Source organism: Notolepis coatsorum (assembly GCF_963971535.1).
Source record: "Notolepis coatsorum genome assembly, chromosome: 8".
NCBI classification, from domain to species: domain Eukaryota; kingdom Metazoa; phylum Chordata; class Actinopteri; order Aulopiformes; family Paralepididae; genus Notolepis; species Notolepis coatsorum.
The window spans coordinates 143,509,674-143,581,762 of record NC_140172.1 but is presented as its reverse complement, the minus strand read 5'-3'; the positions used below and the strand labels follow the sequence as shown (position 1 = coordinate 143,581,762).

Here is a 72,089-nt window from a genome sequence, read left to right as displayed (position 1 = left end):
AATCGAATGCCTTTGTAATCATAAGTAGTAACGTTATAATAAGAAGAAGAAGAAAGGGTCGGGGGGGTAACCGGCGGGCGCGACACCGAGGGGAGACTTCGAATCCGTGTTTCACTTTTAATAACGAATGCGTGCATGCCGAATCCCAAACAATATTCATGCTGCAAAGTCATCCTCTAAAGATAGACCTTTAGACTAGAGGCAGGCTATATGCTATATAAAGAGTAGACTACAAAAAAAATGCATTCAAACTTTTTTTTGTGTGTGTGTGTGCGGTTATTACCGCGGCGGTAGGAAATATTTTGCAAATGTGTGCGGTAAGGAAAACATCAATACCGCGGCAGCTCTAGTTTGAGTGAGTGTGTGCGTGTGGGTGTGTGTGCTGTGTGCATTTGATGGTTGTTGCATAGTGATTATTGTTCGTTTAGCAGCCTGATGGCCTGGGGATAGAAGCTTCTTCTGAGTCTTTCTGTGCTCGCCTTAAGACTCCGGTATCGCTTGCCTGACCGCAGCAGTTCAAAGAGGCAGTTGTTCGGGTGGCTCGAGTCCTTAATAATTCTCTTAGCCTTCCCCTTGCACCGCTTGTTGTAAATGTTCTGGAGGGTGGGAAGCCCCCCTCCAATTGTGCGTTCGGCTGAACGTGTCACTCTTTGTAGTCTGCTACGGTCTTGTGCAGTGCTATTCCCAAACCAGGAGGTGATGTTGCCGGTCAGGATGCTCTCTATTGTACATGAGTAGAAGTTCCTAAGGATCTTCTGACTGACTTGGAACTTCCTTAGGCGCCTGAGGAAGTAGAGGCGTTGTCGTGCCTTCTTCACAACACTGTCAATGTGTGTGGTCCATGTCAAGTCCTCGGATATGTGGGCTCCGAGGTACTTGAAACTGTTCACTCTCTCAACCGGTGCCCCGTCGATGCTGAGGGGGCTGTAGTCCTTGACCCCCGACCTCCTGAAGTCCAAAATCATCTCTTTTGTTTTGCTGACGTTCAGGGAGAGGCAGTTCTCCTGACACCACTGTGACAGGTTCTCTACCTCTTCCAGGTAGGCCCTTTCGTCGTTGGCAGAGATCAGGCCCACCACTACTGTGTCATCAGCTAATTTGATGATGGTGTTGTTGTTCCGCTGTGCTACGCAGTCATGTGTGTACAGGGAGTAGAGGAGGGGGCTCAGAACACAGCCCTGGGGGGCCCCTATGTTGAGCGTGATGGATGAGGAGGTGCAGTTGCCGGCTCTTACCACCTGGGGTCTGCCCGTCAGGAAGTCCAAGACCCACTGGCAGAGGTCATAGTTCAAGCCCAGGTCCCTGAGCTTGGCTATGAGTTTGGAGGGGACTATGGTATTGAATGCTGAGCTGTAGTCGATGAACAGCATTCTCACATAGTTCCCCTGCCTCTTGTCCAGGTGTGATGCTGCTGTGTGCAGCACATGGGCTATGGCGTCCTCCGTGGACCTGTTGGGGCGATATGCAAATTGCAGAGGGTCCAGGTTGATGGGGAGGGAGGAACAGATGTAGCCCTTCACTAGCTTCTCAAAGCACTTCATGGCTATGGAGGTGAGGGCTACAGGGCGGTAGTCGTTGAGGCAAGCGGGCGTAGACTCAGGTCCTATCCGCGCTTAGCAGGCGCCCCGACCGAACTGTAGGAGTCGCTGTTTACAACGACCCGGACCCACCCCTCCAGCTTCTCCCACCCTCTAATACTGCCAATTGTATTAGTGTGAACGGCCAGCCAAGCTGGTGACAACCCCGGAGCTGTGAGCTGGATTCAAACAGGCGAATCGAGCCGCTCCGAGGTTTGGTGACGAACGCAATCTCCGTTACGCCACCTGACCGCCTCAACCACCCCCTTGTAACAGCAGGGAGGATCACGGCGGACCTGGGACAACTCCTGGCCCAGATTGAGTTCACTAGAAGATCTGGAAAGGTCAGGAGGAACACCACCAAGGCCCGCCTGCTCACCGCCCAGGAGCACCAAGGCAGGAGCTTGCTGAAAACCCAAGAACCCAGACTCCCACAGCCTCCTCCCGTACCCCGTGTGGCGCCTCTCTCCCCAGCCGCAGAAGAGGAGTATCCTCCGGGGCCGCTCCCACCACCAGCTCTTGCCATTGTGGGCCCCTCAACCTCCATGCCCCCCTCTTCTGCCTCCCAGTCTGCTGCCCGCCTGTAGCCTCCACACCAGTCACACCAGCACTCGCCTGCCTGCTTTGAGAGGGGAAGACCACCACCCCTCCACCTCTTCCTCCTCAACAGCATAATGGATGGTATTTATTTATTTGTTTTCTTTTAACAGTTATTTGGGAGACAACATTCTCAGTTAGCAAAAAAAGTATTAATTTTCATATGAAAAAATAATCATGTTTTATTGTCATGTAGTGATGTTAATAGTCTTTCTTTTCCTAACTATTTCTCAGAGCCTGCAGTCCAGCCACCGAGGGTCCCAGCCAACTCCCTCTCCCTCCCACCATAAGCTTTTCAAACAACTGTGGGGGACACTATCATTTTAAATGTGTCATGCATTGTCATTTTAAATGTATATGCTAAATCAAATGTACTTATCGCTCTTCAGAGCCGTGCCCACTGCACCCTGGCTGCCCCGCTCTCTCACCATGGTATGTGTGGTGATATTTTGTGTAGAATAAGCTATTAATGTCACTTAATTATTTTATGGAAGGCTTCAGTTATCCGTTTTATGAATCCAAATTACACAGATATGTCACAAACAAGGTAATGGGGAACTACGCCCAATTTCAGAATTCATATTATTCCTCTGGTCTAAGACAGTACAAACATATTAGTGCAAATAATAATAAACTTTATTTGTATAGCACCTTTCATACAGAAACTGCAGCTCAAAATGCTTCACAACATAAAAAAGACAGATGTGCGCATAAAATTAGCACATAAAGTGCAGACATATAAAATCAGAGTTTTTCACATTAGGATCTAACATCCCAACAGGCCACATTGTTTATGGTTTGATTTCAGAATTCATACATGTTATTCCTCTGGTCTAAGACAGTACAAAAATATTAGTGCAAATAAAAATAATAATAAAAACTTTATTTGTAGAGTCAGAGTAAGCGTCTGAATCTGCACAAACATTATATTCACAGATATTTATAATAATAATAATAAAACTTTGTTTATTTGTATAGCACCTTTCATACAGAAACTGCAGCTCAAAGTGCTTCACAGCAGAAAAACAACAAGGTGAGTTTTTCACATTAGGATCTAACATCCCAACAGGCCACATTGTTTATGGTTTGATTCAGTTTTAAATAGACAATAATAAAAAGAGTAAGATAAAATAGTGCAATAGTGCAGTAGTATAGTGCAGAGTATTCACAACTGGACCAGGCGCAGCACCTGGATGTTACGGCTCTCAGATTAGGCCGGTTAGTGCAGCACACAGAGACAGATGATGTGCTCCAGGAGCTGGCGTCTGTGATCCTCAGTGGCTGGCCAGACTTTAAAGAAGACACCCCCGCTGGCAGTGCGGGAATACTGGCCCTTCAGAGACGAGCTGAGTGTTCATGACGGGATGTTATACAGGCGACAGTGCGTCATTATACCAAAAGCCATGAGATCTGAACTGCTCAAACGCACACACACTAGCCACATTGGTGGAGAGGCATGTAACAGGCGGGCCAGGGATACCCTTTTCTGGCCAAACATGAGAGCGGAAATAAAGGACTTTGAGGAAAACTGCTCTGCATGCAACGAGTATGCACGGGTCCAGCAGAAGGAATCTATGATGTCACATGACATACCAGCACGCCCGTGGCCAGTAGTAAGCTAAACGAAAGAGATGATTGTGGACTTTAGGTCGGGGGCCAGGGACTACAGCCCCCTCAGCATCGACGGGGCACCGGTCGAGGGAGTGAACAGTTTTAAGTACCTCGGAGTCCACATATCCGAGGACTTGACATGGATCACACACATTGACAGTGTAGTGAAGAAGCTAAGAGAATAATCAAAGACTCTAGTGACCCAAACAACTGCCTCTTTGAACTGCTGCGGTCAGGCAAGCGCTACCGGAGTCTCATGGCCAGTACAGAGAGACTCAGAAGGAGCTTCTATCCCCACTGGCAAGCGCTACCGGAGTCTCATGGCCAGTACAGAGAGACTCAGAAGGAGCTTCTATCCCCAGGCCATCAGGATGCTCAATGACTCCATGTAACAACCGATCATCTACACTCATTGCACACACATCCACATGCAGATTTGCACTACATTCATACCTCATTTGCATTTGCACCTTACCTTAAAGTTTTGTACCTCATTTTCTGCATTGTACCTCACTGTTTACTAATTTTACTCACTGTACTTAGATTGTACCTAGGTTGTACTTTAGATTGTATATTGTACTAGGGCTGCACGATTAATCGTTTTTTTAATCGAAATCGCAATTTGGAATGATGCAATTATCAAATCGCCAAGCCTTTAAGCCATTCTCCTTTTCTGTGTGTGTGTGTGCACGCGTCTCATATCTGGTCTGACATCAGAGGAGTTTGATAGTATTTACTGAGGATTGCCAGATAATGTTGATATTTAAACACAAAAAAATTATAATACAAAATAAATATACATGATCATGCAACATAAAAAAAATTGTTGTAGGAACAGTTTGGGAGAGGGAGGTAAGGGGTTTTAGATTGTGTGTTGTGAAGTTTACTTCAGAGAGGGAGAGTAAAGTACAGAAAAAAAGGTACCGTTGGGTACCGTACCGGTATCGATTCCCAAGTAAAAAGAAACATTTTCAGACTCGGTGTCCCGAACAGACCCGCCGCGTAGGCCAGATGCAAGCCGCATTTTACAATAAACCTCTGTGGGGCTGCTTAAAAAAATCATAATCGCAAATGTAATCGCAAACGCAATATCGGTCAGAAAAATCGCATTTAGATTATTTCCCAAAATTGTGCAGCCCTATATTGTACTGTATATATGTATATTCCTCTTTACTTAGTTTCTTACTTTCTTTTTTACTGTATGAAGCTCAGGGGCTCATACAGAGGGGTAGAAAAAATTCTTATTGGGGACTGGAACACGGATATGCTGCGTAAAGCAGCACCCGTCTTCAAGGCCTTCAGTAGATTTTCTGATCTGCACGGTTTCAGCCAGCTAATCACCCAACCCACAAGGGTATGGGCTGACCTTCGAATTTTTTTTGGCAATCGAAGCTTCGGGGCCGAGCTTCGATTTTAATTCGAAGCTTCGAAATAAAAAAATATTAATTAATTTTTTTTTTAATATATATATATATTTTTTTTTTTATCTTATGTTGTGGGACTTGTACAGCACTTTGGTAAACTTAGTTGTTTTTAAATGTGCTCTATAAATAAAGTGGATTGGATTAATGAATTAAGTAGCCCCTTTCGTGACTGTGACGCAGCCAACACAGTGTGATTTAATTCAAGGTGGATCGCTGTTGTCGTTTGAACAACTTCAGATTTCATGGGAACTACCAATCCCCCAAATCAAGAATGTTTAAGTAAGAATGTTTAATGAAGTAAGATTTTGATTTGAAATATGGCCTGTGTAGACTAAACTATGCACAGAATTATGTCAGTCTACAAGGTCCGGATTCTACATGGTCCGGCAATGTAGACCTTGTAGACTCCACTACAGACCAATTATCAGTGAATGTTCATGCATTTTTAAGAAGGGCTATTTCCACAAAAAAACAAAGAACTCACCAAAACATCTCAGTAGCACCTTATCTAAATGTTCTATTTCATATATGGAGATTCATATTTATTTGTGTATTGCATGCATTTCTACATTTTATTTCCTATTATTAATTTTTTTTTTTTTTAAACTTTGATTTTTTTTTAATGTTCGAAGCTTGTGCCATCGAACGAAGCTTCGAAGTATTTAAGACAGTCCTAGATTCGACACAAACCACCATTGACCTCATTTTGACCTCTGACAAGTCCATGATCTCCAATAAAGGGGTGATAGCATGCGGGTTAAGTGATCATTATATGATTTTCTGTACCCGCAAAAAGCTAAAACAGAAGGCCGGCTGTCACAAAACAGTCACATCTAGAGACCTCAAAACTTACTCTAGAGAGGCCTTTAACCTAGAACTGGGGAGCTTGGACTGGTCAGATGAACTCAGTGGTACACAGGTTGAAGAAACATGGCTTGGATTCAAAACCAAATTCACAGCAATACTCAACAACATGGCACCCATAAGAACCACCAGGGTTAAAAATCGCACTGAGCCATGGATGCACACTGAAATACTGGCCGCTATGAAAACCAGAGACATAAAATGCTCTGAACTTCATAAAAGTCAGACAAAGCTTTCCAAAAGCTCAAACAGTGAACTCCAAGCCCACGTGGTTGAACAAAAAATTCAAAGAAACAGACTAAGAAATGACGTAAGCACCATGATCAAAACCGCAAAAAGAAATTTCATCAACGACAAAACTGAGGAAAACAAAAACAAACCCCGCGAACTTTGGAAATTACTCAATAATCAACTAGGCTGCAGTAAAAAAATTACTTAAACATCTTCTTCACAAACATAGCCACAACACTGGTAAACAAACTACCCTCCCACTCAGGGCATTATGGGGTAGAACACATAGTAGCATACTACAAAAACCTAGGGGTCCACAAAGACGACTTCAAACTTGAAATGGTAACAACCGATGAGGTACTCAAAAAATTGAGCGCCCTCCAACCTAACAAGGCCACTGGCCATGACAACATCCCCTCCAAATTCCTCAGAGACGCAGCAGCCGCCATCACCCCAGTCATCACACACATAATAAACCTCTCAATAAAACAGGGACACGTCCCCAAGGACTTCAAAATTGCGAGTGACCCCTCTGCACAAAAAGGGCAGCAAATTAGACCCAGGCAACTACCGCCCTGTTTCTATTCTTACCTCCATCTCGAAAGTCATGGAGAAAATAGTCTACGAACAGGTCGAAAAGTACCTGGTGGAAAAAGATCTAATCTACGAATTCCAATCTGGCTTCAGAACGTCCCACTCCACTGACACATGCCTCCTCTATTTTTTTTTTTTATCCACTTTTTCTCCCATTTTCTATATTTTCTCCCATCCCAATTTCGTATCATCCAATTCAACCCTCCCCTGTCACGAACGCTGTTTCTTGCCTCCCACAAGCCGGCTGCAATGTGGACTAAGTCATACATAGCACAAGTCCCCTCCGGTACTTGAGGTAACAGCAGTCGCATCTTTTCACCTGCGCAGCTCGATCTCTCAGTGGCGAGGAGTAACGCGTGGGAGGCTCACGCTGCCCCCGACACTTCCTGATTCTACTGCGCAGGCGCACCAACCGACCTGTAGGAGTCGCTGTCCACAACGCCCGATCCCCACCCATCAGTTTCCCACCCCCTAATACGGCCAATGTGTATTAGTACGGACGACCAGCTAAACTGAAAACAATGTGGAGCGCTGGGCCGCATTCGTGGCGAGCGCCTTGCCCACTACGCCACGTAGCCGCCCTACATGCCTCCTCTATTTGAACGACCACATCAAACAAGAGGTGGACGCGGGCAAATACTGCAGCATGGTCATGCTGGACCTACAAAAGGCCTTCGACACTGTCAATCACTACATTCTGATTGACAAGCTAAAAGCAATTGGTTTTGATAGCTTATCAGTGAGCTGGATGCAATCCTACCTGGAGGGGAGAGAACAGATGGTAGAGGTAAACGGTACTCTATCCCCCCCCCCCTCACAGTGAGCTGTGGTGTTCCACAAGGAAGCATACTAGGACCGCTACTCTTCCTAATTTATGCAAATGACATGTCGTCAGCCTGTGACTGCAACTTGTTCCTGTTTGTGGACGACTCAGCCCTGCTGGTCTCTGACAAGAACAAGTTGCAGGTTGAAAAAACCCTCAGCTCGGAACTAGGCAAAATCTGCATATGGCTCGCTGATAAACTATCATTACACATGGGCAAAACAGAGTCCATTCTCTTCGGTTCAAATAACAAACTCAGCAAGACCGACGGCTTCTCAGTGGCAGTGGGTGACAATATTGTCACAAGGAAAGACGAAATTACCTACCTGGGTTCCATCCTAGAGGCAAATCTTTCCTGTGACAAAATGGCATCCAATGTAATAAAAAAAGTCAACCAACGAACTAGATTCTTGTACCGGATCTCCTCTCTGGTAAACAAGAATACCCTGAAGACTCTGGCAGGAGTCAAGGGTACTACGACTATGCGTGCACCTCATGGTACCAAAGCACCTCAAAGGCGCTTAAAACAAAATTACAAACATCACAAAACAAACTGGTCAGACTACTACTTGACCTTACCCCCAGAACCCACCTCACCCCTGCCCACTTTGACAACCTAGGATGGCTTAGAGTAGACGACAGAGTACAGCAACTTGCAATGGGCCTGGTCTACAAGATACACTATACGACTAAGGTACCCATGTACATGTCAAAAATACTTCCCAAAGGTCAGTGAATACCACAACCACTACACCAGAGGAAGCTCAACAAATCATGTTAAACCCAGATTCGGCTCAAACAAGGGACTAAACACGTTTCGCAATTATGCCACATCAATGTGGAACGCCCTACCCAAAGCTGTAAAGGAATGTGAATCCCTACCCACATTCAAAACCGCTCTTAAAGAGCACCTACGGGAGGCTGCAATTCGAAACTGGCCACCGTAAATGCCCAAAACCCCCACCACCTCCTAATAGACAGTCTCCTCCCCACCGCATGTATATATTCCCTCCCCGCCGTATGGATATTTCTCTCCCACCCACCCACCCCCTCCTACTGTACAGTCCCCTCCCCATCATATGTATATACTCTGTCAGGATCTAGGGGTAACAGTACTGTATATTTGAATACCGTTTATGTCACAAATGTATCAGTACTAAATACCTATATGTCCCTATGCCATAAATGTAGAGCCATATGAAATCCGTTTTATTTTTTTCCAAATTCCATTTTATTTTTTTCCAAATTCCGTTTTTTCCGTTTTAATATTTCAGAATTCTGTATTTTGCTTTGTACGCTCATTTTACCATCAGAAATAGTGTCTAATAAGTGGGAATGAATAAATGTCCACAATTTAATAAGATATAACAGTCCATTTAATAGGGCCGTCTTAAATACTTTGAAGCTTCGTTCGATGGGCATGGGATTCGAATATGAAAATAAAATTTGATTATTTAAAAAAAAAAAAAATGTATATATATTTTTGCAAAATCAACTCTGCCTCTCTTTGTTAACTACAACAAGCAATGCCGTTTGTTATTTAAGATGAGGTCGGACTCGGCACTGACAGATTTGTGTTCATTGTGCTGCTTTTATAAAGCCTCAAATGACGGCTTACAATATTTCATGAAAGCAAAGTGTTTTGTTTGTCTAAGATTTTAAAAGGTTTAAACTTTACAGCACTGACAAAGTTGAACAAAGTGCTGTACAAGTCCCACAACATAAAAAAAAAAAAAGTTAAAAAGAAAAAAAAAAATTTAATTTTTTTTTATAGTGGATTCCATTTTTATTGCTCAATTCCGCGATTCCGTCCGCGATTCCGTGATCGCGGATTCCATATGGCTCTACATAAATGTCATGTATGTTGTGTATGTCATAAATGTCTATATGAATTGAAAATGGGGGACCCTGATGGAAACAAGACAAACGTCTTTTTCAGGTCTGCATCCCCTTAACAATTGTGTGTATTGAGCCGTACTGTATTGTACCCATTCTGCAATCTGTTAAATAAAGTTTTCATTCATTCATTCATTCATTCATTCAATGGCACGCAGGCTCAAGACTTCACTGCCGGTCACGGACAGCCTGCTTCTACCACGGGTGGTGGACGGAGTAGCAGAGAAGCTGCGGTGGAAACAACACGGCTGCCAGAGACCTTCCAGAGCTGAATGTTGGAGATCACATAAGGATGAGGCCTGTGCCCGGTCAGGGCTCTACAGTGCGACCATTTCACTCGCATTTGCCCCTAAAAATTAATTTGTGCGAACCGGAAAAATAATTTAGGAGCACAGTGTGCGAGTAATAGTTTTGCGTAGTGGGCGTGTCAACGCGCAATAGTAATTTCATATTAGACACAGAGCAGCGCAGACCTTAAATTTGAGAAGCTATGACATCTTGGCTTAACGTTGAAAATAGGTTGTCTAAGGGCGGCTGGGTGGCGCAGCGGACAAGGCGCTCGTCACCAACGCAAGAGACACTGGTATCGAATCCAGCTGTCAGCGTTGCTTCCGGCTTGGCCGGCCGTCATACTAACACAATTGGCAGTGTTAGAGGGTGGGAAGCCGGTGGGTGGGTCTGGGTCGTTATGGACAGCGACTCCTACATTTCGGTCGGGGCGCCTGCACAGCGAGGGAAGGATCTAAGAGAGGTAGTGTGACCTTCCACACGTTACACTCTCTCAGTGAGAGTCCGCGCTGCCAGGTGAAAAGAAGCGGTGGGCTGGGTACACATGTGTCGGAGGAAGCATGCGATAGTCTCCGCCCTCCCAGACCGACAGTAGGGGGTAGGTGCGCAACGACCAGGAAGGGGATTGGGAATTGGCATAACGACTAACATTGGGAGGGGAGAAAAACGGAAAAAGGAGAAAAAATATTAAAAATTAAAAATTAAAAAGTTGGTCATAGATAGATACTTTATTAATCCCATTGGGGAAATTCAGGGTATCTCACAGCTCACACATTATACAGACATTGACAGTTCTCATTCAGTTGTTTCACGTTATGTCTGCATCATGAATTAAAAATAAGCACATGCTAAAATTCAATTAAATCATATCTATCAATATCAATAAGAGCGTGATGAGATAACAGCAGGTGTATAAAACAAGTGTGTAAAAACATGCATGCGTGTACAAACAGGTGTATAAAAACCGGTGTAAAAACAGGTGTGTGGGGAACAGGTCAGAGGTCAAGGTCCCTGCACTATATTACGCTGTTGTACAGTCTGATGGCAGTGGGGACAAAGGACCTCCTGTGCCGCTCAGTCCTCAAGTGCAGGGAGATGAGCCGTCCGCTGCGACTGCTGCTCTGCCCCACCAGGGTGTGGTGGAGAGGGTAGCTGGTATTGTCCATAATGGCCAGCAGCTTGCTCTGCGTGCGGCTCTCCACCATGGTCCCCAGTGGGTCCAGTCTCCTCCCCACCACTGAGCCAGCCTTTTTCACCAGCTTATCCAGCCGCGGCCTGGCATCCCTGGCCGTGGTATTACCACCCCCAGCAGACAGCGGCATAGAGGAGCACACTTGCCACCACTGCCTAATAGAACATGTACAACATTTCCCCACACACATTAAAAGCAGTAAAACAGAGCAGTAAAACTCCTGTTTTTATACATAAACAGATTGTTTATAGTAATACTGTGCATGATCATTAGACTAGAGGTTCCAGTAATGGGCAGCTTGAATTACCAGGTCCAAAAACCAACGCTTTAAGGAGATATTTTATTTTTAGATCATTAACTCTGCTAACCTCTGCTGCATTTACAGTAAATTCACTTTTAAAAAATAATCTTAAATTGTATTTTATACTGTAAAGTATTGTAAAGTTTTCAATCAATCAATAGGCTACTCTTGGGCTAAACAATACATCCGTATTTTCAATTGTCATTCGCATTCAAACAGCAGCTTTCTTTCACAGATGTTTGACTACGTATGTGTTTCCCGTCTATTCGTTTAGAGCAATTCGTTGACAATGGATCCATTTAAAGCTACATAGAGCTATCAGAGCTAACTTCGGGAGTTTTGATTGATTGATTGAAAACTTTATTAACAGATTGCAGAATGGGTACAATACAGTACAGCTCAATACACACAATTGTTAAGGGGATGCAGACCAGAGAAAGACTTTCGTCTTGTTTACATCAGGGTCCCCCATTTTCAATTCATCCGGAGAAATTTGTATATTTCATTGTGAAGAGAATCACGTCGCTGCAGATGCTAGCAGTTAGTTGACCACGGAGATGGTAAAGTACTACACATGTAAAACATTTGATTTTTTTTTTTTACAATTAAGCTGTGATTGTACAACGTCCAAGGCTCGTTTCGAGTGCCGCTGCTGCAAGGAAGGAGCAATAACAGGAAAACAATGTGAACATAATAACATAATTGTACTTACACAGATGTTGTCGTGTCCACAGTCTAGTCTCTGTTTCCACAAGAAGGACGTTTTGATCCAGATGTGAAGTCTCGGTCCAGTACAGGTCTGTAGTGATGTGATCCAGATGTGAAGTCTCGGTCCAGTACAGTTCTGTAGTGATGTGATCCAGATGTGAAGTCTCGGTCCAGTACAGTTCTGTAGTGATGTGAAGAGAGGCGCCAAAGCCTGTGTCGAGTAAACAGAGGAAGAATATGTGGAGCGCGGCTCGTGTTGATGACGTGCGTGGTGACGTTTGGCCTTGCTCGCCAGCCGTACCACGTGATTGATTCAGGGAATGATCTCTCTCGCGTTATTTCTAAACCTAGCCGCATTTCTGGCAGACGCTCTCTGATTAACTATTCTGTTATTATTGTGTGTATATTGACGAGTAATGGCTGTACTATTGATGAAACTATCAAAACCTCATAGGGTTGGTCGGAATCAATTCACTTTAAATTCAATCAAATAAAATCAACAAATTGTTTACTTTCTGATGATGGAACATCTATTCACATTTATTAGGTTGGATAGTAAAACTTTTTCATGACAGAACTTAAAAATATTTTAAATAAAATCTACATCTTGAATTAAAAAGTGAATTGATCCCAACTTTGAAACATTCTCATTAGAATGTATGATGCTAATAATATGGATGAATTGTAAGTGTCAAGATAAGTGGGAAGGTATATGAATTGATGTCTTAGAAATAACTAACTCGGAACTTGGAAGTATGAAAATGAAGTATTACATTTTAACCTACTTTGTATGAAAGGCTTCATCTTCTGAGTGCAACAATGATCATTTTTAGAAAATGTTCTGCCGTTGACAAGAAACACCTTCAAACAATATCTGAAATAATAAAGAATTTAAATCTACTACCCATCTTGCTATTATGTCTATACTATAGCTTGATATTATTTGATGAACAATGCCACTGACCCTTAGCTGCCACAGATGTACCTCCTGGTGACATGCTGTTCACAATCTAAGTCGCTTTGGATAAAAGCCTCAGCTAAATCACTATGAGATGTGAAATGTGAGAATTCAAAACTCAAACATGTACATTCAGTTGAAAATATTGCTCCAGGTAAAAAGTCAAGACCAAAAATACATGAAGCCAAAGCAGAATCTAAAATCAGGTACATTTCTTAGGAAAATAGTGTTAAAACGGTTCAACCTTGAATTCTGGTCACAGTGTTTCCCCTACCATCGCTAACGGGACCCCCCGCCCCCCCCTGAAAAAATCTGAATAAAAAATAAAAATAATAATAATTATTTTTTATTAAAGTTTGCTTTAATCACCGTAACATTGGTGAGCTAGCTAAATTATACATAAGTTGGTTTTCATATAAATCAATCTTCACTAAGACTTTAAAACGGTGGTCTTAGTGAGTAACAGTCTATGGAGATGCAGAAAAAAGCTACCAAATCCATTCCGAGACAACTCAGAGACAATTCCGAGACTGACTAGCGTTGCGCGTAACAAGTCTCAGTCTCTCTCTCTCTCTCTCTCTCTCTCTCCTTCAAGTAACGTTACACTATAAAAACGAACTGGATAGTTGGTATAAGTTGATATATGAACTGGATAACTCGTATAAGCAAAAAAATAAAAATAGTTTGTCTGTCCCTCTTTCTGTAGCCTGTGTCTGTCCCTCTCTCTCTGTAGCCTGTCTCTCTCTCTCTGTAGCCTGTCTCTCTCTCTCTCTGTAGCCTGTGTCTCTCTCTCTGTAGCCTGTGTCTGTCTCTCTCTCTGTAGCCTGTGTCTGTCTCTCTCTCTGTAGCCTGTCTCTCTCTCTCTGTAGCCTGTGTCTGTCTCTCTCTCTGTAGCCTGTGTCTCTCTCTCTGTAGCCTGTGTCTGTCTCTCTCTGTAGCCTGTGTCTGTCTCTCTCTCTGTAGCCTCTCTCTCTCTCTCTGTAGCCTGTGTCTGTCTCTCTCTCTGTAGCCTGTCTCTCTCTCTCTCTGTAGCCTGTGTCTGTCTCTCTCTCTGTAGCATGTGTCTGTCCCTCTCTCTGTAGCCTGTGTCTGTCTCTCTCTGTAGCCTGTGTCTGTCTCTCTCTGTAGCCTGTGTCTGTCTCTCTCTGTAGCCTGTGTCTGTCTCTCTCTGTAGCCTGTGTCTGTTTCTCTCTCTGTAGCCTGTGTCTGTCCCTCTCTCTGTAGCCTGTGTCTGTCTCTCTCTGTAGCCTGTGTCTGTATCTCTCTCTGTAGCCTGTGTCTGTCTCTCTCTCTCTGTAGCCTGTGTCTGTCTCTCTCTCTGTAGCCTGTGTCTGTCCCTCTCTCTGTAGCCTGTGTCTGTCTCTCTCTGTAGCCTGTGTCTGTCTCTCTGTAGCCTGTGTCTGTCCCTCTCTCTGTAGCATGTGTCTGTCTCTCTCTGTAGCCTGTCTCTCTCTGTAGCATGTGTCTCTCTCTCTCTCTGTAGCCTGTGTCTCTCTCTCTCTCTCTGTAGCCTGTGTCTGTCTCTCTCTGTAGCATGTGTATGTCTCTCTCTCTGTAGCATGTGTCTGTCTCTCTCTGTAGCCTGTGTCTGTCTCTCTCTCTGTAGTCTGTCTCTCTCTGTAACCTGTGTCTGTCTCTCTCTGTAGCCTGTGTCTGTCTCTCTCTGTAGTCTGTCTCTCTCTGTAGCCTGTGTCTGTCTCTCTCTCTCTGTAGTCTGTCTCTCTCTGTAACCTGTGTCTGTCTCTCTCTGTAGTCTGTGTCTGTCCCTCTCTCTGTAGCCTGTCTCTCTCTGTAGCATGTGTCTGTCCCTCTCTCTGTAGCCTGTGTCTGTCCCTCTCTCTGTAGCCTGTGTCTGTCCCTCTGTAGCCTGTCTCTCTCTGTAGCCTGTGTCTGTCCCTCTCTCTGTAGTCTGTGTCTCTGTCTCTCTCTGTAGTCTGTGTCTGTCCCTCTCTCTGTAGCCTGTCTCTCTCTGTAGCCTGTGTCTGTCCGTCTCTCTGTAGCCTGTGTCTGTCTCTCTCTCTGTAACCTGTGTCTGTCTCTCTCTCTGTAGCCTGTGTCTGTCTCTCTCTCTGTAGCCTGTCTCTCTCTGTAGCCTGTGTCTATCTCTCTCTCTGTAGCCTGTGTCTGTCCCTCTCTCTGTAGCCTGTGTCTGTCTCTCTCTCTGTAGCCTGTGGCTGTCCCTCTCTCTGTAGCCTGTCTCTCTCTGTAGCCTGTGTCTGTCCCTCTCTCTGTAGCCTGTGTCTGTCTCTCTCTGTAGCCTGTCTCTCTCTCTCTGTAGCATGTGTCTGTCTCTCTCTCTGTAACCTGTGTCTGTCTCTCTCTCTGTAACCTGTGTCTGTCCCTCTCTCTGTAGCATGTGTCTGTCTCTCTCTCTGTAGCCTGTGTCTGTCCCTCTCTCTGTAGCCTGTGTCTGTCTCTCTCTGTAGCCTGTGTCTGTCTCTCTCTGTAGCCTGTGTCTGTCTCTCTCTCTGTAGCCTGTGTCTGTCTCTCTCTGTAGCCTGTGTCTGTCTCTCTCTGTAGCCTGTGTCTGTCTCTCTCTCTGTAGCCTGTGTCTGTCTCTCTCTGTAGCCTGTGTCTGTCTCTCTCTCTGTAGCCTGTGTCTGTCTCTCTCTCTGTAGCCTGTGTCTGTCTCTCTCTCTGTAGCCTGTCTCTCTCTGTAGCCTGTGTCTATCTCTCTCTCTGTAGCCTGTGTCTGTCCCTCTCTCTGTAGCCTGTGTCTGTCTCTCTCTCTGTAGCCTGTGGCTGTCCCTCTCTCTGTAGCCTGTCTCTCTCTGTAGCCTGTGTCTGTCCCTCTCTCTGTAGCCTGTGTCTGTCCCTCTCTCTGTAGCATGTGTCTGTCTCTCTCTGTAGCCTGTCTCTCTCTCTCTCTGTAGCCTGTGTCTGTCCCTCTCTCTGTAGTCTGTGTCTGTCTCTCTCTGTAGCCTGTCTCTCTCTCTCTGTAGCATGTGTCTGTCTCTCTCTCTGTAACCTGTGTCTGTCCCTCTCTCTGTAGCATGTGTCTGTCTCTCTCTGTAGCCTGTCTCTCTCTCTCTGTAGCATGTGTCTGTCTCTCTCTCTGTAGCCTGTGTCTGTCCCTCTCTCTGTAGCATGTGTCTGTCTCTCTCTCTGTAGCCTGTCTCTCTCTCTCTGTAGCCTGTGTCTGTCCCTCTCTCTGTAGTCTGTGTCTGTCTCTCTCTCTGTAACCTGTGTCTGTCCCTCTCTCTCTGTAGCCTGTCTCTCTCTGTAGCCTGTGTCTGTCCCTCTCTCTGTAGTCTGTGTCTGTGTCTCTCTCTGTAGCCTGTGTCTGTCTCTCTCTCTGTAGGGTATAAAGTGTCTTGAGAGAGAGATAAGGTAAGAGATAGGGTATAAAGTGTCTTGAGAGAGATAGGGTAAGAGGGTATAAAGTGTCTTGAGAGAGAGAGATAGGGTAAGAGATAGGGTATAAAGTGTCTTGAGAGAGAGAGATAGGGTAAGAGATAGGGTATAACGTGTCTTGTGTTCTGGTCCGTCTGCAGCGTCTCACTGGACAGACGGCCTCTGTGTTCTCTGTAATGTTGATCTGCCCTTTACTGCAGTAAACTTGTAATAAACTTGTACTTTGACTCTGATCAACTATCAGCTTGACTCTTTGTTTCAGCGCTTTCTCCACGGCCTGCGGGTTCCCTCTGAATTTTAGCCACAGCATACATTTTTAAACGTTGAATGGTCTCCCATACTGTAATGTGCTTCTTGCTGACAAAACGTATTCACAATGTTGCCTATGCCTCCATTGCTCTATGGGACACTTTTCACATTCCATTGAAAGCGTGAGACATGTTTTATAGAGACAGTTGATAACTGATAGGGCAAGGAAGTCAGCTGTAGACTAAAAAAATACATTTGTGAACAATATTTTAATACAATGGTCTGGCTGTGTTTTTACCTTACCTTACCTGTGTTTCCAGCCAACCTGATCTGTTTTTTCTCCAAAGTAGCACATGACAAACAGAACTACCCCAACAAGTAGCACTTACTGAAATCAGATGTAAAGTCAATGCTAAAGTTAGGGTAATGATAATGACTTAACCAGAAGATGTAAGTTGCTTCTCTTCTGATAGGGCTTTTGGCAAAAAATTATACCCCAACTTGATAGCACTTTCTATTACTTGGTGAAAGAGAGTTTCTAAAGTTGAAGTGTAATTCTCAGTGAAAACAGCCCAGCCAGCCACCCCCCAACTGTAACATCATAATATTCTGGAATCTTCACAATGGACAGGATTTGTATCGTCACCTGATGAATGGCCCATCAGCACCATCAATTCCTGTTCATTGTGAGTGGTCCAGCACACTTCTTTATGCGAAACACTGCCATTGAAAGCCTTAGAGAGCACTTGATTTTTTAGACAAAGATGTTTCAAAAGAACATGGGGATGAGAAGTTCCCTTCAATAGCTACCCCAACAAAATGTACTTTCTACAGGGGAACTGGGAAATGCTTTGGTTAGGGTTGCCACCTGGGTACTTCTATATGTTAATAACATATTGCTTTAATTCAATGAAAAGTCATACCCCAACTTGATAGCACTTTCTATAACCTGCTAAAAGACAGTTGCTAAAGTTTATGTGTGACTCTGATTGCTTACTGGCAGTCTAAGTGAAAATGTATTATTGAAATAGAACAGTGAAATGGTGCTTTATTCAAGGTGGTGCTGATGTTTGTTTCATCAATAGTAATTATTAAGATAAGATAAGATATTCCTTTATTGATCCCCTTGGGGAAATTCAACAGACACATTAACCCTGGAGTCTTCAAATCTGCTCAAGTCAGCAAACCTACCAACAAGAAGAACTTACTGAGGTCAGAGGTCAAGTCACTGCTTATGTTAGGGTAATACTACTTATACTAGTGACATGTCACACCTTTAGAACGTTGTATTGAAAATAAATCATCTTTAAAAATATGTGGTCAATTATGTGAGAAATATACCCCAACTTGATAGCACTTTCTATTACTTGGTGAAAGAGAATTGCTAAAGTTTAATTGTAATTCTCACTGAAATCTGATTTTGAAGTGATCAGAGTGTGTTTCCAGCAAACCTGATCTGTTTTTTTAACCAAAATAGCATGTGTCAAACAGAACCACCCCAACAAGTAGCACTTACTGAAATCAGATGTCATGGCAATGCTAAAGTTAGGGTAATGATAATGATTTAACCAAAATATGTAAGTTGCTTTTCTTCCAATATGACTTTTGGCAGGACTCTCTGGTCCTCCCACAAGCAGGTGTTATGACTGGTCAGAATTTGTTCAGCTTAAATAGTAGATCCACTCAGTGGTCAATTAGGCCAAAAAATATACCCCAACTTAATAGCACTTTATATTACTTGGTGAAAGAGAGTGGCTAAAGTTGAAGTGTAATTCTCACTGAAATCAGATTTTTGAAGTGATCAGAGTATGTTTCCAACAAAGCTGATCTGGCTTTTCACCAAAGTAGCATGTGTCAAACAGAACTACCCCAATAAATAGCACCTTATCAAGAAAACCATTAGTTGTTTTCAAACCATTAGTTAAAAAAAAAAAGAAAAAAAAAAATATATATATATATATATATATATATATATATGATCTCTTTCTCAGTACTGTATATTTGTATGTCATGTATGTCATAAATGTCACTATGAATTGAAAATGGGGGACCCTGATGTAAACAAGACAAACGTCTTTCTCTGGTCTGCATCCCCTTAACAATTGTGTGTATTGAGCCGTACTGTGAGGATTGGTTCATTCCCCGCCACACGCTCCGCTCCTTTAAGGTACTGTGTTGATTGGTGCATTCCCCGCCACACGCTTTTGGAGCAAGTATCAATTTCAGCACGCACCTGTCATAGTTTTTTATTAGCGCCCCAGAGGCTTTTTATACTGGGACTTCCCTTCAATCGATGTCGGGTCGTTTTGAATACTTCTGTTTCTGCCTGTTGTTCCCCGTTGCTGTGCCTCGTCTACTCTCCCTCCAGGACATCTGTGGATTGCCGCTGGTGAAGACCTTGTCCCCCCGTTTGGAGCTGCGCCTCGTTTACCCGCTTTACTCTTTGCGCTTTGGTGAGTTGGAACCAAACCCCTTTTTGGACTATTCTGTTTTGTGTGTTTTGAAGAACACTGAAGAGTTCTATTTTTGCTTACACTTGACTCAGCTAAGTTGTGTGTTAAAGGGGAACTATCTTATAAATGGCCTTTTTGAGTGTTTAGCATTGTTTCCTAGCTATGTGAACTTATATTAATATGATCTATGTCTCAAAATTCTCATATTGGCGCATTCTTCCAATTCTCCTCTCACAATATTCACCCTCACTGAACTGAGTCGTTTGAAAATGTGCCTATATGTGATGTCATATAGTCACTGCTGCATGTTAATGTTCAGCAGACGGCGCAGGCCACACAGTGGTTTAGGTGGCACCTGCAGCTGCGGCTGCAAAACAGCTCGAAATCTTGAGGTAGAAAAATGCTGTTTTTGAGGACTTGATTAGAAATACAAAACAATGAATAAAAAAAATATATATATTACAGAGGTGTTCCATAGACTCACAGGAATTGTGTAAAAGTGCCCAAATAGTGAAAGAAATAGTAAAATAGTTCCCCTTTAAAGGAGACACTGAAGATTATCATTTTGCTTGCACTGGACTCAGCTGGGGTGTGTGTTTAGAAGAGACACTGAAGATTATCGTTTTTGTTTTGCACTGACCCTCAGCTAAATTGTGTGTTGTGGAGAACACTGAAGATATCGTTTTGTTTGTTCTGGACTCAGCTAAGGGAGGAGGAAACCGCACTGCCTCTGTGTGATGTGGACTGTTATTGATCTCTCTCTCTCTCTCTCCTTTCCACCTCGAGTTGAAGCTGGGAGTATCTGCAGAGCCGCTTCGGCGTCAACACCGTTTCCCCACCTCCAACACCAAGAGGATCTGCAGAGCCACAGATAACTCAGCTGAAGGCAGTCTCCCTTTGTTTCAAGATTGTTACTTGACTCCTTTTTGACTCTGAAAATAAATACGCCCTAGTATTTGGCTAACTCTGAACTACCTGTCTGTGCCGTGCGTTTGAGGTCGGTTTCAAACCCTAACACGTACTGTATTGTACCCATTCTGCAATCTTTTTTGATTTTTTTTATCTACTTTTTCTCCTCCTTTTTTTCTGTGATTTTTCTCCCCATCCCAATTTACCTCTCGTGCCAATTCTCCCTCCCCTGTCCTGATCATTGCTCGCATATGCCCCCCACTGGCCGGTCATAGGGAGGATAGAAGCCTTGCATCACATGTCCCCTCCGATACATGTGGAGGCAGCCTGTCACATCTTTTCACCTGCCAGCGCGGACTCTCATTTGGCGAGGAGTAACGTGTAGGAGGCTCACACTGCCCCGCCATTTTCCTGACTTTGCTAGTGTGCAGGCGCCCCAACCGACCTGTAGGAGTCGCTGTTCACAACGACCAGACTATCACCCTTCGACTTCCTACCCGCTAACTCTGCCAATTGAGTTAGTATGACGGCCGGCCCAAGCCGAAGGCAACGCCAACAGCTGGATTCGAACCCGGTGTCTCTTGCGTTGGTGACGAGCGCAATGTCCGCTGCGCCACCCAGCCGCCCCCATTCTGCAATCTGTTAAATAAAGTTTTCATTCATTCATTCATTCATTCATTCATTCATTCATTCATTCATTCATTCATTCACTGTCACTAATGCTATTGCTAACGTAGCCCCTTATTATTCTCATTTTGACAATCCAACCTGTGACAATACATTAGAGCTCTGTTATTATTCTCATTTTAACAATCCAACCTGTGACAATACATTAGAGCTCTGTTATTATTCTCATTTTAACAATCCAACCTGTGACAATACATTAGCTGTTATTATTCTCATTTTAACAATCCAACCAGTGACACTACATTCGTGGTTATTATTTATTCTAATTTTAACAATCAGACAAAACGTTGTCTAAAACCTCGTAACTCTATTCGCCCTCAAGGGACTAAACACGTTTCGCAATTATGCCACATCAATGTGGAACTCCCTACCCAAAGCTGTAAAGGAATGTGAATCCATACCCACATTCAAAACCGCTCTTAAAGAGCACCTACGGGAGGCTGCAATTCGAAACTGGCCACTGTAAATGTCCAAACCCCCCACCCCCTCCTAATAGACAGTCTCCTCCCCACCGCATTCTCACAGTGTTGTTGTAGCCACCGGGTAAATCGCGATTTTTTTTATTTGTTTGTCATGACAAACCAATTACATAATCCAACATATGTGTAAAGGCACAACATATTCCAGTTAACGGTATCTTTTTTTAATGATTCGTTACGGCACAATCAATACTTCCATGCGTTCGGGACCTCCATGTTTGATCCGGGATTCGGCTCCCATCAGTTGGGCAAGAACGGCGGGTTTTCAGCCTCTCTCCTCTCTCCTGGAGCTGCGTCTCTACTTTCCGTAGCTCCATTTCTGCAGACCCCTCTCTGATTGGTTGAGCCCATTTCTGCAGGCCCCTCTCTGATTGGTTGAGCGAAGCCCCTCTCTGATTGGTTGCGCGAAGCCCCTCTCTGATTGGTTTAGCTCGTCACGCGGTAAAAGGCGGATGTAATGTTATCATATCAAGAAGATAAAAATAAATTTACTACCAGATTCGTGTATAACGTTATTTCGCGTGACTTCGCGGTTTATTCATAACGTTATGCACATTTCACAACACAGCCAGCTGTTAGAAACTGTACATTGTAACGTTATATCACATAACGTTATGTTATTTTGCGGTTATTTCGCGGTTTATTCACATAACGTTATTTCACGTGACAAGTTCAACACAGCCCAGTGTTGAATCACTGTTTAGTGTTTACACTCCCCACTTACTGTAACTGTACCATGACGCACTCCCCACTTACTGTAACTGTACCATGTTCTACATATAACCTCATCTCAATTGATTGATTGATTGATTGATTGATTGAAAACTTTATTAACAGATTGCAGAATGGGTACAGTACAGTACAGCTCAATACATACAATTGTTAAGGGGATGCAGACCAGAGAAAGACTTTCGTCTTGTTTACATCAGGGTCCCCCATTTTCAATTCATCGTAACATATGTGACATACATGACATACCGATAGACAGTACTGCTACATCTATACATTTATGACATACCAGATTTGCAATTACAGTACTGTTTGTGATACAAAAAGAGTCCAGAAAGAAAAGAGTATATACATTAGACGTAGAAACTGTACATTGGATTGGGTAGGTGGGGGTGGGGGGGGACTGTACATTGGAGGTGGATGGGTGGGGGGGGGGGGGGGGGGTGGTTGGGTAGGAGTGGGGGGGGGGGGGGTTGGGTAGGAGGGGTGGGTGGGGGACACTGTACACCTGTACAAACAAACACTGTACATTGGATTATTGACAAGACCATACTTGGTAATTTACTGTACATTGGAGGGGATTGTGTTCGGACATTTACAGGGGCCAGTTTCGAGTTGCAGTCTCCCTTAGGTGTTTTTTGAGAGTGTTTTTGAAAGTGGGTAGTGATTCACATTCCTTTACAGCTTTGGGTAGGGCGTTCCACAGTGATGTGGCATAATTGCTCATGCACCTTGTTGTGTATCCTGTTTCTTTTTCCTCATTATTATATTCAGAGTTAATTATATTGTTTACACTGTCTTTCTTCTATTATAACCCTAACTAACCGTACTGTCATGCACTTGTCCTAATAAACTAACCTACACTGTAGCACTCAACACTTTGATGAACATTGTTACTCAGCTGATAGAGTTGTGCCCTTCCTGATGGCTTGTCGTACAGAACTTGTAAGTCGCTTTGGATAAAAGCGTCAGCTAAATGACTAAATGTAAATGTAAATTATAACCCTGCCCATTTGATGTTCCCAAATCATATTCAGAAAGTATCACAGAGACTTCTATTGACCAAGGAATTAGTTATTATTAGTAAGACACAACATTTCCGTAGCAATCCGAAGTGACATTGACCACCAGACTCTTTCTCTTAACTAAGGCATTAACTGGGTTAATTAATATAAATTTTATATTGTAACTGTCTAGTTACACATTGGTTCCGAAACATGTATGTTCCAGGCTGCAATTAAAACTTTTAATCTGAGAGAGCTCTGGTCAGCGAAGCCGGCGATGCGAGCGATTATTATTGGTTTTTAATGACAAACCAATTACATAATCCAACATATGTGTAAAGGCACACACAACATATTCCAGTTAACGGTATATTCTTTTAATGATTCGTTATGGCGTAATCAATACTTCCATGCGTATAAATTGCGTTCGCGACCTCCATGTTTTGGGGGTATTCATCAGAAAACTCGGATCCGGGCTTCGGCTCCCATCCGTCGGGCAAGAACTGTGGGTTTTCAGCCTCTCTCTCTGGACCTTAACGGAGTTTCTATTCCTGGCTAGAGGAGCTTGTCGCGGCTCATGCGCATGCGCACGCCCGGCCAATCAGAGAGGGGTCTGCAGAAATGGGCTCAACCAATCAGAGAGGGGTCTGCAGAAATGGAGCTACGGAAAGTAGAGACACCCTGGGGCTTAGCGCTCGGCCAGTCAGAGAAACGCGGAAGGCGCTCGGCCAATCAGAGAAACGCGGAAGTGCAAGTTGGTTGCCTTAAGTGTTCACGCGTCCAGGCCACAATACTTGTCCACGCCGCGTCTTCTTTAAAGGCAGCCCAAGAGTTCTTCCGTGTTTCTCTGATTGGCCGCGACGCCCCACGTGACCGCGGCAGCGCAAGAGAGCGGCAGTGCGGAAATAGGCTGCATTCTATTGCCATGCTCTGCGACAAACTCTAACCTTAACCAACTCCGAAACAATGCCTAAACTTAACCCTAACCTTAACTTAACCCTAACCTTAACCAACTCCGAAACAATGCCTAAACTTAACCCTAACCATAACCAACTCCGAAACAATGCCTAAACTTAACCCTAACCTTAACCAACTCCGAAACAATGCCTAAACTTAACCCTAACCTTAACCAACTCCGAAACAATGCCTAAACTTAACCCTAACCTTAACCAACTCCGAAACAATGCCTAAACTTAACCGGCGAAAGAATGCACGTTAAAAAAAAAGAAAAAAAATTGAAGGGCTTCAAACTTGTCACCAACAAGTTCCACAGCAAGGCAGCAAGCGAGTTGAGCTAACAGTCAATGTTGAAAGAGGGGGGATTACGGCTACATAATGCCGCGGCAGAGCTCCGCAGCTCCGCTCCGCGTCAGACGCGCGGCGGCGTTGTCACGTGGGGCGTCGCGGCCAATCAGAGAAACGCGGAAAGACTCTTGGGCTGCCTTTAAAGAAGAGGCGTCCACGCCACAAAGCCCCGCCCAGACGTTGGGCTCTGTGGCTCTGCAGATATACCCTACTCGAACTTTCAGAGTTTCCTTCGCGCCGTTACTCCTCAGGTGTCGGCTCTCGGGCTCTCTAACCTGCGAACAACACATTACCAGTCTCCGCGTGGACCATCAAGATAAGATGTGTTTTTTTTGGCTGCGATGCTAAATGAGAATCAACATGTAAAGTTGTTGTTTGAAGGGTATATCAGCAAAGTCCCGTTTCTGACTCAAAAGGATCTACCACGGTATTAATGTGCGACTTGCCGAGGAAATAGTTTAGGCTTGTGATTACATTCGAAACATCGATCGATTGATTGGAAACTGTATTAACAGATTGCAGAATGGATACAATACAGTACGGCTCAATACACACAATTGTTAAGGGGATGCAGACCAAAGAAAGACGTTCGTCTTGTTTACATCAGGTTCCCCCATTTTCAATTCATCATTAGCACAACAACAAGCTATCTAAGTTAGCTTAGCATGAGCGACGCGGATAGCCTGTTCAGATCTACACACGAGAGTCGAATGGTTCCATTTTATTTTGTAAACAAGTGGTGTGGACAATTATCCGGATAAATTGAGATCGAGTCAACAATGGATCTAGGTGTGTTCCGTGCACAGAGACTCTGATCGATACAGAGAGCAGGAAGACGCCAAGCCACCAGGCCAAGGATAGTTATCGTAGAAGAAATCAAGCTTCTGCATACACAGGGGGGGGGGGGGGGGGAGACGAAAACATGGGATGTGGGATTAATAATACTGATCAACTAGCCTCTGGCTATCAGCACCCGAGTCCCTAATTTGTAACAAAGCGTCGGTCATTAACTCACTATGAATTGAAAATGGGGGACCCTGATGTAAACAAGAAGTCTTTCTCTGGTCTGCATCCCGTATTGAGCCGTACTGTATTGTGCCCATTCTGCAATCTGTTGGATGAATGAATGAAAACTTTATTTAACAGATTGCAGAATGGGTACAATACAGTACGGCTCAATACACACAATTGTTAAGGGGATGCAGACCTGAGAAATACGTTTGTCTTGTTTCCATCAGGGTCCCCCATTTTCAATTCATAATGACATACATGACATACAGTTATACAGTATATCATGACATTTACGACATACACTACATACAGATATACAGTACTGTTACATTTATGACATACAAGATATACAAATATACAGTACTGTCCTAACATAAACTATATACATTCGAGGGGGTGGAAAGTAACTGTACATTAGAAGGGGGTAGGTTTGGACATTTACAGGGCCAGTTTCGAATTGCAGCCTCCTGTGCTCTTTGAGGGCGGTTTTGAATGTGGGTAGAGATTGGTTTCAACGTGGTTGTATTAAGTTAGTTAAAAACAAAACTCAACACAAACGGCACAGAACACAACACACAGCTTCTACATAAACCAGTACAGCAGTTTATGTACAGTAGTGGGCAGGTAGGGGTCAGTAAATTAAGAGTTCATCAGATTATGGGATAAATGGTATTAAATATTTAGGATGAATTGTAATGTAATTGTTGTAATGTATCATCTGGCTAGGCGTATCAATAATGGTATAGGTGGGTGCCATGGTCAAGAGTGTATCAATATTTGATTGTAAATCTCAGTTTTAATCTTTATTCCAATCCTAAATTATTTCATCATTTGCTATACTAAATGCATAAAACAACAAACTGCCATGAACTTTATATTTCCCACAATGGCATTCCCCCCCCCCCCCTTGGGGTTTAAGCGTGTGTCTGTCAAACTAAATAAATTTATTTTTTGAAGTTTTGTCATGTGGGCTTATATGTCTAATAATTATTAAATTTTTTGAACTGTTTTAACCCTGTAGCACTTTGGGATCCTAGTGAACAAAAAGTGCAATACAAATTAAATGTATTATTATTATATGGATGATAAATCAACTGTTGATGTAACCAAGTGTAATTGTCTCCATATTAAAACCTTTTGTTTTCCGCCGTCTCTTGTCCACAGTCGAGCCAAGAATACAGAATCAGACGGTGATCAGAAACCTACGGCCCCGTCCTCAAAGACGGTCTCCTCCTTAGGGACACGGCGGTCCATTTCCTCTTCAAATACAGACTCCTGTGTAAATCGGGACGTAACGGGGAATCCAAGTCATCTGCCCAGTCTGGACGGGCTCTCCCCGGGAAAGGATGAAAACCACTGAGCAGGAGCCTCCTCTTGCAGAGCCCGCAGTGGGCGGCGTCCCCCCTCCCCATTCCACCCGCGGCGGGGGTTCTAATGGCAAGAAGTACCGGCGGGTCGACAGAACCTCCCTCCGTGGCACTGATGGTAACGGCAGTGGCAGCACGGTGCCCGCAGCTGCCTGCGCTGAGGTCAAGGACGACGACAACGCCGTCTCCGCTGCCGGTACTGTTGTCGCCGACGCTGGTGCGGCAGCAGGGGGGGTCCGGCACCACACGGAGTGGACCGTGGGTGAGCGGGCCGGCTCTGCAGGCCTGGGAGATGCAGCGGGACAGATGGCGAAGAAGTCTGATGTTCCGCCACTCAAACGCAGCAGGTATTTAGCATTTTGTAGTATTCTTTATTTTATGGTCTTTATTATTTTAACTTTTTTTTACTGTGTGAAGCACAATCTTAGGGGCCCCATACAGAACCAAGCATTTCACTGTAATGTGGCTCAGGCGACATTGGCTCAGGAGGTAGAGCGGTCGTCTGGCAATTGGAAAGTTCCCGGTTTGATTCCCGGGCAGCGTGTCTTAAGTGTCCTTGAGCAAGACACTTAAACCTCAAGTTTCTTTATTAGTTGTCATACAGAAGTACAGAATACTTTTATATAAAATGCTTTTTTCTGTTTTGCTCCAGAGATTGTGCTAGATAAAAATAGATAAGTATAAAATAAGTATAGTAAGTATAAAAAGAAGTCAAGTACGTAGACAAAAGTGTTCAATATATACATATACAATGCAGAGTAGAAAAGTAATTGAGTTACAATACAATATACTATACAGTACAATGCAGAAATGGGATGAGGTACAATTTAGGTACAATTAACAGTAAGGTGTAATGAGGTATGGGTTGTAGTGCAAATTCTTTGCCAATAAATATAAAGTGTGTTTAGGTGTTCTAAAGTGGGTGCTGCAGTGAGTTGTTTGTTTAAAGTGAGTGTGTGCGTGTGGATGTGTGTGCTGTGACTGAGTGCATTTGATGGTTGTTACATAGTGTTATTGTTATTGAGGATAGAAGCTTCTTCTTAGTCTCTCTGTGCTTGCCATGAGACTCCGGTATCGCTTGCCAGACCGCAGCAGTTCAAAGAGGCAGTTGTTTGGTCGGCTGGAGTCTTTGATTATTCTCTTAGCCTTACCCATGCACCGCTTGTTGTAAATGTCTTGGAGAGTGGGAAGCCCCCCTCCAATTGTGCGTTCGGCTGAACGGGCCACTCTCTGTAGTCTGCTACGGTCTTGTGCTGTGCTGTTCCCAAACCAGGAGGTGATATTGCCTCTAACTGCTCCAGATGAGCAGGTTGGCATCTTGCATGGTTGCCTCCACCGTTGACGTGTGAATGTGAGGAACAAAATTGTAAACTGCTTTGGATAAAATTTACCAGACCAATATACCAGGCTAGAACATGGTATCGGTATCACTACTAGTGTTGATACCAGGCTAGAACATGGTATCGGTATCTATACTAGTGTTGATACCAGGCTAGAACATGGTATATCGGTATCAATGAGAGAATGTGATATCAAGAACCATGTGTAACGTGTGAGAAATCAAAGCCACTTGATTTTCTGCATGTCTGGCCCTTAGAAGAGTTAAATGGCTCAACCGTTTGCCACCAAGGCCCCTCTGTGTCCAGAAGAGTCTTCCAAGCCCCCCCACAGGAGACATGATAACCTGCCTGTCTGCTTGTCATCATCGTAGCTCCTGTACACATTCAGTGCAGTTAGTTTAGCTTATTTTTAAAATCGTTAAAATTATTAAAAAATATAGTCGCCCTCAATCACTCACCCCTTACACTGGTATTTCTGCTAACTCAACTGTTGAGTGACCCTGTAAGACTCTCCTCGCCGACCCTGAAGCCACTTGACCTTGGGATTGTGTTCTACATGGGCCCTCTACTGTGTGTCAAGCCGCCATTCCAAACTCTGTCTCTGTGTCTCCCCCCAGGTTCCAACCCACCCAGGCCAAGAAGAAACTGGAGTTATTTGGCTTCAAGGACATGGGGGGAGAGGAGGGTGACGTGTCAGACGAGAGCGACACAGGTGGGCTGGCTATACTGCGCCATATCGACTAACATCATGTCTGGTTTACTGCGCCATAACGACTAACATTGTGTCATGTTTACTAGGGATGGGTACCTTCACATTTGAACCGGTACCGGTACCTGTGAATCGATACCGGTACCCAACGGTACATTTTTTTTAGGGATGCACGATAATTATCGGGCCGATAATTATCGGGCCGATATCAGCAATTATGACGTCATCCCGATAAACCCGATAACGTTATTAATAGCTCCGATAATATAATATATTTTTTGGTAAAAGAAAATGCTGTGTGGGTGAATTGGAATGAAGTGCGTTTGTTTTGACTGTAGGCTCATCCCGTTTTGCCAGTACTGTGGTACGACTGACAGCGTGTGGTTTAAGAACAGGGCGTTTTACACAAATCGAGCGCTCCCTTTCTTGGCTGTGACGTAGGCACGTAAGTTTCTGAATCAGCGCGGACGTTAAAAACAAAGATGGCCGCGTCGGTACTCGGAATTTCAGAGGAAAAAGATCGCTTGCTTTTTTTTTTTTTTTTTTGGTCTTTTTCCCCCTCCATTTTCCTCCGATTTTCTCCCATCCCAATGTTAGTCGTATGCCAATTCCCAGTCCCTTCCTGGTCGCTGCGCACTTACCCCCCACAGTCAGATCATCTGGGAGAGTGGAGGCTACCACGTGCTTCCTCCGACACACGTCCAGCCAATCACCGCTTCTTTTCACCTGGCAGCGCGGATTCTCATTGAGAGGGCGTAGCGTGTGGGAGGACCACACTATCCCCCTCACGTCCAATCCGCGCTTAGCAGGCGCCCCGACCGAACTGTAGGAGTCGCTGTTTACAACGACCCGGACCCACCCCGCCAGCTTCTCCCACCCTCTGATACAGCCAATTGTATCAGTGCAGACGGCTAGCCAAGCTGGTGACAACCCCGGAGCTGTGAGCTGGATTCGAACAGGCAAATCCAGCTCAGCTCCGGGGCTGGTGACGAACGCAATCTCCGCTCGGCCACCTAACCGCCATCGCTTGCTATTTGTAATAAATGCAATGGAGAAGTTCCACAAGGAGGGAAAAGGGCAACAACTTGTAATACATCCAGCCTGACGGGTCACCTGCGGCATCACCACCGCTACGATGGTGTGTTATTGTGTTAACTTAGAAGCCTACGACGACGCGAGGAGCTAAGCAAAGCTAGCCCCTTCCATGGCTGTGATGCAACCCTCGGTTGAACGCAGTCACTTATTGCTCCATAGTAGCCAGGTTAATTTGCACCACCAAGGACTGCTTAAAAGCTAGCGGCTTGAGCCCTTGGGTCATTTCTGTCAAACTTCTTTAATTTAGCAAACGACTCCAATAGCTGGCTTTGGATTCACAGCAGCTTCTAGCTTCTAGCTTCTAGCTTGTTGCAGGTGACTTGTTGTGGTGGTGATGTGTCCACTCAAAGCCTTTTTTTCCAAGGCTCCGCTTTGAAAAAAGAAGAACAAAAAGCTTCGAGCGTCTTAGGTTGGATGTATTATAAGTTGTTGACGGATTGTGAATTTTCATTTGGAAAAATAAATATGGTCACTTTATCAGTCAATACTGTTGTCTTGGCTTTTGTTTCTGTTGTCTGGTTAGGTCACATTTAAGTTGGTGTTAAGTTATTGTCCTGGGAAGTCTTTTTATGTATTATTATTGTATTGTGATATGTTTTGTTTCATGTTGAAAAAAAAAATTGATAAAAAAAATAATATATACATTAAGAAAAAAGATTATAATACAATAAATATCGGTTATCGGTTATCGGCCTGAGGAGCATAAAGTTATCGATATCGGTATCGGTGTCAAAAAATCAATATCGTGCATCCCTACTTTTTTTTGTACTTTAGTCTCAAGAAATTTAATTTACCTACATCAGTCGTGAAAAAAAAATCCAAACTTCAAATAACTACAATTTCGACCGTTTTCGGCTTGCCATTGCTCAGACTGCTTTGTTGTTGAATCAAGTCAAATCTTAGGTAAGCATATATTGTGCGTGTGAACGTTGACGCGAAAAAAAAAAAAAGAGGGTACATTTTTTTGGTATCTCACTTGAATCGATACTCGGTAGTACCGACGTGTTTCGGTTCGGTACCTCAAAAGTACCGAATTCGGTACCCATCCCTAATGTTTACTGCGCCGTAATGACTAACATCGTGTCAGGTTTACGGCGCCATACTGACTAACATCGTGTCAGTTTTACTGCACCATAATGACTAACATTGTGTCATGTTTACTGCGCCATCATGACTAACATCGTGTCAGGTTTACTGTGCCATACTGACTAACATCGTGTCAGTTTTACTGCACCATAATGACTAACATTGTGTCTAACAACTAACATGCGATCCATTTCCGGTTTGTATATTACTAATACACGTCCAAATTATGTTGATTATTGAGTTATGGCAAAGATCCATATCGACAGGACGATAAACGAGTGGCCGGACGAAATTAGGGGGCGGACCGAGCTCCAACGGGCCCTTCCGGTTTGGCAACTCGCAGATCGGCCTCAAGGTGGCAGTATTGAAGCGTTGCAGAGTTGTGCTGGCTCAGACAGCATCAGCCAAGACTCTGTGGGTGAAATATGAATACCATGACGAAAATATGAAATATTGATCTCAAACACGCCTTACGGCATGATTGGCAGACAACGCATGGCGGAGAAACCCGCCTTAACACAGAATGGGTTAACTATGGACACTCGTGCGATTAATCGAGTTAAATATTTTAATCGGTTGACAGCACTAATTAAAATACATTAACCTCTTAACTCATTGAGCGCCACACTCTTTTCCAATCTTTACTCAATGGCGCCAGAGTTATTGACCATTTTAGCGATGTTTGCAGACCCATCGTGTGTTCTGTATTATACCTATGGAGACAATAGTATGGCTCATTTGACAGGCATTGTGCATAGTCCATCACTGACTAATTTCTACATACTGTAGTTTGTACACTTTTACACGCTAAACATCGCCCCTTTTCGTTTTTGGCGCTCAAGCGTTGGCACCGAAACACGAGTATACTCGTTTTGTGTGCAGAAAGGGTTAAGCTCGACAGGTCCGGTACCGGTCCCAAAATGACATCACGTCATAAATCAATCTCTCTAGAGTCTAGACTGTATGACATAATGTTGCGTTTTTCTTCCAAATGTATCCAAGAGTAAAGACCATAATCGTGTCAAAACAGCAGTCATAGTGTATATTTTCAACAATACGTTTGTTTACCAATAGGGTAAAGTGTTAGTGAGATTTTAGTTTATGGAATGTGTTTATAATTTAGCGAATATCCGCCTTTTTGAATTAGCTAAAACATCACAGATTGTAGTCATATGAGGAGAGGGCATTTCAATGAGCGGTGAAATTTCGAAAAAGTACCTTTCCCAGCCGATTCCAGCTTACTGCAAGCAAATGACTTCTGTATGCATTTTTTTTTAATTTCTCTGGATTCTATATCACAAAACGGAACGTTATTGGCATAGATTGGACCGCAGTTAGTGTGTCTACCTTCTATGAACAATCGTGTTGCAATCCGATCCAAAATGGCGGAGCTAGGGCTGGGCAATATGACGATATTATATAAATATCGGGTACAGTTCATTAACGATACACTTTTTAAACGTATCGTGGATATCGTGATGTTTTGCCCAAGAGGATTGTGTCGCGTCAATCTGGTCCACACGTTGAAACTTTTGAACAGCGCCGCCCCACACACACACTACTGCATCAAAGTTACTACTTATGATAACAAAGGCATTCGTTTTGTGGCATTAACGTTATATAGTTACACATTCAATAACATCAGTGTATTTACATAGTAACGTCCGAGGTCGACCTAGATATAGCAAGCATTAGTCGTTCATATCTCAGCCCGTGCTGACTCAGTTGTGCCCATTCTGCGGTCTGTTAATAAAGTTTTCAATCAGACAGATGTATGGAAAGGCTTTTATTATAACATCCGTTGCAGTAAAATCATTATGCCTCCAGTCGTTTAGTCATCCTGCGTAGCTAAAAGCTAAACGTCGGCCGCGGGGAGCTAGTACTGCTACCATTGTTGTTGTCATTGAGCTCTCCAATGGCGGAAGTAAATAAATAATCCGCGCTTGCCGATTGGTGCTAAGAACAGCAGGGCGGGTGCAAGCGGTGTGACGTAATTGGCAGACTCGACTGTCAATCAAAATTATTCTGTTTGCCGTCTGATGAATGAAAACGTTATTAACAGATTGCAGCATGGGTACAATACAGTACAGCTCAATACAAGACTGGAGGATGCAGACCAGAGAGACTTTCGTCTTGTTTACATCAGGGTCCCCCATTTTCAATTCATCATATTTCATATCTAAATCATATAATATCTCATTGCTAAATATATGCAATATATAATCTAATAATCCAATAATCTAAATCTAATATATAATATAAAAATGCTAAATGCATGGGTATTTTATTTTGTCTTTAATGTTAGCTTGCAAACTCAAATACTGTCTTGGTAAGCCTCATAATGAATTGTTTGGGGAAAAAAAGAAAAACATCGTGATGCGTATCGTGTATCGCCGAAAGGTCAGAAAATATCGTGATATCATATTTAGGCCATATCGCCCAGCCCTAGGCGGAGCCATATCCATTATTAGAATGGAACTGTACATACAGTAGATTTCATTCACGGTTCTTCAGTGCACGCCTGCAGATACTAAATTCAATTGAACTCTGCCATTTGAAAGATGTGCGAGTTGGCTATAATAAGGTTATTTATAGGCCTGGTATTCTATAATAATATTTCAAAGTGTCCGGATGGCAGAATTCAGTACTGTATCTACAAAACATTATGTTTATTAATTTGCTTAGATTTTTAGTACACATGATCTGAAGAAAGTGCTGAACAAGCTCAGTGGCAGTTTTTCATGTCTAGTCATTTTTAGCATGGTGTTATTCACTGTCAAAAATGCAAAGAAAAATCACAATTTACTCAAGCCTAGTAACAGACAATATTTCTGACACTGGGAATCAGGGCTTGACATGAACTTTTCGGCTCACTAGCCACTGTGGCTAGTGGTTTTCCAAAGTCACTCACTAGCCACTCAGCATTTTCACCAGCCAAAAATCCCAGAGTCGCGCCCCCACCCAAAAAGTGTCAGTAGTGTGGTGTGTGATAAAATAACATCTAATCCAATAACATCTGTCCCCACTCGAACATCCCACCCACCCAGACAGTCACACTTTACATTCTCTGTTCCTGTGTAGCTATTTGTGTAATGACAAGTATTGTACTTAGTCATTGTTGCAATGCACTTACTGCATTGAATTAACTCATAGGAATAAGGCCAGGGTTAGGATTAGGAATATAGTTAGGGTTATAATGGTAAGGAAGTGTAATGCGGTAAGTACACTGTGTAACAATGAGCATCTATTCAGTGTGTGTGTGGGGGAAGAGAGCGAGAGAGAGATCTGGGGCAGCTGTCCATGGTGCTGATCAACTAAGCCACGAACACGAGACCGCGCTGATAATGTGCAGCATATTGCAGTGCTCTCTTGACTGAAGAGGGTGGCCAGTACAGTACCGCGGGAATTTGTCCCGTGCCACTGTCAACTAAGATGCATACAGTCGGCTCAATTGACATCTCCGCTTTATATGTAGTTGATAGAGACAAAGGCAGAATTCGACTTAATTAAGCATGTTTTATTAAGACATATTTTTATATGGGTCGGGACACTTTAAAAAAGCAGCACAATGAACACAAATCTGTCCGACATAGTCTTAAATAACAAACGGCATTGCTTCGCTTCTTCGTCGACATGTCTGCTGCACATGTCCTTGTTGTTTTCAACACAGATAATCTCCACGTGCTTGTTGTAGAGAGGTGGAGTCGAGGCACCGCTTACTTTCGTTTCATTGGAATGGAGGCGGGAATGCGCCGCTTACTTTCGTTTCATTGGAACGGAGGCGCAAGATTTGAGGCAAAAAAAGAAAAAAGAAATGATTACATTTTTTTTTACTTCGGTTTTTTTTTAATGTTCGAAGCTTGTGCCATCGAACGAAGCTTTGAAGTATTTAAGACAGCCCTAGTTGTAGTATTATGTAGTACCACCTGGATTGACTTAATTATTGCAGATGCCTTTTGTAGACTGCAATGTTTTTTTTTCATAGAAAAAATAATTACGGAGTTACCCGCCACTGCCGAATTCTACCCACATTTGGCGGGTGGCGGGTGTTAATGTCGAGCCCTGCTGGGAATACATACCATGAGATCCATAGATGTCCCTAGATACCAAGAACATGCAAATGGACCTTGTAGAAGTGGAGCAATCTTCCATTTACTTAGGTATGTATTTTTAGGCGGATTTTCTGAAAATATAAAAATGTTGGTTAAATATTTTACATTTTTGGCCCAAGCTACTATCAGTGGGCAAGCTATTCATAACATAGATTTATCAGATTCAGAGTTTTATTTGCCACATGGAAGCAATCATACAGTTTTCATACAAAATCATAAATACAGTTTTACCATGGGCAAAAGGAGCAGGAAGAAGAATAAATCTTAAAGGGCTTTCCCACAATCCGAGCACGAGTGTGATGAGAACGCTCCCCTCCGTCACCGGGGACGCTGACTCTCTCCATGCCGGGACCGCTTGAAAAGGTGCTTTTGGGAGTGAATCAGTGTCCCCGACGACGGAACGGAGCGTGGTGTGCAAACAAACTACCAAAACATGGAAGAGGCTTGCTGTATCAACGTGACGATGCCGCGATGTCATAACTATTCGTCCGTCCATCCGAAAACATCTGTTGAAAACATCAGCGAGAAGAGAAGAACAAGATAAGAACAATGGCCGGCAAAGGATCACTGGTCTTCTCCTGAAATTTCATGTTTGCTTGAATTTTGGCCAGATAAAAACATACAGCAACAACTGGACAATACCCACAAAAATGCAGATATTTATGGGCAATTTGGCGAGTATTTGTGTGCGCATGGGTACAACAGATCAGTCGAGCTAAAGTGAAGAAGATGAGGCTTCAATATCTTAAAGTACGGGATGCAGTGCGCAAATCAGGCAGCTCTTCTGATGACGAGGACACATTTCCGCGGTTTGATGCCGTGGACAGCATAATCGGCCAAAAACCAACTAGTGAACCCTCCGTTGTTGAATCACTACCCACAGTAATGCCGCCTGTTAGCCCATCCATAACCCAAACAACAAGGGAGGCCGACGTTGTTGTTCAATCACAACCCATCCCACTATTACTACCTCCAGTAACTCAGCCTGACGTTAGTCCATCAACTAGCCTGCCAATCGGTAAGTAAAGTTTTAGCATCCACATTATCATGACTTTTCAGTGTCTGATCCGTCTGTGACCCATCGTGTTTTTAGCGTGCGGCGTATGTGGCCAAAACCTCAAGGGGACTAGTTGTATTCAGCGGGACTATAGCCGATCAAGTATATATGCATATTATCTTTTACGTTGTTCGTTATGTGTTTTGTCTATCTTTTTCTTTATCTACTTTTTCTCCCCATTTTCAATTTTTCTCCCATCCCAATTTCGTATTATACAATTCTACCCTCCCCTGTCTCGAACGTTGTTAGACCATGCCTCCCACTGGCCGGCTGCAATGTGGACGAAGCCTTGCATCACATGTCCCCTCCGCGTCTATATTAATGCCAGCCCAAGAGTGCTTCGCGTTTCTCTGATTGGCCACGACGCCCTTGTGAACGCGGCGCGCGGCAGAGCGGAAATAGATTGCTGCTCCAGCGAAAGAAAGACAGGCATTCTATTGCCATGCTCTGCGACAAACTCTAACCTTAACCAACTCCGAAAGAATGCCTAAACTTAACCGGCGAAAGAAAGACAGGCATTCTATTGCCATGCTCTAAGACAAACTCTAAGAAAGACAGACGCTAGTTACGTTTATATAGAGAGATGATAAATTAATTAAACGTAAAAAAAAAAATTGAAGTGATTCGAACTTGTAACCAACGCACCGCAGGCTCCACAGCAAGCTGAGGAACGAGTTGAGCTAACCGTCGATGTTAAAACAGGGGGGATTACGAATGCATAATGCCGCGGCAACCTATGCGCCTCTGCCGCGGGGCGGTGCTAGGCGTTGTCACGTGGGGCGTCGCGGCCAATCAGAGAAACGCGGAAGCCACTCTTGGGCTGGCATTAATATATAGGCGTCCCCTCCGGTACACGAGGAGGCAGCCGTTGCATCTTTTCACCTGCACAGCGCGATCTCTCAGTGGCGAGGAATAACGCGTGGGAGGCTCATGCTACCCCCGATTCCTGATTCTGCTGTACAGGCGCACCAACCGACCTGTAGGAGTCGATGTCCACAACGTCCGATCCCCACCCACCGGCTTTCCCACCCCCTAATACTGCCAATTGTATTAGTATGAACGACCAGCCAAGCCGGAAGCAACGGCGAGAGCTGGGCTCGAACCCAGCATCTCATGCGTTAGTGGCGAGCGCCTTGCCCACTGCGCCAATTAGCCGCCCTATGTTTTGTCTATCTGTCTGTAATGTGGTTAGCGCGCCAAAATGGCCAAAATGTTTTTAGCGCTGGGGTATCCAAAATTCCGCCTGTATCTAACCCATCGTGTAGGTTTAGCTAGGTATATTACTTCCCGAGGTACAGCAGAAATGTCCCGTGTAACTGTTTTTGGTTCATTCAGAAATATAGATTAATAGAAAATATGGTTTCATTGATATGGATTGAAGATTATGCTGCTGTGAAGGATTCAGTTAGATGATGCAAAGTGACTGTATTTCATTCTGTTCTACATGCCAGTGATTAGACTGCATTAAACTAGCAGTACCTCTGGTCAGTTTAAGTTTATTTGGAACCCCATTAGCTGTTCCAAATAGCAACAGCTACTCTTCCAACTCATTACATTAGCATTATACCAAAATATTACAAAATGACTAGTAAAATAATAAAATGTTGTATGTCAAGCATTGTGCCTATACCCAAAAGTAACCTCTTTACTTGCTTTTAAAGCTTTCTTTGCTTGTTGCTTGAGTAATTGCATATGGCAATTGGCAACCTATTCCACTGTGAAATGGCCCTATACATTTACATTTAGTCATTTAGCTGACGCTTTTATCCAAAGCGACTTACAAGTTCTGTACGACAAGACAGCAAGAAGGGTATCAGCTGAGTAACAATGTTTATCAAAGTGTTGCGTGTTACAGTGTAGGTTAGTTTATTAGGACAAGTGCATGACAGTAAGGTTAGTCACGGTTAGATTTTTTTTTTTTTTTTTTATCATTTCAGATAATGGTTGAAGAAGTGAGTCTTTAGTCGACGGCGAAAGATTGGACGGGATTCGGCTGTCCTAACTGGGATGGGTAGTTTATTCCACCATTGTGGGGCAAGGACTGAGAATAGGCGGCTTCTCTTTGATGACCCTCCGGGAGCTTTGATAGGAGTAGGTCTGAGGCGGCCAGAAGATGCATAGTAGGGATGGGCATTTTTAAGAAGAATCCAGATCGATTGATCGCATGCTATACTCGAGTGATCGTGCATTACTCAAAGGGGTAAAAAATATATTTTAGAAATGTATTTATTATAATTTTTTTTACTTAATTTTGTTCATTCACATATATGTTTAAGGAAACCAACAAACAGTTATAATCTTACACATGCATCTGAAACAAATATGTAAAAATAAAAAAATAAAAAGATTATTAATCATTTAAGATCGATTTCTCATAGCTACGAGTAATCGATTAATGGATTACTCACACCCATCCCTAATACATAGCAGTTATTATCATTGCATTTGGTAGAGGAATTGAAACATGACCCCTGGTAACTTGTCTGTCTTGGGAAAAGGTTATTCTTGAGTACAGGCAGCTTGGTTGTGACACTGTACCTAACACAAAAATCCCAAGGGGATCAATAAAGGATTATTTTATCTTATTCATAACATAGATATTATATAGTTGGATTAATACAAATACAGTAGCTGCCCACATAGTCAACTAAATGCTATTTTGGTTGTAGCCTTCAGTAAATCTTCAATTTTGCTTTCATACTTTTATGCTGACAGGCACTTCAGATTGGACCGATGACATCGAAACCGATGACTCTAGCCCAAGACCAGCAGACAACAGGAGGAAGAGGAAGTCAAAGACTGCTGATGAGAGAGACATTGTGGCCTTCATGGACATGCTCGAAAAAACAACGTCATACTTTCTCGCAAGAAGAGGAGCTGCGTCAACGGCGAGACGAGGAGCTGCAAGACTGAAAATCTGAATATTCGGCTCAAACAAGGGACTAAACACGTTTCGCAATTATGCCACATCAATGTGGAACGCCCTACCCAAAGCTGTAAAGGAATGTGAATCACTACCCACTTTCAAAAACACTCTCAAAAAACACCTAAGGGAGACTGCAACTCGAAACTGGCCCCTGTAAATGTCCGAACACAACCCCCTCCAATGTACAGTAAATTACCAAGTATGGTCTTGTCAATAATCCAATGTACAGTGTTGTTTGTACAGTTGTACAGTGTCCCCCACCCACCCCTCCTACCCCCCCCCCCCCCCCCCACCCACCCATCCACCTCCAATGTACAGTCCCCCCCCACCCCCACCTACCCAATCCAATGTACAGTTTCTACGTCTAATGTATATACTCTTTTCTTTCTGGACTCTTTTTGTATCACAAACAGTACTGTAATTGCAAATCTGGTATGTCATAAATGTATAGATGTAGCAGTACTGTCTATCGGTATGTCATGTATGTTACGATGAATTGAAAATGGGGGACCCTGATGTAAACAAGACGAAAGTCTTTCTCTGGTCTGCATCCCCTTAACAATTGTATGTATTGAGCTGTACTGTACTGTACCCATTCTGCAATCTGTTAATAAAGTTTTCAATCAATCAATCAATCAGCAAGAGAAGTTCTGGAAGGAGCAAGAGGAGCGAGAGGAGCGCTGGAAGGAGTGCATGGAGGAGCGAGAGGAGCGCTGGAAGGAGTGCATGGAGGAGCGAGAGGAGCGCTGGAAGGAGTGCATGGAGGAGCAAGAGGAGCGCAGAGAGGAGCGAGAGCAGGAGCTGCATGAGGACTTCATGCAAATGCTGAGCAGAATGTTTGAATGTTCCCAGCAGCGCACGGCACCACACCTACAACCTCCTCCTCCGAACTATAACCACTACACTGCCCCTCCAAACTATAACCACCACACTGCCCCTCCGAACTATAACCACTACACTGCCCATGAGGAGACGCCACAGAACTTCGGAGAAACAGCTCAGAACTGCAGAGACGCCCCAAAATGACACACCATCTACATCCTATCACAGCCTTGATTGATTTTTAGGTACAGTTGGCAAATCTTTTTTTTTATATACTATTTTTTTTTACCCTACTTGACTTTTCATGTACGGTGTGTGTGTGTGTGTGTGAACACTGTTTTTGAAGTTACAATGGTTACATTTGTTTAAAAAAAATATTTTGACAGCATTTTCTTTGTGGTGTCCCCCAACAGTGAACAGTTTTTCTTTTAGAAATTTGATTGATTAAAACATTGCAGTCATTAACCAGTATTTTGTCTTGTTTCTGTTCTAAACCAATAAGGTCCACACACTGAATCTTGGATTGTAAAATATACATTTATTGACAAAAATACAAAAGTTCACAAGATGAATGTTATAATACTGACAATAGATACTTGACCCAACAGTAAAACAGAGCAGAACAGACACTCCAGCAGAAAATGTCGAGAGCATTGAAATATACACAAGGAAAAAGTTACTATTAAATAAGAAGTGTAAACATTTGTTTAACCACAATGTGACATTCTAGAAAGCCCTTTGAGTGTGTCACTGTATGATATCACCCATTTAGTGGGGTTTGGTGTGTCTGGGCCTTTAAGCATTGGGGAAGTAGGAGCACAAGGCATCTTGTGGCGTTGGCAGTGGTGTTTGCCTGGAGGGGATTCCATTCAGCCGCTTAATTGTCTCTGCAAACGTCAAAGTCGTCATCATATTCCTCATCGTTTACCTCACAAAAATTGCGATGTATGCAGCAAGCTGTTATGGTGGTGGTGTTCTTTTCAATGTGCAGAAAAAATAAATAACGCACATCCTCCGTTCCTTGGTGCTGAGCCAAACTGTAAAAACAGTAGTACATGAAACAAAGCGGGGCTCGCAACTCACTTTTGATGCTCCAAGGTGTTTTAATTGTGACAAATAATAGCAGCAGATGCAACGTTTCGACCCTTCCGGTCTTTTACAAGTAAGTTGAAAAAGACCGGAAGGGTCGAAACGTTGTATCTGCTGCTATTATTTGTCACAATTAAAACACCTTGGAGCATCAAAAGTGAGTTGCGAGCCCCGCTTTGTTTTATGTTCTTTTCAATGTGGCAATCGTATCTCTTCATCAAACACCGCCATCTTCCCTTGAGACGGCCAAATGCCCTCTCCACGGCCATGCGTGCTTTGCTGAGCCGGTAGTTGAAGGTTTTCTGTGCAGGAGTTGCATTGCCTTCAGGGTAGAGTTTCATCAACCATGTGAGGAGTGGGTAGGCAGCATCGCCTAACATGTTCAGATGGTGTTCTAATATAGAGGGAGAGTAACTTGTCCACTATTACAGATGCAAGATGATTGGTTATAGCACAAACTGTTGATAGACCAATACCAAATAAGTGGGAAATGGACCTATACTCCACGTTGGTGGCCAATCTCCAGATGCATATGACATTATTATATTAAAAAATACATATATGAAAATTGTATTTATGTATGCACTAGGCACAGTGTTATCTAGTTGGATTAATACAAATACAGTAGCTGATGGACTGTTTCAGTTAAGGGCATACCAATATTTTCAGTCTGATTACATTTTGATTGATTGAGAACTTTAACAGATTGCAGAATGGGTACAGTACAGCTCAATACAAACAACTGCTAGAGGATGAAGACCAGAAAAAGACATTTAGTCTTGTTTACATAAGGGACCTCCATTTTCAATTTATCAAGACATTTATGATATACAAGACGTAAAAATATACGGTACTGTGTAAGAAAGCGAACATAAAGAAATATACATCCAAAGGGGAAGAAAGTACCAAATGGTACCAAAGCACCTCAAAGGCGCTAAAAACAAAATTACAAACATCTCAAAACAAGCTTGTCAGACTCCTGCTTGACCTTACTCCTAGAACCCACCTCACCCCTGCCCACTTTGACAACTTAGGATGGCTTAGAGTAGACGACAGAGTACAGCAACTTGCAATGGGCCTGGTCTACAAGATACACTACACGACCAAGGTACCCATGTACATGTCAAAATACTTCCCAAAGGTCAGTGAATACCACGATCACAACACCAGAGGGAGCTCCACAAATCATGTTAAACCCAGATTCGGCTCAAACAAGGGACTAAACACGTTTCGCAATTATGCCACATCAATGTGGAACACCCTACCCAAAGCTGTAAAGGAATGAATCACTACCCACTTTCAAAAACACTCTAAAAAAACACCTACGGGAGACTGCAATTCGAAACTGGCCCCTGTAAATGTCCTAACACAACCCCCTCCAATGTACAGTAAATTACCAAGTATGGTCTTGTCAATATTCCAATGTACAGTTTTGTTTGTACAGTTGTACAGTGTCCCCCACCCACCCCTCCTACCCAACCTCCCCCCCACTCCTACCCAACCCCCCCCCCACCCACCCAACCACCTCCAATGTACAGTCCCCCCCCACCTACCCAATCCAATGAACAGTTTCTACGTCAAATGTATATACTTTTTTCTGGACTCTTTTTGTATCACAAACAGTACTGTATTTGCAAATCTGGTATGTCATAAATATATAGATGTAGCAGTACTGTCTATCTGTATGTCATATGTTACGATGAATTGAAAATGGGGGACCCTGATGTAAACAAGACGAAAGTCTTTCTCTGGTCTGCATCCCCTTAACAATTGTATATATTGAGCTGTACTGTACTGTACCCATTCTGCAATCTGTTAATAAAGTTTTCAATCAATCAATCAATCAATCAATCTGTACATTAGAGGGGGTGGGGGAGGGGATCATGTAACGTTACAGGGGTTTTATACAGGAGGCAGATATTCTGATATCTCATGTTGAGGTATAGCCTCAACATAACTTCGATCACTGGTTAGGTAGCTAGCCACACTTTTTTTTTTAAACATTGTGGAATTCAAAAGAGAATAGGTCTGTTTCTCACCTTATTGACAAACACGAGTAGCGTCTTAGCACAACAAAGGCATTTCTTGATGCCGCCTGTCTCATGCGAAATCTCCTCATGCGTGCAAGTAATGACCTAAACTTCTGTACACCGCATAAGTACGTGTAGGAAGGTGGGCAGGAAGGCCGGTGAGGTCCTCGTTGACTGTAAAATTGCCTCCAAAATAACAAAAGTAGGCACAGGATGAAGGACAACTCCATTGCGCTATTTTCAATCTTGACTATTTCTCTAACGACTTGTCGCGTACTCCTGTGTTCATTGGCGGATCGCAAAACCAACTAGGTGCATACCGCCACCTGCTGTATCGGTGTGTTGCTCCCTCAAGTGTGCTCGGGAACGAAAAGAGATTGGTAGTGAGGAAGCTGGCCAGTGGGGAGGGGGGGCTATCGTTCTCGGGAATGGAACGGAGGCAACCGTTCCTAATGAGAAAATGCCCTAACTGCACTCCAATCTATGCCAATAACGTTCAGTTTTGTGGTAGAGAATCCCGAGAAATAAGATAAATAAAAATAATTCATACACAAGTCATTTGCTTGCAGGAAGCTAGAATTCGCTGGGTACTGTAGTTTTTTTTTTTAAATGTCAACGCTCATTGAGAGCTCTGGATGCCCTGTGCTCATATGACTACAACTGGTGACTTTTCACTAATTAAAAATGGTGGATATTTGCAAAATTATGAACACATTCCATAAACTGCATACCTTCTATGCGAGGTTTGAGGCTGGGAATAACAGCACCAGCCTACAAACCACTGCAATGGAGGGGGGGGCACTGCTGATGGAGACTCAGTGTTCAGGATAACAGAACATGAGGTGAGGAGGACCTTTAAGAAAGTGAATATAAGGAAGGCAGCAGGACCGGACGGTATCCCCGGCCGCGTCCTAAAAGTCTGTGCCGACCAACTGGCCCCGGTATTAGCTGACATATTTAACCTGTCCTTAGAACAGGCTGTCATCCCCACCTGTCTGAAGAAGTCCACCATTATGCCTGTACCCAAAAAATTCAAGCCTGCTTGCCTCAACGACTACCGCCCTGTAGCTCTCACCTCCATAGCCATGAAGTGCTTTGAGAAGCTAGTGAAGGGCTACATCTGTTCCTCCCTCCACATCAACCTGGACCCCCTGCAATTTGCATACCGCCCCAACAGGTCCACGGAGGACACCATAGCCCATGTGCTGCACACAGCAGCATCACACCTGGACAAGAGTCAGGGGAACTATGTGAGAATGCTATTCATCGACTACAGCTCAGCATTCAATACCATAGTCCCCTCCAAACTCATAGCCAAGCTCAGGGACCTGTGCTTGAACTATCACCTCTGCCAGTGGGTCTTGGACTTCCTGACGGGTAGACCCCAGGTGGTGAGAGCAGGCAACTGCACCTCCTCATCCATCACGCTCAACATAGGGGCCCCCCAGGGCTGTGTCCTGAGTCCCCTCCTCTACTCCCTGTACACACATGACTGTGTGGCACAGCGGAACAACAACACAATCATCAAATTTGCTGACGACACAGTAGTGGTGGGCCTGATCTCTGCAAACGACGAGAGGGCCTACCTGGAAGAGGTAAAGGTTCTAGCGGGATGGTGTCAAGAGAACAGCCTCTCCCTGAACGTCAGCAAAACAAAGGAGATGATTGTGGACTTTAGGAGGTCAGGGACTACAGCCCCCTCAGCATCGACGGGGCACCGGTTGAGAGAGGACCTGACATGGACCACACTAGGGCTGACCCCTATTAGTCGAATAGTTGACTAATTGGTCAAAAGGAGCCGTAGTCGACTGCCAACCTTAGTCGGGAAAAAAAATTCATCATTCTTTCCAGAAGAAAAGAGGCCTAGAAGCGTGGCTAACACTAATGGCACGCATACCAGAGGCTAACTGCTTAAGAAAACAGGCACAGAGGCACTGAAAGAGGATTTCACCCATCTAATGAACATACTAGACTAGACAAATATCAAGATGTATCCATCAGTGGACCAATTGCATGCTTTTGCAGAGGACAAGAAGCCTTCAGTCGACTCCTTCAGACATTAAGCACCCCCACAGCCCAAATGGAATGATAAAAAAATATATATATATATATATTATACTTTTCTTTTTCTTTTTTATAGTCGACTAATAGACTAATGGCACATTTCTGCCAATCATAGTCGACTATCCAAATCCTTAGTCGGGGACAGCCCTAGACCACACACATTGACAGTGTTATCAAGAAGGCACGACAACGCCTCTACTTCCTTAGGCGCTTAAGGAAGTTCAACGTGAGTCAGAAGATCCTCAAGAACTTCTACTCGTGCACAATAGAGAGCATCCTGACTGGCAATATCACCTCCTGGTTTGGGAATAGCACTGCACAAGACCACAGCAGACTACAGAGAGTGGCCCGTTCAGCCGAACGCACAATTGGAGGTGGGCTTCCCACTCTCCAAAACATTTACAACAAGCGGTGCATGGGCAAGAATAATCAAAGACTCCAGCCACCCAAACAACTGCCTCTTTGAACTGCTGCGGTCAGGCAAGTGATACCGGAGTCTCATGGCAAGCACAGAGAGACTCAGACGGAGCTTCTATCCCCAGGCCATCAGGATGCTCAATGAACAATGAACAATAAGCAAACCATCAACACACCCACAGCACACATACACTCACTTTAAATAAACAACACACTGTAGCACCCACTTTACCACTTTAGACACACTTTACACTTTATATTTAGATTTAGATTATTGGTAAGGAAATTGCACATCATTCTCATTCCTTATTGCACCTCACCACTACAAGGTGGCACCACAAGCTAAGCTATACCTCACCATTTTTGTACCAGCTGTACATACTGTATAGATACACTGAACAATTTTGTTGTTTACAATTTTGTTGTTTACACTTGTTTACGTACTTGACTTCTTGACTTTCTATTTTATACTTATTATACTTATTTTATACTATCTTGTTATTATAGCACACTCTCAGGAGCAAGAAACAGAAAGAAACATTTCATGCAAAGTATTCTGTATTCTGTATGACAACTAATAAAGAAACTTGAAACTTGATACACTATGAATGCTGTTTTGACAGGATTATGGTCTTTACTCTTGGATACATTTGAAAAAAAATCCAACATTATGTCATACAGTCTAGAGCGATTGATTTATGACATGATGTCATTTTGGGACCGGTACCGGACCTGTCGGGCTTAACCCTTTCTGCGCTAAAAACGAGTATACTCGCGTTTTGTCGCCAACGCTTGAGCGCCAAAAACGAAAAGGGGTGATGTTTAGCGTGTAATAGTGCACAAACTACAACATTATGTCATACAGTCTAGACAGATTGATTTATGACGTGATGTAATTTTCGGTCCGCCGATGGACCGCTCGGGCTAAAGAGGTTAACTTTGCAAGTTGCCGTTGCTCGTGTTTTTTCCCCTCTCGCTTATTTTCCAGACAGAGGTAGTCGCCTCCTCGTCATAGTTATATTTTGCGCCCTATATCTGTTCATTGAAACATGCTTTGAAAATACACAAATTCTACTGACTGCTACAACAACATTGTAACATTAATCATTGTTTGATGGTAGATCGAGTAAATGTCACATGTTCGAGTAAATCCGTAACGATCAATCAATCGATCCTCGATTAATTGTTAACATCCTAGTCTGCTTACTGACACACTGAGCCCATATTGGAACACAAGCAGATCATTGTTTGCACAGTTGTCCCCCCTGTGTGAAAAGAAAATGTCTACACTGGTTTGGGCCAAATTCTACATGACTAGTATAAATGAGCCTGGCTGTAAAGAGTCTCGTCTGGTTCTATTGAGCCCATTTCAGTCCGATATCTTGAGGTACACACGTGTTTAGAAGAGACGGAGGAAACAAACGTGTTTAGAAGAGACAGAGGAACTAACGTGTTTAGAAGAGATGGAGGAAACTAACATGTGTAGAAGAGACTGAGGAAACAAACGTGTTTAGAAGAGACAGAGGAACTAACGTGTTTAGAAGAGACAGAGGAAACTAACATGTTTAGAAGAGACGGAGGAAACTAACGTGTTTAGAAGAGACAGAGGAAACTAACGTGTTTAGAAGAGACAGAGGAAACTAACATGTTTATAAGAGACGGAGGAAACTAACGTGTTTAGAAGAGACAGAGGAAACGAACGTGTTTAGAAGAGACGGAGGAAACAAACGTGTTTAGAAGAGACAGAGGAAACAAAGTGTTTAAAAGTGACGGAGGAAACAAACGTGTTTAGAAGAGATGGAGGAAACAAACGTGTTTAGAAGAGACGGAGGAAACAAACGTGTTTAGAAGAGACAGAGGAAACAAACGTGTTTAGAAGAGACAGGGAAACAAATGTGTTTAGAAGAGACGGAGGAAACAAACGTGTTTAGAAGAGACTGAGAAAACAAACGTGTTTAGAAGAGACAGAGGAAACAAAGTGTTTAGAAGAGACAGAGGGAACAAACGTGTTTAGAAGAGACTGAGAAAACAAACGTGTTTAGAAGAGACAGAGGAAACAAAGTGTTTAGAAGAGACAGAGGGAACAAACGTGTTTAGAAGAGACAGAGGAAACAAAGTGTTTAGAAGAGACAGAGGGAACAAACGTGTTTAGAAGAGATGGAGGAAACAAACGTGTTTAGAAGAGACGGAGGAAACAAACGTGTTTAGAAGAGACAGAGGAAACAAACGTGTTTAGAAGAGACAGGGAAACAAATGTGTTTAAAAGAGACGGAGGAAACAAACGTGTTTAGAAGAGACGGAGGAAACAAACGTGTTTAGAAGAGACGGAGGAAACAAACATGTTTAGAAGAGACTGGGGAAACAAACGTTTTTAGAAGAGACGGAGGAAACAAACGTGTTTAGAAGAGACGGAGGAAACAAACGTGTTTAGAAGAGACAGAGGAAACAAACGTGTTTAGAAGAGACGGAGGAAACAAACGTGTTTAGAAGAGACGGAGGAAACAAACGTGTTTAGAAGAGACAGGGAAACAAACGTGTTTAGAAGAGACAGGGAAACAAATGTGTTTAGAAGAGACGGAGGAAACAAATGTGTTTAGAAGAGACGGAGGAAACAAACGTGTTTAGAAGAGATGGGGGAAACAAACGTGTTTAGAAGAGACAGAGGAAGGTGCGGCCGGGTAGCGCAGCGGACTAAGCGTCTGTCTACCACCGCAGAGACAGTGGTATCGAATCCAGCTGCGGTACCTCCGGCTTGGTCGGCCGTCCATACTGACACAATTGGCAGTGTCAGCAGGTGGGAAAGCCGGTGGGGTGGGTCCTGGTCGTTGTAAACAGCGACTCCTACAGTTCGGTCGGGGCGCCTGCACAGCGAGGGAAGGATCTGGGGGAGGTAGTGTGACCCTTCCACACGTTACACTCCCCCAGTGAGAGTCCACACTGCCAGGTGAAAAGAAGCGGTGGGCTGGCTACACATGGGTCGGAGGAAGCATGTGATAGTCTCCGCCCTCCCAGACCGACGGTAGGGGGTAGAGTGCGCAACGACCAGGAAGGGGATTGGGAATTGGCATAACGACTAACATTGGGATGGGAGAAAAATGGAAAAAGGAGGGGGGGAAAGATAATACAAAAAAAAAAAGAGACGGAGGAAACAAACGTCTTTAGAAGAGACAGAGGAAACAAACATGTTTAGAAGAGACAGAGGAAACAAATGTGTTTAGAAGAGACGGAGGAAACAAACATGTTTAGAAGAGATGGGGGAAACAAATGTGTTTAGAAGAGACGGAGGAAACAAACGTATTTAGAAGAGACGGAGGAACATTTTTTTTCCAATTTTTGGGTCACGGAGGAATCGAGAGGAGGAAACAAAGCACTTTTAGACCTTTGGAATGTACCCCCCAGTGTCTTCTGTCGTCTTTGGGCCATGTTCATCTGTAGTCCTGTGTCTGAGTTTAGTGTTGGTCTGTTGCTGCATCCAGGCAAATTGCTTAGGGCTGGGCGATATGGCCTCTAAATGATATCGCGATATTTTTTGGCCATATCGCGATACACGATATATATCGCGATATTTTGACATTTCCTCTAAATCACTTAAAAATGCTTGATTTAACCCTTTGATGCATACAGTCACGCCAATATGATGATTATAATAAGTCCCTGCAACATATGTTTGCATTATTAAACCATGAAGATGCTTTAAAAAATAATTTAATGAAAATGTACTAAGAGTAGTCTACTGACACAAAATGTATTTACATCTAAGACAATTTATATAAAAACTCTTGGGTGCCTAAGACTTTTACACAGTACTGTGTTTTCTATCCACTTTAGCCAAACACACACACACATATATATGTATATAATATATATATATACACACCCTACTGTGAGAAAATAATAATCACACACAAAGGTATAATGGCTTATAGCAGACTTAATGATTTTAGAATATTTCAGATAATGAAATTAAATGTTTATATCATCAACTATCCAGTTAGTATTTATACTGTCTGTAACGTTTGGCTACTTTAAATCATTGAATGTAGCGAGAGAGAGAGAGAGAGAGAGAGAGAGAGAGAGAGAGAGAGAGAGAGGGGGCGAGAATGAACAAGAGAGCCAGCCCCCCCCCCCCCCCCTCGGGTTTTGTTCTAGGTTCGCGTTTTGATCGTCTAAGCTGCCGTAGGTGATGACGTCACACTCGAATGTAAACAGGAAGAGATGGAGATGGAGACACACGGAGATGGAAATTGAATGATATACAGAAACGATTAACCAATAAATATGAAGTTATGTTTAAACTTCTGTTGTCAAGCGTTGTCAATATAACCCACCCCCTTTCCTCACAAATGGAACTAGTCTTGTGGAGTCCGCTTTGACCGTTTCCCAGGGTTAGCAGCTATCGCTAGTTAGCTTAGCATAATCCTAATGGATACCTTGGTTAGCAGCTACCGTTAGCTCATTGCTCGTGTCAATTAAATTACATGTTATTAAAGGTCCGCGCTGGTCTGTCTAATGAAATTACAACCGCAACATTATATCGCACTGTACAGCCCTGACTACACTAACGTTAGGCTATAGCTCCGCCGTCCCTGCTACACTCGGGACCAATACACTAACGTTAGCCTATAGCTCCGCCGTCCCTTCTCGAGGAAAGCACTGCGAGTGTCTCTCGGCCGCGGGCGGTGCCATATAAACTAAATACTCGATGTTCGCGATATAGTACAGTACTACATCTCGGGTAGAACAATCCGCGATACATCGAGTATACTCGATATATCGCCCACCCCTACTTGTAGGTACTGTATACCACGTCATTAAGTGTTTCTGATTCTGAAATACACTTTTCCTCTCTAGATCCCCCACAGCTCTCTGTAGAGGAGGTTCCCCCTGAGCAGCGGGAGAGGAGCCCCGGTCTGAGCCAGGAGGAGCTGGTGTTCCTACAGATTAAAGAGGAACAGGAGGAACTCTGGACCAGGCCTCTGGAGGAGGCTGTTATCATGAAGTTGACATGCACTCCTGTCCCTGTGAAGAGTGAAGATGATGTAGAGAAACTTCAAGCCTCATGGTTTAACCAAACCCAGGACCCAGAGGCCCTACAGATTAAAGGGGAACAGAAAGCGTACTCTTTATCAAGAACCTCAACTGAACAGATGAAAACAGAACCTGATGGGGAGGACTGTGGACTATCAGAACCAGCCAGTAACCTAGATCCAGCTGGTGATTTAGAACCAACTAGAGATGACCAGCTTCACTCTTCAGACTATTCTGGAACTGAGACTGAGGACAGTGATGAGTGGGAGGAAACTAGTGAACCTCATCCAGGTTTCAAATTACTGACATCGAAGAAGACGCAGACAAACTCTGTGTTCAAGAGCTCTGTGGTTTCGTCCTATGAGGTGAAATATATTCTATCTGAAACTTGGAGCTGTAAAGTGTGTGGGAAATGTTTTCCTTGTAAGGATTCTTTAGGGCACCATATTAGAGTCCATCCTGGTGGTTGTGGTTTGTCTGGAAAACATTTAGAGCCCAAAGAGAGCTTAAAACTTCACATAACTTCACAAACTCGCAGGACAAGTGAAAAATCTAACCTGACGGTACACTTGAGAAGACACACTGGAGAGAAACCCTTTAGTTCAGTTTGTGGAAAAGGGAACATTCATAAAGGCGCTCTGAAAAGACACATGAAAACTCATACAGGAGAGAAACCATTTAGTTGTTCAGTTTGTGGAAAAGGATTCAGTGAGAAAGGACATTTGAAGACCTACATGATGACTCACACTGGAGAGAAACCATTTAGTTGTTCGGTCTGTGGAAAAGGGTTCAGAGGGGATCTGAAAAGACACATGAGACGTCATACAGGAGAGAAGCCATCTAGTTGTTCAGTTTGTGGGAAAGGGTTCATTAATAAAAGTGCTGTCACAAGTCACATGAGAACTCATACAGGAGAGAAACCATTTAGTTGTTCAGTTTGTGGAAAAGGGTTCAAACAGAAAGGAAATTTGAAGACCCACATGAGACATCATGCAGAACAAACCATTTAGTTGACCATTGTGTGACTAAATATGTAGTAAAAAAAGTACCTATAAAAGACACAGGGGAAGTCATTTGAGTGAGAAACCCTGCTTGTGATAAACATCTTCATATATTTGACACAATACACTATTTTCTTAGTTTTCTAGTCTATAATAGAAGTCTTTGTTTAAAAGCTCATAATGTTATCCAGATACATAATTCTCCTACACAAGAACAGAATGTGGCAGGTAAACTGGCTCCCCCTTGTGGTCGTTCCTTTATTACAGCTCTGTCGCGTCCCATTGTTTTAGTATCTCTGAAGTTAAAATGGCCACAGTTTGATTGAAACCCTGCTTGACCTATTACGTGCTTCCAATCTATGGTTATAAGATCAAACAGCCAACGAGCGTCAGTTGCCACCTCCGGTTTTCGCCTCTCGATGACCGGACCAATCGCCTCTGACGGTGAAAATTATTGACCGTATTCACATTACTACTGTTTCTCGTTTGTTGTTTTGGTTTAGTTGAGTCAAAGAATGTCGAAGAAAACGTCCACAATTCGAGATGCACTGGGACTTGTTCTGAGAGGACGCGAAAGTGATGTGCAAGAGGAATCTGATGAAAGTGAGGGGAGCGACCATTGTCCGTTAGATTCCGATTCTGCGGGACGGCGATTTATTGAAGGAGAGGACATTACACTGGATATGTGAGTATTTTATTATATATTACTGTGTTTCTATATAAATTAGTGGTGGGACTCGATTAAAAATGTTAATCGAATTAATTCGAGACTTTATAGTTAATTAACCTAAATCAATATTTGATGCGAAAAGCAAAAATGTTCAATTCTAATTAATTTTGGTATATGAGTGAATCAATGAATATACATTATACATATGTTTAAGCAGCAAAATCCTGTATTAGCTACTACACAGACCAACAGATCAATGCAATTTTTAACAAATATTTAGGAATAATATATATATAGTGCAAAGGACCTTTTGTAAACTCAAGCAGTTTCGAGGTAAAAGTAAAACGCAGTACTTTCAAGTACATTCCAGAACAGTTGACAATTGAAAAAAAAAAAACTCTTGATCTCAATTTCTCTTATTTTTTTATTTTTTTGTATGAACAAACCAGAGAAAGAAAAAAAGTAATTTGCGATTTATTATACTTATAGCACATGCATGAGTCTGGTCTCCTTTGAAAGGTAACATTCTTACACAATAAAGAAAAATCATTATGCGATTAAATGCATACATTTACTTTTCATTCTTTCTGTAGTTAATTAATCTAAATTAATGCGATAAAGTCCCAGCCCTAATATAAATTATTATTTTGTTTAGCTTTCATAATTATCAATAACGAATGAGCATTATTCAAGATGACACCACATAGTTGCAGCGATATCCGCGTCACCAGTACGTGTGTTTGTGTTGTATGTGTATCTTTTATTGTCATCTTTTTATGCTGCTAAATGGATGGCTCCAACAAAGTGTTGTATTACATGCAATGGCGATATAGAATCGTATCTATTTAGTTTGAATCAGAACACTTTTTAGTGTGTAAACCCCAGGGGGTTGTGTGGGGGGGGGGGGGGGGGGGTAAAGAAGAAAAAGCTGTGAACTAAGTGATGTTTATTTTAACTTTTTAATTGTATTCATATAATAGGCAATCGGATGAGAAACGGCCAAGACTGGAGGAGCTGGACACTGAGAAGGAGCCGGACACTGAGGAGGAGGAGGTCCATTCCCATGGCAATAGAACACCCGGGCGACGCGGGAGAGGCAGAGGAAGAGGCAGAGGAAGAGGCAGAGGCAGAGGCAGAGGCAGCAGTCGACCAGGTACATCACCTGGCACGCCTGGAGAGAGGTGGAATGATGACACTGATCCAGACATAATGCCACCACAGCCAACTTTCAGACCCGCCAATCCACCAGGACCCAAGGTCATACAAACGGCTAAGTACACGGCCCTGCAGCTCTTCCAGCTTTTTTTTTCAAAGTCTATTTTGCAGACAATAATTCAAAACTCTAACGACTATGGCTCCAGACACCACTCGACACCCTCCCACTACTGGACTGACATCACTTCACAGGACATGAACGCATTCATGTCTTTGGTCATTTACATTGGTTTAGTGAAATGTTTTTCACTCACCGATTACTGGCGAGGGGGCAAACTGTACAGCTTGCCGTTCCCCGGCCAGGTAATGTCGGGTAGAAGGTTCCTCAAGATCTGCACGTCCCTTCATCTGAACAGCTTGGCAGACGACGCCGCGAATGAGGAGGCGAGAGGCACGCCGGCCTTCGATCGCCTGTCCAAAATCAAACCGCTGTATGTGGAGATGAGGAACGTCTGTAAGAGGAACTTTCACCCTGGCCAGGCCATTTCAATTGATGAGCGAATGGTCGCCTCCAAAGCCCGCATTTCCCTAAAACGGTATATTAAAAACAAACCTGTTCGCTGGGGATATAAACTCTTCGTGCTGGCAGACTCGAGGAACGGTTATACCTGGGACTTCTTTGTCGACGAGGGAAGGGTCCAGGGAAGCACTGGGAAGGGCATCAGTTATGACTCAGTGATGGAGCTAGTCAACACGCAATTACTCGGCACCGGCTACAAGCTGTTTGTGGACAACTTTTACACGAGTCCCACCCTTTTCCGAGACCTCCTCGAGAAGAGGATCTGGGCGTGTGGAACGATGCGCACAAACCACATTGGATTCCCCAAGACTAAAACCAACACTCTGGACAACAAGGATCCCCTTGGCACCATTCGTTGGATCCGGAAGGACTCCCTTCTCTTCGTCCAGTGGAAGGACTCGAGGGACGTCGCCCTCTGCTCCACGCTCCACACGGCCCACACAGGCGACACCATCCAGAGGAGGATGCGCGGCGCGGATGGGAAGTGGCAGAAGAAGGACATCCCAGTTCCACCAGCAGTGAAGGAGTACAACCAGTACGTACTATATATTCAACAGTTATAATAATAATAATAATTTCTATTTGTACCGCACTTGTACCGCACACTTTACATTTGTGACAATCTCAAAGTGCTACAGGAGATAAAGATACAAAATAAAATGAATAAAAACAATTAAAATTAATAAAACAACCAATGAAATGGAAGAAACATATAGATCAAAATAAAAAAAATAAAAAAAGTAAAAGAATAATTCAGGCAAATGCCTTGTTAAAGTTATATATAGTTATATATGTGTAATGCCCTTGGAGATATATCTTTTATATATTTATGTTTTGGTATATTGGTATTTTATATTGGTATATTTGGTATATTAAAGGGGAGATGAAGCACAGCGATATAAACATAGTCATAGCATCAAATTAGTATTTAGATGAACCACCGAAAAAATCACGTTATAAAAATAAGGCGTTTCTAAGAAAAAACTATTTGTAATGTCCATTTATGTAGCATTTATGAACATGTGCGTCGCCATTTTGTTGCTGACGTCACGGTGTTGGTTTGGTGTATACACTGCTGGTTAGCTGCATTGTAAACATGGACTGTCGGGTCAGTCAAATGTTGCCTACAAAACAACGGGACCGCGGTGGTTCTTTTTGTATTGCTCCTGGCTGTTCAAACTAATTTTACCGTGTGAAAGAGAGAGGAAAGTTGGTTAATTTCCACAAACTACCAGTGAAAAAAACAGTGTTGTTGGCACGTTGGCTCAGGCTGGCTGCACTCAGGCGGCGCGATCAGCCTGTTGGACAGGGAATGAAGATCTGCAGCGAACACTTCATTGCCTCTGATTATGTTGTTGGGGGTGAGAGGTTTGTCCAGAAGACCACTAATCAGCTGAAGCCTGATGCGGTTCCCTCGGTCTTCGACAGACAGACCGGCGCAGGCAGTTCAGCGTCGCGGAGCATTTAGCCTGCTGGCTACCTAGCTCCACTTCCAACCAGCCGAGTGTCGGGAGCTCCAGCAGCTTGTCGATGTGCTAATAGCCTCAGCAAGCTAACGTTAGCTGGCTCCAGCAGCTTGTCGATGTGCTGGAGCCTCGGCAAGCTAACGTTAGCTGGCTCCAGCAGCTTGTCGATGTGCTGGAGCCTCGGCAAGCTAACGTTAGCTGGCTCCAGCAGATCGACAAGCTGCTGGAGCCAGCTACCGTTAGCTTGCCGAGGCTCCAGCACATCGACAAGCTGCTGGAGCAAGCTAACGTTAGCTTGCCGAGGCTCCAGCACATCGACAAGCTGCTGGAGCCAGCTAACGTTAGCTTGCCGAGGCTCCAGCACATCGACAAGCTGCTGGAGCCAGCTAACGTTAGCTTGCTGAGGCTATTAGCACATCGACAAGCTGCTGGAGCTCCCGATGCTCGGCTGGTTGAAGTGGAGCTAGGTAGCCAGCAGGCTAAATGCTCCGCGACGCTGAACTGCCTGCGCCGGTCTGTCTGTCAAAGACCGAGGGAACCGCTTCAGCTGATTAGTGGTCTTCTGGACAAACCTCCCACCCCCAACAACATAATCCGAGGCAATGAAGTGTTCGATGGAGATCTTCATTCCCTGTCCAACAGGCTGATCGCGCCGCCTGAGTGCAGCCAGCCTGAGCCAACGTGCCAACAACACTGTTTTTTTCACTGGTAGTTTGTGGAAATTAACCAACTTTCCTCTCTCTTTCACACGGTAAAATTTGTTTGAACAGCCAGGAGCAATACAAAAAGAACCACCGCGGTCCCGTTGTTTTGTAGGCAACATTTTATTTACTGACTGACCCGACAATCCATGTTCACTATAGGCAGCTAACCAGCAGTGTATACACCAAACCAACACCGTGACGTCAGCAACAAAATGGCGCCGCCCATGGCGAAAACAGGGAAATTATATTTGATTTTTCAGACAAATAAGCAGGATTTCACATTTTATTATAGGACCCTGTCTTACACAAGGTACACAACAAACAAACTAGGATCACATTGTTCAATGCTTCATCTCCCCTTTAATGTTTTGGTATATTCTTCTCAATGATGTGTTTTTTCTGTCCACACAGGTGTATGGGCGGGGTGGACCTTTCAGACGCCCTGATAGGGTACTATAAGGTCCTCCACAAGACCCGGAGGTGGTACAGGACCTTCTTCTTCCACTTCATGGACATCGCTATAGTGAACGCCTTCCTCCTCCACAAGGACCTGGAAACGGGGAGAGGAGCCACGCCGATGAACCAGAAGACGTTCAGGGAGACCCTCGCCACGGAGCTGGCGGAGGCGGGGTCTCACCCCACAGCCAGCCCTGCACCTCCTCCTCCTGCTCCTCCGTCTGGTCCACATCTCAGCCCTGCACCTCCTCCTCCTGCTCCTCCGTCTGGTCCACATCTCAGCCCGGCACCTCCTCCCGCTGCTGCTCGCCATGCACATCACAGGCCGACATACATCAGAGGGAGCAGCACAATGGGGCGGCTGAGGTGCAGGCATTGTCACCTCAAGACGCCCATAAAGTGCTCCTCTTGTGATGAGCCTTTGTGCTTCGTCGCAAACCGTGACTGTTACAATGCCTGGCATTCCTGAATAGTGTCTACTAGTACCAGGCTCTTTTTTTTTTCAATCTCCTCCGTTTCTTGTTTCAATTTCTTTAGTTGTATATTTATGTAGGCAGCCTGATTTTCTTTATTGATTAGTTAGAGATGGTCTTTATTGCTGGTGTAAGGTTTAAATGGAGGCCAATAGAATAGAACAATAGAAATTGGTTTTATTTGTCACATATAAAGTACGGGTACATTACAGTGAAATGCTTGGTTCTGTATGAGCCCCCTGAGAATGTGCTTCATACAGTAAAAAAAAAGAATAAAGTCCAAAATACTGTACACAACATATACAAACTACAGTACAGAATGCAAACTTTTTTTTAATGAAAAAATTATTTATGGATGTAGTGCAAACCTTTTTGCAATAAATCGTTAATATGGTGTAGTGTCTAAAGTGAGTGTGTGGATGTGTGCAATGAATGTAGATGGATGGGTTAGTGTTGCATAGAGTCATTGAGTGTTTCTGATTCTGAGCTTTTAATAAACATTTAGCTGCTGCTCATGTATCTGGAATCACTGATCAAGGCATTTCTCTCGAGGCTTCTGTATTGAGCTCATCAATTTAGTTTCATTCACTACTACGGTATCATTCGGATCAACATTCAGAAAGGTGGCGGTCATGGCAAGGGTACGGTCATTTTGGATCAACATTCCAGTGGCAGTTTCTGAGATCCCATTCTCTGTCCACACACATACATGAACTCTACAGCAGCCACCCGATGGTGTGTTTACCAAAGGAAATTACTACCACCTATTATTACCAACAACATATTACCTCTTATTATGTTGATTTAGTTTTCCTGAATTTGTCCATGCCTGTCTTTATATTGTATGTTCTCGTAGTGGTTTTATTAATTGTCCCGTTTATTTTTTTTGTTTTTAAACTTGTGAAGCACACATTTGTGCCGGGAAGGGTGCTATATGATGATTTATATTGTTTTAATTTTTTTTATTGATTGCCCTGTACTGTCTCTGACACAGACAATTCCGTCATATACTGTATGTGCCTCGCTCATTATACAATGACGATACAACTGAATTGATATACAAATAAAGTTTTACTTACTTATTAAGATGTGTATTTCCTCCATGGGAGTTTGTTGTTTATTTTATGGATCCCCATTAGTCTACACCCATGGGTGAAAGACTATTCTTCCTGGGGTCCGAATACATAACGTACAACATTACAGTACATTACAGTAATAAAAAAACATAAACACTTTAGCCTAAGTACATTCTCAATATCTTTAAAATCTCACAAAAAAACACATAGGCTCCAGAGTCCAGCCACAAATCCAATACTAACTAAATAAATCAGTAACTCAACTGTATTTCATTATTCATAACATTTGTTCTTGGTAGAGGTAGAGTAAAATGACTCCTAATGTCTGGTGACATAGCCATGTCTAGTGTTGGTGGGTTGTAGTTCTAATCTGACCACAAAGACTTAGGTTTACCAATTTTATAAATATTAATCAATATTTGCCTTTGTTAAAAATGTTACCCCTCTGTACAACACCCTTATCTTCCAGAGGAGGACAGTTTCCTTCTGAAGCACAACTTAAGAAATGTCTCATCCTTCCAGTCGGGACCATTTGTCACATAGTGAGAAGTTCCACAGCTCAAGCAAACCCCCACCAATTGGTACAGGGCTTGTATTTTGGTTTTGCTCTTCTCGTTCTTTGTTATGCTATTGGTATGCTATTGTTATGCAAAGGTGCTTCTTTATTAGATAGTCAGATAGTCATAACAGTGTTTATTATTAAGAGTCAGATAGTCATAACTGTTCTCAAGTTCACCAGCCGTTAGCTTTCCAGCAATTGGCATGTTTTCACCCATTCCCAGTATGAACACGAGGGGACTGTAATGACATGTTTTCAATTTGAGGACATTGGTCGTGGAGTTACCTCGCCTACCCTAAGTGCAGTTAGCTTGATTGTCCAACAGATGGAGCCAGAGCTCCTTGTGTATCTGCAACGTGAGAGAACATAACAGATTGAAAAACAGGGAGAGATTTGATCGTAAAGTCAACTTGATGTCACCCGCTGATCGTTCGGTTAACGTTATTCGTTTCCTTTGTCTATATGATTCAGATTAGTAGAACATATTATGAAACTCTTCCTCTTTTAGGTGTTTTTGAGTTTAGATATTTTGCTCGTATCCTATTGGAGGGCGGCTGCCACGTGACGAGGGCGTGTTGGGAAGTAGAATTCAATATCGTTACATAGTTCTTAAATAATTCCTCCACGGTTACATTTGTATAAATGTAGAGACACATCCATATATCGGACGCTACACACATGAGAGTATTTATCTTACACATTAAGAGACATTATAATATCATCTCTGCATAAACCCACGGCCGAGAGTGAGCTTTCTGGCAATGAAAAACGCTCCGCCTGACAGTATATCGTTATTGTGACTGTAGTACCTGCTCTTATCGGCTGACTTGTCAAGACAAGATATGCTCTTATCGCCTGACTTGTCATGACTTGTCAAGATACATTTCTAGAGTTGTATTACGATGTTTTTGGAACGGGGAGGTGGAATACGTGCTATATATAGCTCCGTCCATCTCCACGCATCGGCCAGGTATTGCACTACCTCCTGGCACGGTGCACCTCCTGTCTAAAGAAATTAAGTAAAGTTCTGTTACATTTTATTAAATAACACGTTATGCTGTTGGTATATATAGGTGTCTTTAAGCCACGTATTTTGATTCTGTTGAAGCTAGATTGTTATTTTCAAATTTGAATCGTTATACTGTGACCATTGTCACATATAGGCTACTGTAACACGTACATATGATTAGTATTATTACTAAATAGTACTCATTTATATTTCCTTTATTTAATATATAACCTTTATTTAAACTCGAAAGGCAACTGAGGTTTCCTTAATTTACAGGCATGTCGAGTGTACATACAGAGTTAAGCAAAACATACAGAGTTAAGCAAAAAAATATATTAGATTGACAACTTGATTGACAAAGGTTGGAGATCAAGGTTTTAAACTCTGCAACAGAGGGGACAATCTCAAGCAACCCATCATCACCCTCGGTTGCAAAATTACAACATCACTTTTAGCTATTAAAAAAAAAAGTCTTAACATTTTTTAAAACACATTTACATAGTCAATGGGTCCTGTTGTTCAGCCTCACAATGCTATTGGATGGTAAATGTGTTTATAGGTCCCGCCCTCTGGCCTCTGAAGTTGCTAATGCCTTTTTAATTTGGGCCTCACAGGTTTAAGGACTGTTGGAGTTCATTCCTTGATGTAAATAATCATCTCAGGACAGGACGAGTAAAGTTGAGATCTTTATTCAATGTCGCCATAACGAGTGGTTGCTATGGCAGGCTAGTAACCAACTGACAATCAGGACCCCGTGTGTATGCTGCTGCTATAGACCACCCAATTCCGATGCTGCATATCTTGATAAAATCTGTACAATGCTTCAAAATGTTTCGGACACTGACAGACATTTATTTTGTAGGTGACCTAAACATAGACTGGCTATCATACCTGCTCTATGAGAAGAAAGCTTAATGACATAGCCACGGTATGCAACTTATCCCAAATGGTAAACCTACCGACTAGAATAAACGTCAATAAATCAGGTGTATTATCCTCAACTTGTATAGATCTTATTTTTTTTTTACTAATTCCGTGGATAAATGTTCAAAAGTTGTTTCAGTGCCAATTGGATTCAGTGACCATAACATGATTGCTATGGCAAGAAAAGTCAAAGTCCCCAAAGCAGGTCCTAAAATCATACATAAAAGAATCTAAACATTTCTGTGATAATTTATTTATTCAAGACGTGCACAACATAAAGTGGGACAGTGTATTTGAGTGTATTCATACTGAAGAAGCCCTAGGAGAATTTATGAAGTTATTTTCCTCGGTCTGTGACAAGCATGTGCCCATAAAAAAACGTACTGTAAGATCTATCAAAGCACCTTGGCTAGACACTGACCTAAGGAGCAACATGAAAGAAAGAGATCAACTGAAAATAATTCAGAAGATTGGTTAGGAGTACTTGATTGATTGATTGAATTGAAAACTTTATTAACAGATTAAAGAATGGGTACAGTACAGTACAGATACAGCTCAATACACACAATTGTTAAGGGGATGCAGACCAGAGAAAGACTTTCGTCTTGTTTACATCAGGGTCCCCCATTTTCAATTCATCATAACATATATGACATATGTAGCAGGTATATATATAATATACTGTTATGTATTTCACGAATAATCCCTCCCTCACGTTTTATTTTAATTTGTTTATTGTTATTTTTATTCTCAGTCTTTTATTTTGAAATCGTCACTTCCTGCCGAAGTGACGTATTTCCCCTTGCCAGTCTGTCTGCGTCTCTACTTTCCGTAGCTCCATTTCTGCAGACCCCTCTCTGATTGGTTGAGCCCATTTCTGCAGACCCCTCTCTGATTGGCCGAGCGCGCGCATGCGCATGAGCCGTGACAAGCGCCTCTAGCCAGGAATCGAAACTCTGTTAAGATCCAGAGAGAGAGGCTGAAAACCCACAGTTCTGTATCGTTAGTGGCTTAGCTTGGCATCGCCTTCTGCACTATCTCGCGTACGTGCACGCGTACTGAATAAACCACAAATGTACCTCTAATACCAGTATTAGTCTGACCACACCCCTCATCAGCTTACCTTCATAAGCAGGTGTGTGGTCACCTGCTCTCCTCCTTCTCGCTTTCACCACAAGGAAGAGGTGCCTCGGTAGATCCCCACACTTGACACCATGATGGAAGAAATTGGATTAGGAACAGCTTGGGAAACAAGGATACGTTGACATCATATCTTTATTTTCTCTCTCACTATTTTCGAGAAAATACGGCGATATTGTCTTCGTACTGGAGTGTCTAGAAGATGATGATCATTCTACAAACCCTCCACCGGTTTTCGTATTGGGAGCACGCCGCTGCATGCTTCTCAACTGCAGTTCCTTGCTGTGTTTGTTGGGGTGAAACCTGTCAGGCCACAGCTGAACTGTCGGACATGCCGCTGTTGTGAGGAGCGGTGCGTTCCAGGTTGGGTGAGTAGTGTTTGCTGGCGGGCTCCACTTGTCTGTTAGTGCTATGGGGGCTACTAGACAAAGTTTATGGAAACCGGCCCCAGGCTAGGGTCCTTTGTTTAGCCGTCTAGGCGACAGAAGGCCTTGGTCTGGCGACCATTATAGTTTTAACTAGTGGGCCGCGACCATTGACACTGGTGATCCCTGTGTGTTCTGGACGAGTGGATTCTCTCTGTCACCGTGTTAAGACCCCATCTTTCATATCCAAATGAGAGTATTCCTTCACGAGGGGATATGTGCATGTAATGTGCGATAGCGGCAGATTCATGTTCAAAGTCAGCTATACAGGCCAGTTGGTACTGTGCTGATTCCGCCGGACGTGTTAATGTCACCGTTGTGAAGCGGTGTTGACGTCTTGTTTTCTCTTTTCTCTTAAAAAGTGAGGAGGGTTCAGAACGGCGGCCTGTCTGGGTGAGTGTTATGTCATTGTTTACATGTTCATAGCTTACGGTTAGCCGGTCGGTGGCCTGGCGCGGGGTAGCTTGGCTTCTCGCGCGCCGCCGGGAGCTCGCTCCTGATCGCGTGCGTCGTAGATCGGCGTCTCGCGAGCGGAAGCGATAGCACCCGAACGGTTGGAGCAGCCGTTAGCTTGATGCTATTCTGTTGAACGTGCTTTGATTTTTAACATGTTTTACACTCTTGACCACGACGTCATCCTTGACAGGGGATGTTCGTCAACCCTGCCTGAGCCTAGACGGGGATTGCGTCAACAAAGAGGGCTGTGTTCTACGGTGGCTTGTGACTGCACTTCGCTGATCTGCGTTCCGGGCAGGTACGGGGTTGGCCAGACCCTCATAACACGTCTTCTGGTTTTACCTTGCTAAATGTATTGTGAATGACGGTGTTTTTTCCCAAAACGTGTGTTGTTGCAATGCATTTGAGATACGTTGCGGGTTGTGTGTGAGCTGTTTTTGTCACTGGCAGTAGCTTCTCCGTGCAGGTCGTGATGTATTGATCTGGTTGTTGTGTGAGAAACATCATGGTGTTTATGTGTACCGTGTACTCACTACTAAGGCAACTAACCTATGAAGCTATGCTTGGTGACGAGTGAGTAAAAGAATGTTCTTTCTCAGACTGTAATGACAATGGACAGTGAGTTCACACATTAACAGGTTTTCCTGTTTTAACTGGCCGTATTGAGGGTAAAATAGGAGGATTGTGTTTTTCCCCCCCCGGTTCCCTGGGGACTTTATCACCTCCTATCAGACATGTTGTGCATTAATTGTGTCTTTTGTGTGGTAGGGATACGATGTAACTCTCAGCTTGATTGCTGAGGTTGTGCTAAATCTGCTGGAGAAACTTATTTCCTAAAGGGAAATTGGTTTGGTTGCTGTCATGTGTGCTTAGCAAGGCCTGTGGTCGATACTAATCAAGAATGATGTATTCTCTCATTGTGATGATGATGGGTTGTGTGTGTCATGTGACCTACAACTGGGTTGTACTGGCCACAGAAGCACATGTGTATGTTGGACCGGGGTTCTTAGAGCCCTCTCTATTCTGTGTTTTTCCTTAGTAAAAATCAGATGGCAGGTTAGCTCGTGCGCTGTGTGGAGCTGTGAAACGCTTCATAGAGCTGACTATGACTGTGTCATATTCTCTTTTTGTCGTTACGTCGTATCATGGGTGTGGGGTCGTAAAGGGGTGAACTGGTAACCTTTCCTCTCCCCATTGTTCTGTCGGTCAGGGGTACACCCCCTGTCCTTCAAGGTTCCCGTCACGTGGCGGTTCGGCACGTTACGGGGGGGGGGGGGGGGGGGGGGGAGGGAGTTCCTGGTCCCACGGCCTGGTATATTGGGCGTGTGCACCGCAGGAATTCCCCCGCCATAGAGTACGTCACCGTGCGCGTCTCTGTTGGTAGGACTTCCGTGTGCTGTTCAGGTCCATGTGATGGATCTGTTTTCAGGGGGGGTGGTCAGGGCTCCTCCTCACCAAGCGCCTACTCAGGCCTTCTGTGAGTTCGGACTCCTTCTTCCATGTGATCCATGTGAGGAAGCCTCCATCAGAGTACAGAGCCTTCCTCCTCAGATTGTCAAAGTGAGTGGACCCTCTAGAAGGGTCCTTTTCTATTGTATGTATATTCGATTCAATTCGTTTATTGAGTGTGTATGGGTTCGGTGCCTCTTCCCCGGAGGCCCTAAAACCAGTTTTTTACATGGCTCAAGGTGCAATATATTCTTTTCAATCTGTACAGCTCGCGTGGGAAGTCTCTCTGGGGATCCCCGTCTCTTTCCTATGGGAGGGTGGTGGGATGTAAAAATGTGAACATTTTTTACCCCGGCTGTGTAGACTGGGATACATACTGTTGATGCTTCCTTCTTTCTATTCCAGAAGTGTTGGAGTTAGGGAGTGTCACACCCCTCTTGTCGTTCCCCTGGGCACCTTGGGGATTCAATGACAGGTCTAAATAGCCTGTTCATTGATGGGGGTGTGTCCCGACGCACGTATAGTGCTAGCTCGCTGTAAACAGGCGATTGACTGGCACGCCTTAGTTGCTTGTGGTTGAAACAGCGTTTTTATAAAGCAACTGAGATGGGGGTTTTTCCTCTTCCGGCGACCACATCCCATGACCTGGGTGGGTTGTCGACGGATCCTCGTTCATGTCTGGGGGATGATGACGGGATGGATCTGAACATATGTAGTGGGGTCTCACGCCCTTGGGGTGGGCCACCAGGCGCGGTTCGTCCCGACGTCTGGGTGGCGCCTTCTTTTCATGTTAAGATCAACACGCATATCTGCCCTTCTCCTGGAGTAGGCATGTCGGCGTGGTTAGGGCACGGGACTGGTTCTGGTCACGCTGGTCCAGATCAGTTGAACCCGTTGTCCGCCGGGGATGCAGATCTGCTGTTCTGGTACCCTGAGGGACTTGGGCTTTTTTCAGGGGGAAAAATGCCAGGTCGGTCTGGGTGTCACAGGGTTAAGCGCTATGGAGACCCTGGTTGGGTATGTTTTTACTCAGCACTGTCGTCATGGCTTACAGCCATGCCATTCTGTACGCGCTCGATCTCGTCGGATCTCGGCCGCTACACAGGTTGGTCCTGGTTAGTACTTGGTTGGGAGACCGCCGGGGAATACCAGGTACGGTGTGCTTAGGGGCTGGTTCTCCATTGTTTTTCGCTCCTCTCTCACGCATGGCGAAGAGGGGCCTGTGGGGGTGGTTTTTTGACCTCCTCTGGTGACCCTGTGCTTCCCGTACCGCCAGGCCCGGTCCGAAGTGATGTTTGCGACCCGTAGGCCTGGGTTAACCCTTTTTGGAAACTGAAACACTTGTACTGCGGTATAGCCGGTGTATACCCGCAGGTGTGTTTTGGAGTTTTTTCTTGAGGGGTTATAGGAACAACCACCGCATTGGGTAACACCGAGGTGGTTGATTCCCTGGTGTGTTGGAGCAGTGTCAACTCCCGGGTTCACCGGTTGAGGGTGCCCCTGCACGTTCATGACGTCTGCCAATCGTGTCAGCCTTCTCTGCCTCGACCCCTCTGGGTGGGGGTTGTTAAATGGAGGCTTGGTCATGCAACACCGCCAGCTTACGCTCCTTCCGCCGGGGCGGCTGTGTTCAGCTGTCCCCTCTGGCGCCTGTCTCGTCCGCAGTCTCCAGGCTAGGGTTAACAGCCTGTTGCCTGGTTTTTCCCCGGTGCGCTGCCTGCTTCCGTTGGTTAACCTTTTTTGTGTGCTTACGGCCATGCTGACTGCCTATTCTGCAGGGTCAGTGTGCCAGGCGGTGTACTATTGGGGGGACGGGGCCCGCTCGGCTTACTGGCCTGGTTGGTTCCGCCTGGGAATACCAGGTGCAGTAACTGAGGGGCCTTTGTCCGAATACGCTGGCGATGTGGGGGGCGGGGCACTACGTGCCCACCTGGTGGGGTCTTGATGCTGGCATCATGGACTTCTCCGGGCCCCCATTCCAGGGAGTCCAGTCCTTTTGGTGGGTCTGGGTCTTCCTTCGTGCTCCGCTGCTACGGCCTTGCCACGGGGTTGGGTTTGCCCTTGACCCCGTGATTCTGGGGGCAGTAACGAGGTTGTTCCTCCGTTCGTTCCCGGGTGGCATGCGGGTTGTGCGTGTGTGTAGTCGTGGGTCAAGCCACGGTCTGCTCACCCTGTGCGTTGAGTTGCTTGAGTGCCTCTTCGCACGGTCGGGTCCGTCGCCCTCCCGTGACGTCCCTAATAGGGGGGCTACCCTCCATTAGGGGGGGTCGGGGGGGCTCGGCCCTCCCTGTTCTGATGGTTTTGGGGGGCTGTCAGCGGGGTGTATTTGTCAGCCAAGTGGCTCCGCTTGGCCTCCCTTGTGCAGAAGGCGATGCCAAGCTAAGCCACTAACGATACAGAACGTTAGGTTATGACTATAACCAAGTTCTGTTAGTTAGGGGCGATGCTTGGCATCGGACGCCGCTGCAGCCCTTGTCCTCACCTTGTGGTGAAAGCTTGGGAAGGAGGAGAGCAGGTGACCACACACCTGCTTATGAAGGTAAGCTGATGAGGGGTGTGGTCAGACTAATACTGGTATTAGAGGTACATTTGTGGTTTATTCAGTACGCGTGCACGTACGCGAGATAGTGCAGAAGGCGATGCCAAGCATCGCCCCTAACTAACAGAACTTGGTTATAGTCATAACCTAACGTTCTTGCCCGACGGATGGGAGCCGAAGCCCGGATCCGAGTTTTCTGATGAATACCCCCAAAACATGGAGGTCGCGAACGCAATTTATACGCATGGAAGTATTGATTACGCCATAACGAATCATTAAAAAAATATACCGTTAACTGGAATATGTTGTGTGTGCCTTTACACATATGGATTATGTAATTGGTTTGTCATTAAAAACCAATAATAATCGCTCGCATCGCCGGCTTCGCTGACCAGAGCTCTCTCAGATTCAAAGTTTTAATTGCAGCCTGGAACATACATGTTTCGGAACCAATGTGTAACTAGACAGTTACAATATAACATTTATATTAATTAACCCAGTTAATGCCTTAAGAGAAAGAGTCTGGTGGTCAATGTCGGATTGCTACGGAATGTTGTGTCTTACTAATAATAACTAATTCCTTGGTCAATAGAAGTCTCTGTGATACTTTCTGAATATGATTTGGGAACATCAAATGGCAGGGTTATAATAGAAGAAAGACAGTGTAAACAATATAATTAACTCTGAATATAATAATGAGGAAAAAGAAACAGGATACACAACAAGGTGCATGAGATGAGGTTATATGTAGAACATGGTACAGTTACAGTAAGTGGGGAGTGCGTCATGGTACAGTTACAGTAAGTGGGGAGTATAAACACTAAACAGTGATTCAAACCCCCTCAATGTACAGTTTCTGACAGCTGGGCTGTGTTGAACTTGTCACGTGAAATAACGTTATGTGAATAAACCGTGAAATAACATAACGTTATGTTATATAACGTTACAATGTACAGTTTCTGACAGCTGGCTGTGTTGTGAAATGTGCATAACGTTATGAATAAACCGCGAAGTCACGCGAAATAACGTTATACGTGAATCTGGTAGTACATTTCTTTTTATCTTCTTGATATGATAACATTACATCCGCCTTTTGCCATCAGAGAGGGGCTTCGCTCAACCAATCAGAGAGGGGCTTCGCTCAACCAATCAGAGAGGGGTCTGCAGAAATGGGCTCAACCAATCAGAGAGGGGTCTGCAGAAATGGAGCTACGGAAAGTAGAGACGCAGTCTGTCTGGGTGTTTGAAGAGGTAAGATCGTCGCTCATCATCTCTAAACATATCTTTGGTCTAAAAGAACGTTATGATGGTTTAAATGTGTAAATAAGTTGCCGGGCAATGAACCAGTTGTATATAATAAGTATCTATGTTAAAGATGAGCAGTTGTGCACTTTTTGTAAAGCTTGTTTAGCAGTGGTGACGAACTTTGTAAGAACACATGTGAATGAGCTAGTAGTAATGGCTGAGCAGAGTGTGTAGGCCCCGGTCTGAAATGTGACTGATATTTCCCATTGCAGCATGTGAGCTGTTGACGCCATCTACTGGCCAATGTTAATATGTGCCTGTCTGGGTGTTTTAACAGGTAAATGGAGATATCTTATTGTTTATTTTGTATTATTTTATTGTATTGTTTTATTATAATGTGTTATTTCAAATGTCCAATTCAAAATGGCAGTCTGTCTGGGTGTTTGAAGAGGTGAAATAAATATGGAAATAGTCACGGCCTGTCTTCACTTCCTATGCACGACCGACATTGACATTGTAGGCCTTAAACCAGCTACACATACACAACATACAGATAGACAGTACTGCTACATCTATACATTTATGACATACCAGATTTGCAAATACAGTACTGTTTGTGATACAAAAATTGTTTAAAAAAGAGAGTATATACATTTGACGTAGAAACTGTACATTGAAGGGGGTATGGTAGGTGGGGGGGGGGAATACATTGGAGGTGGTTAGGTGGGTGGGGTGGGGGTGGGGGGTGTTGGGTAGGCGGGGTGGGGGAAACTGTACAACTGTACAAGCAAAACTGTACATTGGTAATTTACTGTACATTGGAGGGGGTTGGGTTATGCCATTTACAGGGGCCAGTTTCAAATCAAATCATGGGTAGAGACAAAATGGGTAAAATGCCATCATTTATTGAATCGGGGGATGATTTCATCACTAAGCCCTTGGATATTGCAAATTATTTCAATAACTATTTCACAAATAAAGTAATAAATACTATAAGAAACCACATGCCACCTGTAAATGGTAACTTATCAGATTCAATTATAAAAAGTCAGATCATGAAGGACAAAGAATGAATTTGAATTTTTGGTCACAAATCTTTCAGAAATTGAAAAGCTATTGTCTGAATTAAAATGTGACAAACCCTCTGGTCACGACAATCTGGACAGTAGACTTTTAAAGCTATCAGTTGGAAGTATTGCTGGTCCAATATGTCATATATTCAATTTGAGTCTTAAGGAAGGAATTTATCCGCAAATATGGAAGGTAAGGTCACCAAAAAATAGAAAAAAATCATTCACTGGACCAAATAGTAGGCCAATCAGTATTTTACCTGTTTATGTATACTTATGGAAAGAATTGCATTTAAACAAATTCAAAAGTACTTCTCCCTTAATAACATAAATTCTGACTTTCAACATTATAAACCTGGCTATTCAACATGCACAGCACTTACACAATTGGCTGATGATTGGCTAAGAAATATTGACTAAATTATTAGTTGGTACAGTACTGTTAGATTTTAGCGCAGTTTTTGATCTCATTGATCATGAACTGCTGCTTACAAAACTAGCTGATTATGGTTTCAAACTAACTGGATGAAAAGTGACTTATTCATGAGACAACAATGCGTCCTGTTTAATGGAACTTTATCAAGCGTTAAAACGCTACAATGTGGCATTCCTCAAGGAAGTTGCCTTGGACCATTATTATATTCAATATTTGTAAATGATATGCCACATACAGTAGTTTAAAAAATGCAAGCAGTTCCGTTTATGCAGATGACACTACAATATATATGCTTCAGCAAGCAATGCCAAAGACCTCAGCAGTCTTCTTCAAAGTGAGTTAATGCAGATTTATGAATGGGTCACGGTAAATACGCTGAAACTAAATGCATCCAAAACAAAATGTCTAATTATTTGTTCAAAGCATGCTCAGAGAGAGAGACACAGATTAAATATTTCTTTGCAGGGTGCAGATATTGAACAAGTTAAGGAGGCCAGATTGCTCTGAGTTATAATAGATGAAACACTCTCTTGGTCAACTCACATTAGCAATATTGTAACAAAAATGAGCAGAAGTATTTCAATTATTAGACGGAATGCCTATTTCTTAACCTGTTCCACCCGTGGTGAAAATCCACCTAAAATATATACCTAGGTAAATGGAATATTGCTCCACTTCTACAAGGGCTATTTGCATATTCTTGGTATCTAGGTACATCTATGGACCTCAGGGAATGTATTCAGTGTCAGAAATATTGTGTCTATTACTAGGCTTGCTTAAATTGTGATGAAACAAAGGAGAATATGAATTATGATTTTTCTTTGCATCTTTGACAGTGAATAACACCATGCTAATAATGACCAAACATAAAAAGTTCAGTACCTTCTTGAGATCATGTGTACAAAAAAGGAAATTAATAAAGGGAAGATGATTAAACAAGGTTCTGTAGATACAGTACTGAATTCTCCCATCCGGACCAATGCAATTTGAAATATTATTATAGAATATAGAATAGGAGGCTTATAAATTACCTTATTATAGCCGATTCGCACATTTATATATATATATACATATATTATCTTTAAAATGCCTGAGTTCAATTTGGATTTAGTATCACCAGGCGTGCATAAGAACAGATAATTAGAGGTACTGGAACGCTGGTGCCAGAACAACAGCCTGCTCCTGAACATTGGTAAAACCAAGGAGCTGATCATGGATTTTAGGAGAAGACAGCAGGGGACACACACACCACTGAGGATAAACGGGGCTACCGTGGACAGGGTGAGCAGCTTCAAGTACCTGGGGGTCCACATCTCAGAGGATCTGACATGGACAACACACAGACTCAGTCGTAAAAAAGGCGAAGCAGCGCCTCTACCACCTGAGACAGTTAAGGACGTTCAGAGTATCTGGGAAGATACTCCAGTCCTTCTATTCCGGAGCTGTAGAGAGCATCTTGACTGGAAACATCACTGCCTGTTATGGAAACAGCACGGCACAGGAGCACACACAAGCTCACATGAGCACACACACAACACACACACTGTACACGCTCACACACTGGCAGCCACTTTAACATGAGCACACACACACACTCATGCTGCACACGCTCACACTTATGGTCACTTTACAAAAGGAAAGGTCACTTTAAGAATAGAATAGTATAACTTGAGATTGTATAATAGCATTGTATAGCAGTGTACATAAAGACCCATTGCCTCATCCGTATAACAGTGTATTGCACTATCACAGGACCTAGCATGTCCTACCATGCTCTGTAAAAACTCATGTACATATACCGATATGCCCTACTTTGATTACTTGTATTATTGCACAATGTCATTCTATTGGATTCTTATTATATTATTATTATTGTATTATGCACAATCGTTGCGGGCAAGACCCCCCGCATTTCATTGTATACTTGTATGCCGTGACAAATAAAACTCTTGACTTGACTTGACTTGACTTGATAATGATATCTACTGTAATTTACTGTAGTTTGTTATTTTCACCACAGTGCAACCATTTTGAAACTAATTTCAGATCTAATTGTTGCTACATGATAACAATAGGGAGGAGAAACTAACTGCGTTTCAATATTTGTCAAAAACGTTACCTTTTGTGGCTTATTATCACAAATAATAACAGTTATTGATATTATTCATTCAGAACGCTGAACTTTGATCCCCCATAGTATCTGACAGGAAATGTAGTTCAGCAAAATTCCAACGCTGATCCACAGCTATAGATGGCCTCCACAAAATGGCTCAAAAAGACTACAATTCCCATGGTTCAACTTTTCCAAAATGGTCGCCGTCTTGCAATAGACTTCCTCAAATCGAAAACTTAAAACTATCTAATGGCACTTTTAACCTATTGCTAAACTAACGTATTGATGATAATATACATTCTACATGCTTTTGTGACATGTTAGTGATGTTAATACTTGAAAACGTTTGGGGGGAAAAACGCAACTTATATGCAACGTTAAAAAGAATATTGATTTATGACCAGATGCCAGTTTTGGGTCGGTACTGACCCTGTGGGGTGGAACAGGTTGATACAGCTACCAAGCAAGACATACAATTGCTAGTTTTGTCACATCTGGACTACCGTCCGCAGCAATCTGGTCAAATGCATCTAACTTACTTACTTACTTACTTACTTACTTAGGCCCATCGCTCCCAATGGAGCATAGGCCATCTACGACTTTTCTCCATCCAACACGGCTTTGGGCTGTCCTTTCTGCCTCCCCCCAGGTAGTTCCTCGTCTCTTGAGCTCTGCCTCAGTGTCCCGCCTCCAGGTGTTCTTAGGCCGCCCTCTCTTCCGCTTCCCCTGGGGATTCCAAGTCAGGGCCTGTTGTGTA

At 43.6% G+C, this 72,089-nt stretch overlaps 1 protein-coding gene across 1 annotated transcript; it reads left to right on the top strand.

Moving 5' to 3' along the window:
• Window positions 1-24,596: 24,596 nt before the first annotated feature.
• Window positions 24,597-56,887, top strand: LOC311233621 (uncharacterized protein; the record flags this gene model as incomplete). Its single annotated transcript, XM_084320587.1, has 7 exons — window positions 24,597-24,660; window positions 26,409-26,958; window positions 28,569-28,663; window positions 50,210-50,751; window positions 51,891-52,072; window positions 53,038-54,327; window positions 56,374-56,887. Exons 2-7 carry the CDS (start codon window positions 26,591-26,593, stop codon window positions 56,885-56,887), a joined length of 2,991 nt encoding a protein of 996 aa, XP_084176713.1. The 5' UTR covers window positions 24,597-24,660; window positions 26,409-26,590.
• Window positions 56,888-72,089: the final 15,202 nt, after the last annotated feature.